We start from the raw sequence: 72089 nt of genomic DNA, 5'->3' as shown, positions 1-72089 counted from the left end.
ACACACACACACACACACACACACTCACTCAGCTTTATATATTAGATTTTATTTTTTTCTACAAGACACAAAATGACCCATTTGAAGTTTGTCATCATAAAAGCCAATTAATAATTCTAAAGAGGCAATGTCTGGGAATATATATATATATATATATATATATATATATATATATATATATATATATATATATATCAGCGTTTTACGTTCCTAACACAGGGCAGAATCTCTCCCAAAGATTTGTCATGTTATAAATCAAAGTGACCTGATCCAGAGATATTGGGGGCATCAAGTCTGAACTGATGTCAATTTGCAGACAATGAAACTTTAACACTGCTGATCTGTGACCTCATTAAAGATTCACTCTCCGAGCTCATTCTGGCATTTTTTTCCTTTCCTTTGTCTGCTCATTTAGTTCTTGTTCTATTGTGTGTGTATACACAGCTCTAGCAAAAATTAAGAGACCACCACTCAGTTTTATAAAAATCAGCTTCTCTACATGTCTGATAGTCATTCCATTCCAGTGTAAGTTGAATCCCACCTCATTCTACTTAATGTGCTTCTGATAGGTGATCACCTGAACTAATCTTATTTAATGAGGGAAAGTATAAAAAACACTGCTGTGGTCTCCACAATCCTCCTGCAATAGGACAAGCTGGAGGCAAAACAAGCGCTAGTAATATCCCGAAAGTAATAGGAATAGAAAAATAACTTTTAACCATGCCAAAGGAGTTGAAAAGAAAAGTCTTGAGTGAGGAAAAGAAGGGCTCATTTCTGGCTTTACTAGCAGAGGGATATAGAAAACGTCATGTTGCCTCCATCCTTAGAATTTCCAAGACGGCAGTCCATTACAACAAGGTCAAGCAGCAGACATTGGGGACAAGAAAGCTACAGACCGGCAGAGGGTGAAAGCGACTCTCCACTGACCGGGATGACCATCATCTTATTCGAATGTCACTCAGCAGCCGCAGGATGACATCAAGTGAGCTACAAAAGGAATGGCACATGGCAGCTGGGGTGAAGTGCATGGCAAGAACAGTTTGTAACAGTCTCCTAGAGGTAGGGCTCAAGTCATGTAAAGCTAGAAAAAAAGCCTTTCATCAATTAGAAGCAAAGGAGAGCCAGGCTGAAGTTTGCCAAAGACCATAAGGATTGGACCATAGAGGATTGGAGTAAGGTAATCTTCTCTAATGAGTCTAATTTTCAACCTTGCCTAACACCTGGTCAGCTAATGGTTAGACTGAGACCTGGAGAGGCGTACAAGGCACAGTGTCTTGCACCCACTGTGAAATTTGGTGAGGATCAGTGATGATCCAGCAAGGCTGGATTAAACTTTGCGAAGGCTGTATGATATATTATACCCGGTACAGTCGTGCCCTTGTAACGAGTACCGAGCACCCGAGCATGGTAGTGCTCACTCATCATTAGTTACGAGTACCGAGCACCTTAGCATGGTAGTGACCACTCATCACTAGTTACGAGTACCGAGCACCTGAGCATGGTAGTGCCCGCTCATCACTAGTTACGAGTACCGAGCATCCGAGCATGGTAGTGCTCACTCATCACTAGTTACGAGTACTGCGCACCCGAGCATGGTAGTGCCCGCTCATCACTAGTTACGAGTACTGAGCACCCGAGCATGGTAGTGCTTCCTCATCACTAGTTACGAGTACTAAGCACCCGAGTATGGTAGAGCCCACTCATCACTAGTTATGAGTACTGAGCACCCATGTATGGTAGTGCCCACTCATCACTAGTTACGAGTACTGAGCACCCGAGCATGGTAGTGCTCGCTCATCACTAGTTACGAGTACTGAGCACCCGAGCATGGTAGTGCCCGCTCATCACTAGTTACGAGTACTGAGCACCTGAGCATGGTAGTGTTCGCTCATCACTAATTACGAGTACTGAGCACCCGTGTATGGTAGTGCCCACTCATCACTAGTTACGAGTACTGAGCACCTGAGCATGGTAGTGTTCGCTCATCACTAGTTACGAGTACTGAGCACCTGAGCATGGTAGTGCTCGCTCATTACTAGTTACGAGTACAGAGCACCTGAGCATGGTAGTGCCCACTCATCACTAGTTACGAGTACTGAGCACCTATGTATGGTAGTGCCCACTCATCACTAGTTACGAGTACTGAGCACCCGAGCATGGTAGTGCCCACTCATCACTAGTTACGAGTACTGAGCACCCGAGCATGGTAGTGCCCGCTCATCACTGGTTACGAGCACTAAGCACCCGAGCATGGTATTGCCCAATCATCACTAGTTACGAATACTGAGCACCTGAGCATGGTAGTGCCCAATCATCACTAGTTACGAATACTGAGCACCTGAGCATGGTAGTGCCCGCTCATCACTAGTTACGAATACTGAGCACCTGAGCATGGTAGTGCCCAATCATCACTAGTTACGAATACTGTGCACCTGAGCATGGTAGTGCCCGCTCATCACTAGTTACGAATACTGAGCACCTGAGCATGGTAGTGCCCGCTCATCACTAGTTACGAATACTGAGCACCTGAGCATGGTAGTGCCCAATCATCACTAGTTACGAATACTGAGCACCTGAGCATGGTAGTGCCCGCTCATCACTAGTTACGAATACTGAGCACCTGAGCATGGTAGTGCCCAATCATCACTAGTTACGAATACTGTGCACCTGAGCATGGTAGTGCTCGCTCACCATTAGTTGTTAGAGCTGAGCTTAGAAACCTGGAGAAAGGCATAATTTATATTTATACAATTAGCCCTCCACCTGCTGGACATTGTCAAGTACAGCACTGATTATGCATTGGGAATGATAGTTACAAGTGAAAAGGTTTTGGTACCGTGTTAGCCAGTTGAAAAATTATTGAATGTTCTCAGTGAGTTAGTTAGCCATTAAAAGGTATCACAAGATTATAATTTTGTTCCTCTCACCGAGAACATTCAATAATTTGGGAATGCTAGAAACACCACAAATAAGAAAATATCCATCGCCACCTGGTGCTCAAAATGAACACAACATAAATTCCTCATGCACGAAAAAAGGGGGCTGTGATTTTCACTACCTCTATAGTACCAGAATAAAAATAGGTCTTTTAAGAGCTGAAACCAATGAACAAGGTCATACAGTCATATGAAAAAGTTTGGGCACCCCTATTAATGTTAACCTTTTTTCTTTATAACAATTTGGGTTTTTGCAGCAGCTATTTCAGTTTCATATATCTAATAACTGATGGACTGAGTAATATTTCTGGATTGAAATGAGGTTTATTGTACTAACAGAAAATGTGCAATCCGCATTTAAACAAAATTTGACAGGTGCATAAATATGGGCACCCTTATCAATTTCTTGATTTGAACCCTCCTAACTACTTTTTACTGACTTACTAAAGCACTAAATTGGTTTTGTAACCTCATTGAGCTTTGAACTTCATAGGCAGGTGTATCCAATCATGAGAAAAGGTATTTAAGGTGGCCACTTGCAAGTTGTTCTCCTATTTGACTCTCCTATCAGTCGCTTTGTAAACAACCCATTTATATTTTGGTAATCTGTAGAGTTTGTATATGACTATATTTTAGCTCTTCTCTATGGTATAATCTATTTCATAATTATTTTATAGAGGTCTGTCCACCTTGGCAAAAGGGGAAATGCTGTACATTTTTGAAGAGCATCTGCCCCCTCTGTACTCACTAATTTACAGCGCAATGAGGGGGATAGGACTTTCCCATTACATAGTCCAGAAAATCCCAAGCGTGAACCCTGAGAGCAAGCTCACCCAGTTAGCCATACTGGTGAGCAAGACTCGATAGCTCCATGCTAGAGGGACCAATTAGAAGTGAAGTGTCACGGAAAAGGCCACAGGCTAACAAGCAACACTAACGGGCACGGGATCCAGGCGTGCTCCCTCCCTGCTGCAGCGGTGCTAAGAACTTTGGTTTCCCACGGTTGTCGGTGTCAGCATTACTGGACTGAGTGAGTACTAAAGTGATCCCCGACGGTCTCAACGACACCTCCCCGTCACCAACACCGAGTCCCTGGGCATCCCCCCTACCCATGGAGGGGTTAAACATCTGGCTGCCCACACCATCGCCACCGGGTACTCCCCATTGCAGCAGTGGTACTACACCTTACCACGCACCACGGGTGGCGTCACGAACTGTCCTTACAATCCCCTGTAAATAGCCCCCCTTTTATTCCGAGTGGCCGCACGACCCCGACTCCCAGGTCTGGAGACCCCTTGAGCCACCGCGGATCCGGATCCAAGCAGCAGCGGCAGGCTGCTGATGCGGGGGCGGTACATTAGCGCCCATTTCTGCCATTCCTCTACCACTCTTGCTGGTCTTACACCGCTGCAAAAGCGCATGAATTTGCCAAGTCACGAACTCATATGCGACCTGTCCACGCGGTGGAACTCTACATATCATATGTTGTTGAGGATTAGTGAGCAGCAGAGGACAGTAGCTGAATACCAGCTTCAACATGACCGTGAGACTGAGAGTCAGCCACCACACATAACAACTGTCGAGTGGGTGTTGATCACTTACATTTGTGAGGTTCTTGAGAACTTTGATTACTGCACCAAGCTTGTGAGCTGTGATCAGGCCATTATCAGCTTCACCAACCTGCTGCTGTCTGTTGAAACAATCCCTGCATAATCTCAAAGAGGAAGCTTTGGGTGCCCAGCATGTGGCTATGGACCCATATTTCCTAATGAGTGATGAGACTACCGAGCCCAGCCAATATTCTGAGTCAACATTGGGTGATGGTGAGGAGGATGAGGACTTGTTTTTCTGTGCTACAGAAGAGACTCCCAATGCTACACAGGGGACTCTCAACCCTAGCTTCATGTCTTTCCAGCATGGATGGGCTGGAGAGGAGGAGGTGGAAGAGGAGGAGGCGAGTCAGTGTGAGGAGAGGATGGGTATTGATCCTCCTGGTGGGGACATATAACCTTTGCCTGTTTGCAGCTTGACCTACATGGCACAGTTCATGTGTAAGTGTCTGTGCCAAGACTATCGCGTGATACACATTTTATCCACCAACCTATACTGGTTTGCCACCTTTCTGGACCCAAGGTACAAAGAGAAGTTTCCTTCTCTCCTTTTGGAGTCACCAAAAGGTTGCACAATGGAATCCTTCAAGAGGGTCGTTGTAGATCAGTTGATGAAAACATAACCCTCATACAACTCTGGCGGCAGAGTTATCGGCTCTTTTTAACACCAAGGATTAATGGGGATAGATACAAATACCAGGTCCAACTTAGGTGGGGGAAAATGTGCGTAAACTGGGCCATGTTCAATAAACCAGCATTTCAGCAAGGGCTATCTGTGCCTGGAACAATGCCAAGGAGGGAGAAGTTGCACAACATGGTCAAGGGGTACTTAAGTGACCATACCTGCGCCCTTTCTGACGGTTCAGTTCCTATTAATTATTGGGTGTCCAAGCTCAATACTTGGCCCGACCTCTTGTGCCGCCCCCGTGCCAGCAGCCAACGCTGCTCAGATCCGGGCCTTCAGGGGTGGTGGCTTGAGGGTCTCCGGACCCGGGGGTCTCGCGGACACGCCGAATTAAATGGGGGGGGACGTAGATGTACGGGCTAGGCCGTAGTAAGTTCCTGACGCCACCCACGGTGTGTGGTGAGGTGGGACACCACCGCTGCTGTTACGGGGCACCCAGGGGAGATGTTGTGCAGCAAGTTGTTAACCCCTCCGTGGGTAGGGATGGTGGCCCCGGGACCCGGTGGCTTGGTGCAGGGGATGGCGACCGCAGGGGGTGCTGGTGTACTGTACTGTTCACTGTTAGTAAAACACACAAGTCTCTGGTAAACCAAGGTGATGGTGGCTGGTGCCGCGGCCGGTTGCGTTCTGGTCCCCCACCCGGCTGGTAGTCTCTATCCTTTTCCTGCACTGTTGTGTAAGGTGGACTTTCCCGGTATAAAACTCAGTAGTCCGCTCCCGGCTGGATGTGGCCTAAGGAGCTGTGCCCACAGACGCTGGCCCATGGTATCTATGGGCCTTGGCGGTGATCTCTTATCCCTAATCGGTGGGCTGTTGTCTTCTATGAGGGACTTTGGGTGGGACAGGACCTCTAGTCCTGGCCTCAATTGGTTAATTAACCAGTTCCACTTGTTTCTGGTTCCTCGCTTCAGGGTCCGAGTACCCTCCTTTGTGCTACGGTTTCCGGGTCGGTTCCCCGTGTTGGTACCGGCGGGCTACGACCCTGTCCCGGTCCACCTCGGCTCCACTGAGCCGTCTTCTCATCTCCTGCTGACGGAGACCACCGTCTGCCTCCTAGCCAGTGGCACCAGGGCTCCTACCCTGGTACCGTTCAACTTGAACTCTCCTGCTGGAGCTACACTTAGCTCCAGCCCACACTCCTCTCCAACTTGAACTCCAACACTTTCTGCTTGTTTTCCTGCCGCAGGCCATCTAGGCCCCTGGGTGGGCGTGTCCCAACCGCCTGGTCACGCCCACTGGTGTGTCTATCTCTCCCTAAGGGGGGGTGACTAGGGTTTCTAGTCGGCTGTGTGTTTCCTAATGAGGGAAGGTGTTATGCAGGGACCTATTTGTGACTACCTGGTTTTGCCAGGGCATCACACTCCCCCTTGGTTAAACACAGACTGTCTGCGGGATGTCCGACCACCACCGTTTTATTTTCCTGCAAAGAGATAAAAGTATAAACAATTACAAGTATAATAACATATTTACATTAAGCAATTTTTTTTCTTCCCTTACGGGAGGCAGGTTACTTAAACGCTGCACATATAAACAACCGGGACGGGACGGGCCGAGTCCTTCTCACCTCACCCACCCAAAACAACCTAACCCTGATGCCACCTCTAAAACACAGGTTGGCACCCCTTGCCCAAGTCCAGGGTAGGTCCGGGTGTTGCCCAAACGGGCCGGGTAAAAAGTTCCTTACCCGGCAGTCCTTTTCAAGGGCCCCATGTCCAGGGGACCCCTGACCCGGAGGGTCGTCACCGGTTTTGCTGGCGACATGGCCTTGGCCGACTCTACCTCAGGCCCATCCTCCAACCCGCCTCTCTAGAGACTGCGGCTTGGTGAGAAGGTAGGTCAGGGAGTATTTACAAGGCCCAAACGTTTATGGGTTGGCCTGCAAGTTCACGGCCATTGCCTTTGTTTTAACTTTTTAACTTATAACTGTAGAAACGGGACATTACGGTCCCAATGGGGAACTGAACTTGTGGGTAGCCGGGAACCGCTACCACTGCTTAACATTCTTCTTTATATTCGGGACTTGAGAGTGGCGGAGAGGGGTGGACGTGCAGCTGGGCGCCCATTCTCACCCTCCTCCTGACATCGATGGCAAACCACCCCCTCTCTCCGCAGTGCAGGATGTAGGTTACAAGCTCTCCGGGTTCCAGGTCCCGATCTGGGTGGCCAATGGACAGATGAGGGCCATGTCCCTCCGGGACACAAATATTTCGGCCTCCAAGCCCGGCTCGTATATGAACCCCCATCCCCTTTGGGGGTTAAAATGCCGGACCTGGCCTTCAAATGTCGGGCCCCTCACCTGGAACGTGGAATTCCGCAGATTGTCTTTCTCGGTGTAGGTCTGGGACAGGACCTCTGCCTTCCTCTTCTCTCAGGCGGCGATCTCCTTTCCCAGCTGGCGCCGCTGCCGCTCCCAGTATGGAGCATCGGCTGCCTGCTCCAGTTGATCCTGCGCGGGGTCTAGGCCCAGCCGGAGTCCCTCCGTGCCGGCTATGACCGGCACCCTTGGCAACAGGGGACCCCACTGTGACGTGGCCTGCTCTGCTGCCTTGCAGCTGCAGCCCCGCGGCGCCTCAGCCGAGGCCAGGAATCTGGGAGCGGCTAGCGTTGCCTGCTGTGCCGGCTTCTGGTCGGGGACCGCCTTCGCTTTGGCCGGGCGGACTGCCGGGGCCATTGTCATCTGAGGCGCGGTCTCTTCCGGGATCGCTGTCGGGTCCAAGGCTGGACGGGGCACCTTCCGGGCGCTAGTCTGGCGTGGAGCCGGTACGGGGGCCGGGACGGTGACTGGCCGGCTGCTGGCGGCTTCCTCGGGCTGGTCCTCACGAGCCGGTGGAACAGACGCCGCTGCCGGTGCTGGTGGCAGCGGGCCGACCTTGGTGCTAGCGGCAGGTGCGGGCGGCGAGAGAGGCAGCGTGGCGGGCAGGGGCAGGCAGGGCCCCTCAGCCTGGTCGGCCGGTCCCTGAGGGACATAGGAGCGTGGGTCGCTTAACCGCTCCTCCAAGATTGCCTCCACTTCACGAGCCCGAACAGCTGCATCCAGTTCCGCCATTTCAGCCGTCCTACGCTTCAGGATAAAGCGCAGCTGTGCCTGGATCCGGCAGCACATAAGCTCCGTCTGAGCTTCTACCCAGGCCGCTGTTCCGGGCACGGGCTCCTGCGCTCCGGGCTTGCCAGACGGGTCGGCCATGCTGCACTCTCGATGGTATCCAGGAACAAGAATGGTGGCAGGGTCCTGGTGTCCCTGTCCTTTATCTGCTCGGTCACATGCTGCAAAATCTTCACCTGCTTCACCTTGGTCTTTTGCTGGCACTGCTCTTTCAGGTCTGTTAGTTTCGTTTTTCGACTTCCGGCTCGCTTTTCGGCCGCGTTCCCAGGGGGCGGGGCTTCGGCTTTCGCGCCCTTTTCTCAGGGGAAGAAGACGCTGGGCTGTAGTTTTCACGCCCAAAATGGTGGTAAGATGGCGGCTTCTGAAAATTTTGTAACGGATCACCACTGACTGTCCAATACAAGGCGCACTTCCACAAGGTAAGTGGATGGGTAAGAATCCTGTTCGTGATGCCAAGTTTCGGGGTGTGCCGCCCCCATGCCAGCAGCCGATGCTGCTCGGATCCGGACCTTCAGGGGTGGTGGCTCGAGGGTCTCCAGACCCGGGGGTCTCACAGACACGCCGAATGAAATGGGGGGGATGTAGATGTATGGGCTAGGTCGTGTAAGTTCGTGACGCCACCCACGGTGTGTGGTGAGGTAGGACACCACCGTTGCTGTTACAGGGCACCCGGGGGAGATGTTGTGCAGCAAGTTGTTAACCCCTCCGTGGGTAGGGATGGTGGCCCCGGGACCCGGTGGCTTGGTGCAGGGGATGGCGACCGCAGGGGGTGCTGGTGTACTCACTGTTAGTAAAACACACAAGTCTCTGGTAAACCAAGGTGATGGTGGCCGGTGCCGCGGTCGGTTGCGTTCTGGTCCCCCACCCGGCTGGTGGTCTCTATCCTTTTCCTGCGCTGTTGTGTAAGGTGGACTTTCCCAGTATAAAACTCAGGAGTCCGCTCTCGACTGGATGTGGCCTAAGGAGCCGTGCCCGCAGATGCTGGCCCGTGGGATCTATGGGCCTTGGCAGGGACCTCTTATCCCTAATCGGTGGGCTGTTGTCTTCTATGAGGGACTTTGGGTGGGACAGGACCTCTAGTCCTGGCCTCAATTGGTTAATTAACCAGTTCCACTTGTTTCTGGTTCCTGGCTTCAGGGTCCGAGTACCCCCCTCTGTGCTACGGCTTCCGGGTCGGTTCCCCGTGTCGGTACCGTCGGGCTACGACCCTGTCCCGGTCCACCTCGGTTCCACCGAGCCGTCTTCCCGTCTCCTGCTGACGGAGACCACCGTCTGCCTCCTAGCCAGTGGCACCAGGGCTCCTACCCTGGTACCGTTCAACTTGAACTCTCCTGCTGGAGCTACACTTAGCTCCAGCCCACACTCCTCTCCAACTTGAACTCCAAACAGTTTCTGCTTGTTTTCCCGCCCCGGGCCATCTAGACCCCTGGGTGGACGTGTTCCAACCGCCTGGTCACGCCCAGTGATGTGTCTATCTGTCCCTAAGGGGGGGTGACTAGCGTTTCTGGTCGGCTGTGTGTTTCCTAATGAGGGAAGGTGTTATGCAGGGGCCTATTTGTGACTACCTGGTTTGCATGCAGGCGTATTCTCCAGGCTTTCCCCATTCAGTTTCATCACTTTCCCACCCATTTCAGCCTTTTCTTCAGGCCCCCAGACCTCTTTGTTGGGTCCAGCAGAAAATGACTCATTTCCCAATTACTTGCACTGTACTTGCTATTCGGAACCAATACGCGAGTATTACAAAGCACTCATTACGAGTATAGTGATTACGAATATTACGGTACTCACTCATCTCTAGTTATAATAATACTGAAAAGGTGAAAGAAGCGCATATAAACTGAAACTAAAATTTGTTTAGAATTTTAATGAAATACAAAAGAAGACATAAAAATATATTATAAAACAGGGTCGGAGTAATACAATGAGTGACCAGCAGATGGCACTAGAGCACCACCAGATAGGTATTACTATAGATCTGGAAGAAAAACAACTCATTACTGGTTAAATATACAGCACCAAAATTGTGTGACATGTACCAATAATCCCAGAGAGGGAAATAGTATTACAGGTGATTGTATGTAAATATTAATTTAGACGTCTGCACTTGCCTAAACCAATGAGAAATTAAAATAATAGACTGAAATGGTAACAGAAGCACCAATAAATCACTGTTAGGCTATGTCCGCACGTTGCTTTTTACCTGCTTTTTACCTGCTTTTTTGCTGCTTTTTCAACTGCAGCGTTTAATGCCAAAATGGTTGTGTTCTGGTTTTCAAGCAAAGTCTATGGGAATTTGGGTTTCTTGTCCGCACTATGCAGTTCAAACTGCAGCCTTTTTGTTGCAGAACTTTGGTCAAAAACTCAGCTTTGCCGTGCAAAACCCAAATGGCAAAAACAATTGACATGTCAGTTGTTTTTGCCATTTGGGTTTTGCACTGCAAAGCTGAGTTTTTGACCAAAGTTCTGCCAGAAAAAGGCTGCAGTTTGAACTGCATAGTGCGGACAAGAAACCGAAATTCCCCTAGACTTTGCTTGAAAAGCAGAACACAACCATTTTGGCATTAAACGCTGCAGTTGAAAAAGCAGCAAAAAAGCAGGTAAAAAGCAGGTAAAAAGCAACGTGCGGACATAGCCTTATTGTAATACTAAGCAGAAGAACAAAGGGTAACAAGAAAGGAGCAGCTGCCGGATAGTCAAATAGTGCAATAGCTGGATATATGCTGCAGTGCCACATCCCCGCCACGTGTTTCGGCTGACGTGCTTTATTCCTGGTAGAGTTGTCACAAGGTGATTGCAGGTGTCACGCCAGATACGAGAGGACTCCAGGTGAGCGGCACAACACAGGGGGAACACCACAATACAATGGAAGGCCTGACGCTAGGGAGAGGGGAGCGGGTCACCTCCTAACACTCACCTGAGGCTGATCCCTGCACTCCATAACATTCCTAAATGAGTTCTTCCCCCCGTGCGCCATCACGTGCTTAGACCCTTGATGGCCCTGAACTCACCCTGACTAGTGAAGGCCAACAAGATGCTAGTCTTGCCACTGAAATATGACAACATGAGGAAGGTAAGACAAACAGGTGAGGAAAGACACAACAAATAGCACTCCACAGCTTCTCCAGCAGGAGCTTCTCAGCTGCAACAAAAGCGACACCTCAGCTTCTCCAGAGACTGGCTCCTTTAAAGTGGACAGCAAAGGTATGAGATGTAGCCGACATAGGGAGAAATGATGAGCAGATATTTATAGCAGAAGGAAGTGTCTGCAGCTGAGGTTACAACTACCTGTAAGATTACTGGAGGATAGAAACAAACCTTAATGCCTTCATTCCCGGAAGGAATTAAATAAGCTCCAACTCAGGGTAAACGACGAGCGGGCACTAAAGTGGATCTGTGATCAACAGTACGCTGTGACCTTCTCATTTCAGATCCCACCCGAGATCACATCAGGCCGCGACACACTCATGACAGGAGTCTAGAAGAAGGTACGTCAGCCAAAACGCGTGTCGGGGACGTGGCACTGAGGCATACATCCAGGTATTGCACTATTTGACTACCCGGCAGCTCTTCCTTTTCTTGTTACTTAATTTTCGTTTCGCTGCTTAGTATTACAATCACAGTGATTTACAGGTACTTCTCTTACTATTTCAGTCTATGAATTTAATTTCCCATTGCTTTATGCAAGTGCAGAATTCTAATTGAATCTTTATATATCATCACCTGTAATACTAATTCCCTCTTAGGGATTATTTCTACTTGTGCAGGACTTCTTTTGATAGTATAGTACACAGCCACTTTGCTACCACTACCTTTTATATATATGTTATTATTTTACTTAGGCTAAGTTCACACTTCCGTTGTTTTGTATCAGTCACAATCCGTAGCCTTGAGGAATTACGGTATCCTGCAAAATATTTTGCAGGAATCCTGTTTTTCCCCATAGGCTTCTATTAGTGACGGATTGGGACTGATGATACTGCGTTGCATCCGCTGCGTCGCGGTCAGCCGTTTTTTAACTGACCGCCGGGCGGGAGCAATGCAGCATGTAACGTTTTTTGAGCAGCGCGATCTGTAGGATTTCGCTGCGCATGCGCTCTCTGGCTCCCCGCCCCCGTAACCAGGATAAACATTGGGTAACCAAGCAATGCGCTTTGGTTAGTTACCCGATATTTACAGTGGTTACGGGTGCAGGGAGCCCGCACTGAGCTGGTATCCAAGATAAATATTGGGTAACCAAGCAAAAAGTGCTTTGCTTATACCCGATATTTACCCTGGATACAGTGTGCAAGGAGGCCGACACTTCCCCACTCGGCTCCGCCCCCTCCCGCACTCCGCATGTGTACACTCAAACACACACTCACACACACACTCACGCACACACTCACCCCGCGGCACTGACGTCCTCAGCTCTACGGCCCCGCTCGGCTCCGCCCCCTCCCGCTCCGGCCCCTCCCACACTCCGCATGTACACACGCATGTAGACACACACACACACACCACACACACCACACACCACACACACACAAACTCACTCACCTGTCCCCAGCCATGCAGACCGCGGCACTGACGTTCTGAGCTCCGCCCCCCGAACTCCGCCCCCCGCACACAACGGAGTCCGACAAAGAAATTCTTTTCTTTGTCACCGTTGTCATCTGTTGTACAACGCATCAGTCACATGCGTCAAGCAACGCATGTGACTGATGCAAAACAACGGAAGTGTGAACTTAGCCTTACTATGATTAATTTACTACATTGATTACTGTTTGCCCTTTTATTTAGTTTTTCTGTTAGTTACAGTATATATTTATTTGTTATAATAATACTGTAGTTTGACGAAAGGCAAACTACAAGGTCTACAGCTGTCTGTGAATGCTTGGACTTGTGGTTCCAACAGGATTTGTAGTCGTGGTAGAGGCAAAATCCTCAAGAGAGTAAAGGGATTGTCTCTTCTGGCTGGGACGACACATGACCGCTGCAGCCATCACTGGTCACAGTGGTGATGATTTTGTCACTGATGGAGCCACAGATTGTCTGCAGCGGTCACAAGGCTTTCAAGCCATAAAAGAAAATGAAAACATCATTTGGGGACATTGGTAATAGTCGTGGGAACTGTATGTTTTTTTAATTATTTTTTTCAGTAGCAAACCACTATGGACCAAACCTTTTAGCGTTTTTTTAATTCCACATACCTGTTTTTTGCGGACAATCTCGGATACTTTCAGGTCTGATTTTTTTGGTGGTGGCTTTTTCGCACCAGAACAACTTTGCTGTGCCTGTGAGACTGTGCCACTGCCTGTCTCAGCAAAATCCCACCACCATACTTTAGAAAACGAAATACTGGAAGAATGGAAGCACAATAGGGTCTTACCCGAGTTGAAAAATGAATAAATGACAATGAAGGTGCTCACCTTTAGTAGTTGTGAGAGTCATATAACGAGTCATATAATGACTTCATCAGCGCCACAGGCAACACAGATCAAACACGAGGAGAAAGGGGTAAGACCACTGTTATGCTCATCAAGGGGCGGCGAGCGTCTGGGGTAGACTCACTGGACGTGCACTGGACTCCCCTGAGGAAGTCACCAGCAGCGAACCCCTATACAGTGACTGTGCGGCGCTTCCAACAGAAGGCCTAAATGGACGGCAGCCAAGGACCAGAGGGGGCTGTTTCTTACAGACGGATACAGTCATGATGTCCAGTATAGGAAATTTTCTGCTTCTAAAGGCCTAAGCCACGCGGCATGAAAATCAGAGCGAGTGGAATGCGATAAAACATAGCATTCCACTCGGACCAATATTAGCCAATGTGCCAGTGTGTCGCCCTGGACAAGCCAGGGGCCACAGATAACAACACACACACACCCCCACCCCAGCCTTTCACAGCAGTCATCCCCAGTGAGACCTGATTTCTTCCCTCGGGTTCAGACAGACACACCAGGTGGGCGGAGTTAAGGAGATAGGCACGCCCACCGAGGAGTCTAGCTGGCCTGAGGCAAAAACCAGCTCAGACAAGTCCAGGCAGAGGAAGAGAGAGGAAGTCTGCAGAGAGGCAGACGCAGACTGGGGCCTAGGTTAGAGCCTAGGTCCCTCGTGTAGCCAGTGAGGCAGACGGTAGTGGCCGTCTGCGGGAGTCGGGAAGACAGTCTTGGTTGAACCGTAGGTAGCCGGGGTTGGGCGGTGGCCCACCGGTACTGAACCGGGGAGCCAGCTGGAAACCGGAGTGCAGGAGGAGCGTACACGAAGGTGCAGGAAAGGACTTACACTACCAAACTGGGTCAGGGAAAAAACACCGCGGCCGCCTGTGGGACCCGTCCATCCAGCCGTTTGTTTGACCAGAGACTCAGTGTGGGTTATTGGCTGGGTGAGTGTCACCGTGCCGTGCGGCGCCGCGCTGCCCCCGCGACCCTGCACCTCACCAGGCCCCGTAACCCGCCTGCTACACATCCCTCTCCCTCACCGGCCCCGGAACAACCAACCCCCCTACCCACGGAGGGGAAAACAACAACTGCGCTGCCCCCTGTCATCGCTCCCGGGATCCCTGTCCAGAGCAGCGCGGGTGTCACAACCTCACCACAACCGTGGGTGGCGTCACGGACAATAAATCCACAAAACCATTCCCCTTTTCACTCACGGGCGAGGAACGCCGCTCGAGTCCCCGGATCCGGCCCGCCGCTCGAGCCACCGAGCAGCAAGCGAAGCGATTATTTTCTCAGCCCTAATCGGACCGAGAAAATAGTTGCAGCATGCTGCGGGTGAAATGCGATCCTTGTTTCTCTCACATCCATTCAAGTCTATGGGGCGAGAGAAAATCTCACTGCACTCTCAGTACACCGGTGTTCTGCGAGTGCAGGGCGAGAATGGCAATAGCCGGCAACAGAGGAGAGAGGAAGATAAATCCCTCCCTCCCCTCTGCAGCACTGCCCGCCCCTCCTCAGCGCTGGCCCGGCCCTACTCAGTGGCGGCCCGCCCCCCACAGCTGAGGTCCGCTCGCATGATCGGACCTCAGTCGCAGTGACACTCACATGTCACTCAGCTCTCGCTGTGCTGCCAGCGTGAGCCGAGTGTCATGCAAGTGTCGCGGGCGGAGGGGCGCGCTCACTACGCTCGGGTCCGGGGACTTCTGCTGCTGCTCGGTGGCTCGAGCGGTGGGCCGGACCCGGGGACTCGAGCAGCGCTCCTCGCCCACGAGTGAAAAGGGGGTGGTTTGTTTGGGGAGATAGTTCGTGACGCCACTCACGGGTCGTGGTGATGATGGGCACCACCGCTGCTGATAACGGGGATCCCGGGAGCGATGGAAGGGAGCAGCTAGGATGTTGTCCCCTCCGTGGGTAGGGGTTGGTGATCCCGGGGCCCGGTTGTGGGACGGGGAGGCTGGATGGCCGGGGTACAGGGTTGCAGGGGCAGCGCGACACGCTGCCGGATGGCACTGTGGTACTCACTGAGGCACAAATTCACAGAGTCTCTGGTAAACCAAACGGCTGGATGGACGGGACCCACAGCTGGCTGCAGTGTCTTTGCTCTCCCCGGACAGGTTGATGGTGGCTGTCTTTCCCTGCACCTGTGTAGAGTGTGTTGATTCCGATGTTTTCCCAACGGTAGTCCGCTCCCCAGCGTATAGGTACCGAAGGAGCCCGTTTTGCCCGCAGGCGCTGGCCCTTGGATCTCTAGCCTGTGGCGGTGGCTGTGTATCCTCACGGTGTGGACTGTTGCCTTTTGTCGGGTTTTGGGTGTTAGGAAACCCCTGGGGTTCCGGTCACTCTCGGATTTGACCTTTTTCGGTGGCTCCAAACCTAGTCGGGGTCCGATGGCCCTGCCTTTGAGTTTACCTTCACTCCGCTCCCCGGTTCGGTACCGGCGGGCCACCGCCCGACCCCGGTCCTACGGTTCTGAAGAGTTCCACTAACTCCTGCAGACGGCCACCACCGTCTGCCAACCTTGCTGATTGTGCCTGGGCTCCGACCCAGACACACACAGACTTTTGCTTCTCTCACTTTCACCTCCAACTCAGATCTGTCACTTTTCCCGCCTCCAGGCCTGTGAACTCCTCGGTGGGTGGGGCCAACCGCCTGGCTCCGCCCCACCTGGTGTGGACATCAGACCCTGGAGGGAGGCAACAAGGGTTTTGTTTGACTGGTGTGAACTGTCCAGGGGAGGGGGTGTGTGTGATGTTATGTCTGTGACTACCTGGCTAGTCCAGGGCATCACACGAGGATCACAGTAGTTCCCCATGTGGTCCCGGCCTAAAGGCCGCTTTACACGCTGCGACATCGCTCAAGCGATCTCGTTGGGGTCACGGAATTTGTGACGCACATCCGGTCGCTTTAGCAATGCTGTTGCGTGTGACACCTATGAGCGATTTTGAATTGTCGCAAAAACGTTCAAAATCGCTCATCGGTGACATGCCCCTTTATTCTCGAATATCGCTGCTGCTGCAGCTAGCGATGTAGTTCCTCGTTGCTGCGGCAGCACACATCGCTATGTGTGACACCGCAGGAAAGAGGAACCTCTCCTTACTTGTGGCCGCCCGCAATGAGGATGGAAGGAGGTGGGCGGGATGTTACGTCCTGCTCATCTCCGCCCCTCAGCTTCTATTGGCCGGCGGTTCAGTGACGCTGCTGTGACGTCGCTGTGACGCTGAACGAACCGCCCCCTTAGAAAGGAGGCAGTTCGCGTAAAGCGGCCTTTAGTCTCTTAATCTACAAGATAGACCAGATTCATAGTTTTCACTGTGCAGCCAGTTTCATGGTAACTAATTAACTTGAATGTTGCTCAGTAAAAAGTAAGACAATCTTAGCAAAACACTTTATATATAATTATTCATTCCTGCACGTGCTCCCCAAAAAATGATCTTTATTTAAAGCACAGAAGCAGGACGTAGCCCTGTGTTGGTAATTTGTGCTCCTTGTCCGGCTTATGTGCTTTAAATGAAGAAAATAATATACTTTTTTTATTCAGTATAGGAAATTATTTTTTTACCAGAAGGTGGCCCAATTCTAACGCATCGAGTATTCTAGAATTTATTGGGTAGTTGATGTATGATTTTTGTTATTTATATCGATGTTGTTGTGTGTAGTTGCCAAGTGTTTGTGTAGGGCGCTGTAAATGTTCTGGGTGTTGTCTGGGTGTGGGGGGGGGTGTGTGTGAGAGCGGTGTTGTTTGTGTGTTGCGTTGTTTGTGGAGCGCTGTGTGTCTGTAGCATTGTGTGTGTGGTGCTGTGTGTGTGTTGCGCAGTTTGTGTGGGTGGGTGTGTGTGTGTTTTGGGGGAGGTATGTTTTGTGCAGTGTGTGTGTGTGTGTGTGTGTGTGTGTGTGTGTGTGTTGAAGGAGTAGTCCTGGGGGGAGCGGAGTATAATAGGAGGAGTAGTCCTGGGGGGAGAGGAGTATAATAGGAGGAATAGTCCTGGGGGGAGAGGGGGATAATAGGAGGAGTAGTCCTGGGGGGAGCGGAGTATAATAGGAGGAGTAGTCCTGGGGGGAGAGGAGTATAATAGGAGGAATAGTCCTGGGGGGAGAGGGGGATAATAGGAGGAGTAGTCCTGGGGGGAGCGGAGTATAATAGGAGGAGTAGTCCTGGGGGGAGAGGAGTATAATAGGAGGAATAGTCCTGGGGGGAGAGGAGGATAATAGGAGGAGTAGTCCTGGGGATAGAGGAGTATAATAGGAGGAGTAGTCCTGGGGATAGAGGAGTATAATAGGAGGAGTAGTGCTGGAGGGAGAGGAGGATAATAGGAGGAGTAGTCCTTGAGGGAGAGGAGTATAATAGGAGGAGTAGTCCTGGGGAGAGAGGAGTATAAATAGGAGGAGTAGTCCTGGGGAGAGAGGAGGATAATAGGAGGAGTAGTCCTGGGGAGAGAGGAGTATAATAGGAGGAGTAGTCCTGGGGAGAGAGGATTATAATAGGAGGAGTAGTCCTGGAGGTGAGGAGTCTAATAGGAGGAGTAGTCCTGGGGAGAGAGGAAGATAATAGGAGGAGTAGTCCTGGGGAGAGAGGAGGATAATAGGAGGAGTAGTCCTGGGGAAAGAGGAGTATAATAGGAGGAGTAGTCCTGGGAGGAGAGGAGTATAATAGGAGGAGTAGTCCTGGGAGGAGAGGAGTATAATAGGAGGAGTAGTCCTGGGGGGAGAAGAGTATAATAGGAGGAGTAGTCCTGGGAGAGAGGAGTCTAAGGCCAGAGTCACACTTTCGAGTCTCTCATTGAATCACCCGGCACATACTCAAATTCTCCTAACAGGAGCGGGTCGGTTGCATGTATCTCTATGCAGCTGAGACGCTCCTGTCCGGTGAGTGTGCGGCCATGACGGGTGATGCAATGAGAGACTCACGTGAGTTATACGCGAGGCACTCGCAAGTGTGACTCTGCCCTAATAGGAGGAGTAGTCCTGTGGGGAGAGGAGTATAATAGGAGGAGTAGTCCTGGGGGGAGAGGATAATAGGAGGAGTAGTCCTGGGGGGAGAGGATAATAATCGGAGGAGTAGTCCTGGGGGGAGAGGGGTATAATAGGAGGAGTAGTCCAAGGGGGAGGGCAGGATAATAGGAGGAGTAGTCCTGGGGGGAGGGCAGGATAATAGGAGTAGTCCTGGGGGGAGGGCAGGATAATAGGAGGAGTAGTCCTGGGGGGAGGGCAGGATAATAGGAGGAGTAGTCCTGGGGGGAGAGGAGTATAATAGGAGGAGTACTCCTGGGGGGAGAGGAGGATGATAGGTGGAGTAGTCCTGGAGGTGAGTACAATAGGTGGAGTAGTCCTGGGGGGAGGTGTATAGGTGCCTAATGTGTGTGGGGGGCGTGGCCGAGCGGGCAGAGTGTGGGGGGGGCGTGGCCGAGCAACCAGAGTGTGTGGGTGGCGTGGCCGAGCGGCCAGAGTGTGTGGGGGGCGTGGTCGAGCAAGCAGAGTGCGTGGGGGGGCGTGGCCGAGCGGGCAGAGCGCGTGTGGGGCGTGGTCGTGGCCGAGCGGGCAGAGCACGTGGGGGGCGTGGCCAAGCGAGCAGAGTGTGTAGGGGGCGTGCCTGAGCGGGCAACTATGGACACATACATACCCTCGCGTTGCTGGGGTTGTCGGCGGGGCTCCGTGTCGGTTCGGAGAATGCGTGCGGGGGGCGGGGCCAGGCTGAGCGTCCAATGTGTGAGCGGGCGGGGCCTGGCCAAGCGGCCAATCCATGCGGGGGCAGGGCCAGGCCGAGCGGCCAATCTGTGTGGGGGGGCGGGGCCAGGCTGAGCCCAGCGGGCAATCCGACGGTTGTCACTGTAACGACAATGTCACTGTAACGACACAATTTTGGAGGAAGACAGACAGACAGAATAAGGAAATTATATATATAGATATATATAGATATGGAGTTTCTCCTATCCTACATCACTTTGGGGCAAAGGAAAATATTTTACCAGAACAACTTCTTAGGCTATGTGTGCACGTTGCGTAAATACATGCAGTTACGCTGCGCTTTGTAGCGCAGCGTAACTGCATGCATCCTGCGTCCCCTGCACAGTCTATGGAGATTGTGCAGGGGCCGTGCGCACGTGGCGTTTTAGAGCGCAGCGCTTCGGCTACTGCCGAAGCGCTGCGTAAAAAGAAGTGACATGTCACTTCTTTCCTGCGCTTTGCCGGCAGCTCCTGCTCTGTCTATGGGAGGGGCTGCAGGCAGAGCGCATGGAATCGGCTTCACTACGGACATTTCTGCAGCGATTTAAAGCGCACATGTGCTCTTCAGATCGCTGCAGAAATTTCTGCAGTGAACTGTACGCAACGTGCGCACATAGCCTTACAGTTGATTTATTGGATGAGATGAACGGTCAGTCTTTGTACTATGTGGAAATATGGCTGGAGGAGATGGGTAACATGATTCAAACGTCTAGCTTTGTTGCTGGTTCTGTGACCTGCGGTACAAGAGTCACTGGCAGTGGTGGTGGCACTCTGAGCTAGGGCAAGTATCATGGTGGTTCAGGTAGAGGAACAAGGAGTTCAGGATATTTTCCACAGAGAGGCATCTGTCAACCAAGGCAGGAATGGTGATTGTCTGGTGGACAACACCTGAGAAACAGATAATGGAGCTGAGGAGGGGATGTCACCAGACAATGAAGCTGTCAACCTTGCCAATAGACAGCAGATGAGACATGATCCTCCAGGACAAACTTTTCTTCTTCTGTGGTCAGCGGTGATGCCACATGCGCTGTTGGTGAAGGAGGTTCAACATCACCTGAGAGCTCTGGTCATGGTAGTAGTGGGTCATATGGGTTTTCATTTCAGGTGTAGGAGTTCTTTTGCACATTACTGACAGATGAGTCTTTTGTAGTTTTCAGGTTCTGTAGGAGGAAAATAAGCAGTGGAAGTCCAGGATCATATCATATAGGAATTATGGCTCTCCAATAGACCATGAAATGACATCCGCAGCTCAGCCATCTATTAAGTAGAGGAAGCCTCAAGTTGTTCAACTACTTCTTCCCCTCACACTTGTCTTTCTATCAGATCGGTGTCAATATCTCCATCTTCATCATCCACCACTACTGCTTGTCATACTCCGAGTACTCTTCCTTCATAGTGCCAGATATACAGTACAAGGGGCTGCTAAGCCTTTGGCTCTGTGATATTTTTTTGCTGCTATGGTAACGAATGTTACATCACATGAAAGCCTTATGTGTTGAATATATGTTTTCAAAATTTTGTGTTTGTTGCTTATGGCACCAGTGTTCTATGCACCTGGGAAACAAATGGGGGAGTCTAATGCTATATTCACAACTACTGAGGGCAGAGGAGTGATAAAATTCTTGTTTCTGCAAGGAAAGGCCACAAAAGGAATTCAGGGTGATATGTCGCAGACATTGGGGGATTTTTGTCAGTCATTTTTCAGTTTTTCCGGACTGATAAGAACTTCCTGGATCGACTGGTCACTATGGATGAGATCTGGATTTATTTGTATGATCCTGAAAACAAGGAGCAGCCAAAAGAGTGGAGGCACAGTGATTCTCCTCATCCAAAGAAGTTCAGGGTGCAAAAATAAGCCACTAAGGTGATGGCATCTGTGTTCTGGAATAAGGAGGGTGTGCTGCTAGTGGACTACCTTGAAAAGGGTTCCACAATCAATGCAAGGTATTACATTGAACTTTTGGACCAATTGAAGGCAGCTCTGAAGGCCAAAAGGTGCGGCAAGCTGTCCAAAGGAATCTTGTTCCTGCAAGACAATGCCAGATCTAGCTCTCTCCGACTATCATCTGTTTCCAAACCTGAAGAAACAGCTCAAGCCTACCAAATTTTCCACCATTTCTAATGCCATGGCTGCTACGGATGCCTGGTTTGAAGCACAACTGAAATCCTTCTTTTTGCTAGGCTTACAGAGCCTGGAATACCGATGTAAGAAGTGTGCTGACATCAGTAAAGAGTATGTGGAATAAATGTAATGATTCATTCTGAAACGTAATTTGTTTACTTTTCAATGGAACATGTACTGCCAGGGACTAGGGACAGCGATGGGGGCTCCATTCACCCCAAGTTTCACTAATTTATTCATGGGGCATCTCAAGTCCTCTTTGCCTTTATAATCATCTCAATAAAACGATAATACTATCTATTATCGCCGTGTCATAGATGATCTTATTGTCATATGAGATGGCACAGAAGTAGAAGAAAAATCCTTGTTGAATCCCTTAATACAAATGACTGGAGCATTTCTTTTGTTACTCAAGAGGGATCAAACAATATTTCTTGATCTAGTAATTACACACATGTCTACTATAAACACAAAAAAAACATTTTTTAAGGGTGGACACGAATGGATTTCTTCAATTCTCTAGTGCAGGGGTGGGGAACCTCCGGCCCGCGGGCCGTATGCGGCCCGTGATGACATTTAATGCGGCCCCCGGGCACATTCCAGGCTACCCCAGTGCTCGAGCGGCACTTGCGCTTTTGCCAGCCACCGGCCCTTTAAAATCCCAGTGCGTTATGGGTAGATGCTAGAATGTACGGGCTATTTACAGATCCTGATTGCAGCCCGTACTAGAATATACGGGCTCTTTTCGGGACCTGACTACAGCCCATACATTCTAGTCTGAACCCGGGACTGTGCTCGAGTGCTGAGGGTTTACCTTGAGGGCGGGGTAAACAGCGTGCTATGCTCCAGTCACAGCAGAAGAGGTGCAGCAGATGCCTTCCTGCTGTACATGCCTCCCGGACCTGTGATATGTGACTCCTCCTCCTCCCCTTGTACTGTGAGTATGCAACCCATCGCTGCCCCCCCATCCAGTGCTATGTACCCCCTAGTACTGTGTGTAGCCCCAAGTGCTGTGTACCCCCTAGTACTATGTGGTGCCCCAAGTGCTGTGTACCCCCCAGTACTGTGTGTAACCCCTTAGTGCTGTGTAATCTGTGCAGCCTCCTAGTGCTGTCAGTGCTGCCACATCGTGCTCTCCCTGCTGCCTCCTAGTGCTGTCACCTAATGCTCTCCATGCTGCCTTTTAGTGCTGTCACTGTCAGTGCTCTTTGTGCTGCCACCTAGTGCTCTTTGTGCTGCCACTTAGTGCTCTTTGTGCTGCCACCTAGTGCTCTCTGTGCTGCCACCTAGTGCTCTCTGTGCTGCCACCTAGTGCTCCCTGTGCTGCCACCTAGTGCTCCCTGTGCTGCCGCCTAGTGCTCCCTGTGCTGCCGCCTAGTGCTGTCCGTTGTGCCGCCTAGTGCTGTCCGTTGTGCCGCCTAGTACTGTCCGTTGTGCCGCCTAGTGCTGTCCGTTATGCCGCCTAGAGCTGTCCGTTGTGCCGCCGCCTAGAGCTGTTCGTGCTGCCACCTAGTTCTGTCCGTGCTGCCACCTAGTGCTCTCTGTGCTGCCACCTAGTGCTCTGTGCTGCCGCCTAGCGCTCTCTGTGCTGCCGCCTAGCGCTCTCTGTGCTGCCGCCTAGCGCTGTCCATTGTGCCGCCTAGCGCTGTCCGTTGTGCCGCCTAGCGCTGTCCGTTGTGCCGCCTAGCGCTGTCCGTTGTGCCGCCTAGCGCTGTCCGTTGTGCCGCCGCCTAGTGCTGTCTGTGCCCGCCACTAGTGCTGTCCATGCTTAGCATCTCCTGTGATGTATACACCCCTCCTGTGATCTATACGCTCCTCCTGTGATGTATACGCCCCAGCCTGTCCTGGGATGTATATGCCTCTGTGTCTCCTGTGATGTATATACACCCCAGTGTTTTCTGTGATGTATATGCCCCAGCTTCTCCTGGGATGTGTATGCCCCCAGCCTCTCCAGACCAAGACAAACCTGGAAAAGCAGTTGTGAGAAACAAAATGATCAATATCACCGAACATCACAGCCGCTCCGCCCACCACATTGGGGGTAAGTTAATTAATTGTTTGACTAAATATAGCCTGGTCGTTTTCAAGTTGATAATTTGGTGCGGCCCCCGAAGGTTGGTAGAAAATTCCAAATGGCCCCCGGCAGAAAAAAGGTTCCCCACCCCTGCTCTAGTGTGCACTATTCCAAGTGGAAGAAAAATATATTGTGCAATCAGTTTCTCTAAATTAAAAATGACTGTTCATCCCAGGAAAAATATATTCAGCAAGCAACTATTTTAAAAAATAGATTCTAGGAGAAAAAAAATATTCTCGAGGCATTATTGAAGCAGCATATGAGAATAATTTGAAGAAAACCCAAGAAAAATGTCTCTTCAAAATAAAATCAAACGTCATGAGATGTAAACATAGAAAAGATAAAAATATTGATAAAAATCCAAATAAAAATGTATATAATATATAGATGAGAAGGGGTTAGAAAAGGTAGAAGGGGAGAAGAATGAAAATAAGAATTAAAACAAAAAAAAAAAAAATAGAACAGTTGGAAGTATAATTTCATCACTAGTTATAGTAAGGGTAAAAAAGCAATACATGCTATTCTGAAAAAATACTGCTATATTTAAAAAAATAAATAAATAAATAAATAAATAAATAAAAAAAATCCCATTATTACTTTTAGAGCCTGGTGTGACTTTCCAGAGGGGAAGAATGATCAAGAATATAATTGCTCCCAGTAAACTAAGAAATTATATTAAACTAAATAAAATCAATAATATTGTCAATGTGGGGAACACCAAAGGAGTAAAGAAGTGTTGGGTTCAAAAATGTTGCTGCTACATGGTCATTAACCATGGTGCACTTATGTTTTCAGCTCTGCCCACCAATATCTCCGTGCAAGCACAAGATTTTTGCCCAGCTACGTGGATGACGCAGGTGACGCCATCCATATTGCCAGGCAAGATCTCTTGCTTGTGCAGAGAACTCGCAGGCACACTTATGTTTTTGGCTCTGCCCACAATAGGGAAGAGTGAAGTGCACCAGCGCGAGCTGGGAATGTCTCTGTGCAGGTGTAAGATTTTGCCCAGCTTTGTGGATGGCGCCGGAGTAGACGTCAATCATCAACGGAGGCAGAGATCAGCATTAAAAGGAGGGACAGGAGCCGCAAAATAGGACGCCCATCGGACCGGACTGACGAATTTACATAAAGGGCGGGAGATTTTATAAAGGCATTTGTGGAGTCAGCAGGGGGAGTCAGGGCACAAGATGCACATTTATAGAATACAGAACAGGCGCTGCTTAAGGTGTTAGTTTTGGTCTAGAAGGCCAAAATCTGGTGACAGGTTCCCTTTAATGATGTAATAGAATAAGTTTGAGAATTTTATACAGAATACAGGAGTTCTTTATCCTTATAATTATTTTTTAACACATTTTTATAAGCCCTAGTTGTGCTGAATATTTTTATATTTATGTAATTTGGAAGAAAGAAAGAAAGAAGAAGAAAGGGAGAAAAAAAGTCCCAAAGAATTTCTGGGAAAAAAAACAAAAATTGAAGAATAAAAAAAAAATCTTTCTTTCCTCCCTATTTACCCTACTCTTCTCCATCTCCTTTTCACATTGATCTCAAAATATGTGATGATCATTTTATTCTGGATGTTTCATTCTCAAGACAATTTTTTTTTCTATAAGTTTCTTTTGAGTGGATAGGTTTTGGTTAATTATCTCTACCTCCAGGTTATTCTCCACCCCTGCTAAACCCTAGTCTAATTAATTGTGAGCCATGCAAGAGATGAACATGTGCATAAAAAACTAAGAGTTTTTATTTATTAATTTTTACCTGATGAAGGCCTTCTATGGCCGAAACGCATTGTTTTATACATTTTATAACCATTGGCACTAATAAAACATTTTTGGATGCATCAATATACTGATAGTTGGAGGTGCCTCATGGAATCCTATTTTATCTGCTACATTATCTGTCTGCGAGGATCAAAGGGAAGACTAATACTGCAGCCTGTCCGTGGGAGCAAAGTACCTGACCGGGAGAGATCAGACTGAGACAGACGAGAGTCCTACATGAGCTTGGCATATCCCATTTGGTGAGTGCAATTCAATCTGTTTTTTTTTGGAATACACTGTACTTCGCTTAGATCCTCACTCTCTTATAGAAGTTCCATTCTGTTTCCTGTATGACGCATGTCCTAAAGGAATTCGTCCAAAATTAGTCTATTGGAAGAATGGGGCCCATAAAAGTAAATAGAGAGTGAGTATGAAAATTCTGACCATCTCTCCTCTGACAGTAGTGTGTCAATGCCTGGTTACCAACAATGTAGAATAAAATCTGGAGGAGAAAAAAAGGCGCAAATGGTGTCTTCTCCCAGTGGAACAGAAAAAAAGAGCTTGGAAACACTCACCTCAGGGAGTTGTGAGGGTCACAACTACCATTAAAGTATAGTATCAAACCACGTAAGCTGCCGCTTGCCCTGTAGTTGCAAGATAAAAGCAAGAGGTAGGAAAGGGTTAACGCGCTGCTGTGGAGAAAAACAGGAGATGAATCCAAAGATGTATGTGTAAGGGGTAGTCGGACCCCTGGTAGTGAAGGAACGTTTTCCCCCCCTGAAGACGCCACATAGTATGGTGGCAAATGTTAAATGTTAATGGTAAAATGTTACCTGTTGTTGTAGTGATTAAACAGTTTCCCCACTAGGTGCCAGTGTAGAGCAGTGGTTCCCCTGGTAACAGTGGCAGGGAAGGAAGGAAGGAAGGAAGGGAGGTCTCTGAATGCAGAGCAGTGTGTGCAGGACTGTGGAGTAGTCTGATGTGACTGAAGAGAGAAGTCTGAGGTGCCGGGGGCAGAGTGTGGGAGTGAAACGTGGCAGGCAGCCGGAGTGAGTGCCCAGACAAAGAAGTGAAGGTACATGGGAACGCCCGTAGAAAGGAAGAGAAGTAGTTCCCCGGCAAAGAAGTGAGAGGTGAGAACTTATCCGGAGCCGGTAGTCTGTGCTAGATCTGCCCCACAAACAACACCTCCGTTTTAACAGTGACGGCCGGGCCGGGGGTCAGCCTGTCGCCCAAAGGGGCCACGACTACACCCCCTGAGGCACCCCCTGCCCCCGTTACAAACTGGCGTAGTCGGCAGGATGCCCTGCAAGAGACCCCGACTGAAAACTGTGAGGAAGATCAAGTGGTGCCTGACGTGCTGAACAGGCCACAAGATGGCGGCAAGATGGCAGCCGTCCTCATGGACTCAGCGGAGGCGCGAAAATTTGGCGTCAAACGAAAAGTGCTGGGCTGGCCTGGGCAGAGGAAGAAGCCCAGAGTGCACTGCCCAAAGAGGGGAGGTACCAGCCCCAAGAAGACCCATGACGCCCATTGTGAGCTGCAGAGGTCCGGAGATGTGGGCGGAGCTACAAGAAGCAGAAGGCGTCGCCAACACTGTGCGGACCTGGTGAGTGAAGCCGGGGGCGGAGGATGGGCCAAAATGAGGAAAGAAGCACTGGAGCCACAGCCATGTTATGAGCCGTACTGTAGGCTACCCCGCTTACCTGGGCAGTCCCTCTCCAACCATGTGAGGGCCTAGCTGTCCGAATGGCTGCATGCATATCACCCAGCGTGAAGAGGTGGTCATCCGGAAGAGAATGCTGTTTGTTGTTGAGAGCCGGTGCTGTTAGGAGCCGGCGAATGTTTACAGTTCAAGTAACGTTAAAAGTACTGAACCCGGGAGTAGAAGAATGCAGGACTATGCATGGACTCCTCCCTCAACCGTTAAAGTAAGAACTCTTTTGTTTCTGTTGTTTTCTGCTCACCTGAAGACCGGGAGCGCTTGGGAATTGCCTCCGGGCAGAATACCAGCTAAGACCGGGAGCGCCTGAGGAGGGCCTCCGGGCAGATGTTCAACTAAGACCGGGAGCTCCCCTGGAGGGACTCCGGGCACCGAACTTGTGTGCCATTCTGTGTATTTTAAGTGTTGTTTTTAAAAGTTTTTCTGATAAAAAGAATATACTAGTTAAGAAACGTGTGTGTGTGCCCGGCATGTGTTGGTCTGCAGGTACGAACCTCGCCAGGAGGCTGAGGTTAAAGAGGGGAGGAATGTAAGGGGTAGTCGGACCCCTGGTAGTGAAGGAACGTTTTCCCCCCCTGAAGACGCCACATAGTATGGTGGCAAATGTTAAATGTTAGTGGTAAAATGTTACCTGTTGTTGTAGTGATTAAACAGTTTCCCCACTAGGTGCCAGTGTAGAGCAGTGGTTCCCCTGGTAACAGTGGCAGGGAAGGAAGGAAGGAAGGAAGGAAGGAAGGGAGGTCTCTGAATGCAGAGCAGTGTGTGCAGGACTGTGGAGTAGTCTGATGTGACTGAAGAGAGAAGTCTGAGGTGCCGGGGGCAGAGTGTGGGAGTGAAACGTGGCAGGCAGCCGGAGTGAGTGCCCAGACAAAGAAGTGAAGGTACATGGGAACGCCCGTAGAAAGGAAGAGAAGTAGTTCCCCGGCAAAGAAGTGAGAGGTGAGAACTTATCCGGAGCCGGTAGTCTGTGCTAGATCTGCCCAACAAACAACACCTCCGTTTTAACAGTGACGGCCGGGCCGGGGGTCAGCCTGTCGCCCAAAGGGGCCACGACTACACCCCCTGAGGCGCCCCCTGCCCCCGTTACAAACGTACATCAGTGATTTTTGATTCCTGATGAAGATGTCAGTTAGACTCTGAAACGCGTAAAAATATAAAAATCACGAAGATTAACCTTTGGATTCATCTCCTGTTTATCTCCACGGCAGTGCGGTTAACCCTCTCCTCCCTCTTGTTATTATCTTGTCGTTACCAACAATGACACAGTTTGGGTCCACATATACCACACATTTATGGCATATTCCGTGGTTAACACTGTGGTTCATGCATTCACCCCTGCTCTATCTTCAGTATTTGCGCTCATGGGACCAGACCCTAATCTTGTACCGTTAACAACCACCATTACTTTTACTCATCTCTCCTCAGCCCAAGCCTTCTCTTTTTATGTGGCAACCTCTTTTGCTATCGAATGGTTTTGAAAACTCAACTGGTCCAGTCTAGAACTTATCTGTTACAGAAGATGATCAAATTTCCGTGATAGGACTGATCCCAATCCCCATACTCATGTGCCGTTATGCATTTGCTTTAATTTAGATATTACATTGGTCTCATAGTCTGGGCAAGAGATCTTTTGGGCTACCTCTGATCCCAAGGTCTGAATGTCCCTATAACATCTACACTTCTATAGATAGCTTAGCCTCCCACAAACAGAAAGCAGGTAGCAGTACGTGCATTTTTTTCTCAATTCTATTTCGGCTAATTTGCAAATTAGTTTGGAGATTCTTTGTAATTAGAATAATTGGGAGAACCAATTTGCTGATCTTGAAATGTTTTGAAATTTGGTAAATTCAACCGAAGAATTTTTGGATTGTCATGTATGTGAATTTGGAAAATATTTGATAAAAACCAATAGTCCAGGACTTCTCTTTCCAGAAGGTCTTTCAGCTGAGAAGTTGTCTGCAGAATATACTAAAGAGCTCATATACTGATGGTGTAGTGTTCCCTCCAAAATGGATTCTTCACAAGAAGGAACATTCAATGTTTTTCAATCTGACACACTAGATCCACCATGTCAATGACACTGTCCTGACCAATCATGTTGTGGAGATTGGGCGAAAGCAGGGACAGGTGCTCCTAAACTGAGATATCCCTTATCTCAGAGATACCTCTGATGGTGAGAATATCTGAGCCGCCAGCCTAATCCTGCTCCTGACCATCCCTGATCTAATACCCCTTCCCTCTCTACCCCAGGAAGGGAAACCGGAACAAGAACATGTTAACACCAACAGTGATAGACAAACAGGAGAAACCAAAACTCTATCACAGAGCACATTCACACAGAGTTATGAGACAACAAATGATGAGGACGAAAACCAGTTACAAGAACACAATAGCACACAGATCGGTTTGGCTACAAGCTATAGTCAGCATGGGAAGACAGATTCCTCCCTCTTAAAAAGGCATGGAGTAACTGTGATAGGTCTCCCACAACATGTGATCCAAAAGGTAACCAGCAGGCTAGCAGACGTTAACTCCTGCTAGTCCGATCACTAATGAGTACACAGCTGGTCAACGTCTGAGCCAGCCTGTGCAACTCAGAGGCACCAGATAAACCATACTGAAGAGTGTCTGAGTCTGTAGTTTGAACAGCATCTGCTGCCGCCATGACACTCGGTGAGTTTAGAGCCGAACACCGTATGACAGTTCACAAACATGTCTACTCAACACCACTTTTGCCATTTTTGGAAATTGTGCAGTATTGTCTTGGTTCTATATGGCATACAAGTTTTTTTCCCTGATATTATGTAGGTTAATTGTCTTCTCACAAAGACAATTATCTATTTGTTCCTTTCTGAAGTTCTATGTCAGAACAAGCAGGAAAAAGTTACCGCAATTTTGTTTTTCAATTTATAGCTTGCCCAAGGCTTTTTGAATGGTATAACATAAACTTGATGCCAAGATTTGGAGACTACTAAAAAGGCACTGATTCTCTCCTAGAAGAGTATTCCGAAAAGAAAAAAATTGGGACACACTGCAGATTAAGGTAAGTAACTTTTGATATTCTTTGCGCAGTGTTACCAGTTTCTGATACTTCTACTGAAATGATTTTTTTTTTTTGATATTATGGTGGTGATATGTTTCTTTTGGATTGTTCACTAGTTGATTGTTGGGAGGTTGATGTTAAAAATTGGCAAAGCTTGTCAGGTGCCAGGGTCCATTATTGCTCTCTCATAGGAGATTCTACATCTTATGACCCTGCATTCCCTTCCACCCCCTATAGCTTCTGCTACACAGAGTTGGATGGATACTCACATGGCAGCCTGTACTAGGGACAAGGTCTTTTCTTCATTCTTTTCTATTCTGTTTTGTTTCATGTTCTGCTGTGCTCGCCGCAGTTTTTATAAGACGGTCATCTGGAATTTAGTGCAACTGTATATGTAAAATGCTTTCCAAGACTATACATGTGGAACATTTTTTTTTAATGTCTGGCTAAGTCAGTGAATAGGTCTGTGATGTGGCCCAACCTATTTCAACTCTCCTCAATTCCGCAATGTTATAAGCTCATATGTCAAGAAAATGTCAACCTCCGGTGATGGCTACTCACTTGAATAACACTGCAGATGACCACTCCACATCTCCAACATTTAGCCTTCCACCGCTGAGCCTCCACCGCTGCTCCCAGTGTCTGACATTGGCTGAAGTGCTGATGTAACGTTGATAAAGTTGTACCCAATCAGTGACCTCAGCGGTTCTACACTGGCAGAGCTGCTAAGCTCACTGATTGACCGATGTGATGTGAGAGCTGCAGCCAATGCTAGACACCGGAAATAGTGATGCAGATTCATCGGTGGACCTGAGGAAGGTGAGCACAACGAGATGTGTTACTTATTAACAAACGTCAGCCAGGGCCAAATATTTTCCGAAGAGGTACAACCTCTTTAAGTTCTCTACATGCCACAAAAGAAGCCTAAAGGGGGCTTTACACGCTGCGACATCGCTAATGCGGAGTCGTTGGGGTCACGGAATTTGTGACGCACATCCGGCCGCATTAGCGATGCCGTTGCGTGTGACACCGATAAGCAATTTTGCATCGTTGCAAAAACGTGCAAAATCGCTAATCGGTGACATGGGGGTCCATTCTTAAAAATCGTTACTGCAGCAGTAACGAAGTTGTTCCTCGTTCCTGCCGCAGCACACATCGCTGCGTGTGACGCCGCAGGAACGAGAAGGCTCCCCTTACCTGCCTCCCGGCCGCTATGCGGAAGGAAGGAGGTGGGCGGGATGTTACGTCCCGCTCATCTCCGCCCCTCCGCTGCTATTGGGCGGCGGTTCAGTGACGCTTCAGTGACGTCGCTGTGACGCCGCACGGACCGCCCCCTTAGAAAGGAGGCGATTCGCCGGTCACAGCGACGTCGCCGGACAGGTAAGTATGTGTGACGGCTCTGGGCGATGTTGTGCGGCATGGGCAGCAATATGCCCGTGTCGCGCAACAGATGGGGGCGGGTACCCACACTAGCGATATCGGGACCGATATCGCAGTGTGTAAAGTAGCCTTTAATGTTCTAGATGTGGTGTTGTCGTCTGTAGTGTTATTTGTGTGTGTAGCCATCAGACCGGATATCCATTCTGTGAGGTGGTGGTCTCCATGCTGTATATGGCCATCTTCAGGCATAGCAGCAAGAAGTGAAAAATTTTTAAATAATGAATGTGGACACAATTTTCCCTCTTCTCTCTTCTAGCTTAACCTTGGAGGTTTTCATCCCTAATTGTAATGTGCCGCTATTGGGTCGTCAAATGTTAAGAGTCTGCTGTCTTCCAACAATCTTAATTCATATTTCTTCCTCCTTCTTGTCTTGTCTATGTGGTCCAGTCCCTTGTGCTTGTTCTCTGGATTGAGGGTTTTGTTAAATATCGAAGTCCAGCGCCTTTGGTAGTTCTGTTAGCTGGACACTTTGGCTTTTTCAGGAATAACTATGAATCTAAGATAATTTCTTCTAATCTGGTTAACCAGTTCCACAATTGTGTCCCTAAATTTGTAAATGTAGTTGTCTGTTCTAAATTATTCTCTAAATATGTGATTTTCTTAGATTTTGTAGTGAAGAGTTTGTAGATGCGTATAGTTATATCTAGCCTTTTATCTAACATAAGTTTTAATAAGTGAGAGAACTCTTTCGTTGGGCCACCAATGAAGTGTGTCTTCTTGGGTTGGACTTAATTCTGTGACGTGTTTGAAGGCTTGAGGTCACTCTACTGAGCAGATCTGAGGAGGACTAAGCTTCTTCTATGGGTTGTGATATAATTTTATTTTGTTTTATTCACATCTTGAAGTTGCAACGATATCTACAAACAGGTAATCTTGGATGGAGTACTGGCAGAAGGTGTCTAGTTGGTTGTATTCAAGGTAAAAATTAGCAATGCGTTCATCATAAAGTAGGGATGTGACGATTCAGATTTGTGTCAAGACTGACCTCTAATGCTGTTAATCAGGAAATAGACAGGTTGCTCTCCTATGTTGGCGTGTTGTATCTCCAATTATGTTGTCATAATTAAAATATGAATTTCTACCTTGATCTATAGACAGTACTGACTGTTCATAGTCTTGTAGTAACAACCCTTCTCTTGCTATAACAAGCCATGCTTTAACAAGTAATGTCTCATTCCAACTGGAACACTAAGGTTCAATTTAACTTATATAATTTGGTAAAATTGAGTAATCTAAGATTGGACACTATTGAGTGACAAATAGTCAAGCAATAGGACTTACAGCCAGTGCCGTAACTAGAGTGCGAAGAGCCCCCCTTCCTGCCCGCATGTTGATCAGATATATCGGCTCTTGTATTTTTATAAATCCTGTAAAGACATACATGTTGCACCCACATTCTGTACTAGTGTACCCCATCAGGGGCCCTTTCAGGTATACATGTCTCCATCCTGGTATATATGTCCCCCATCCTGGTATATATGGGCCCCATCATGGTATATGTGTCCCCCATCCTGGTATGCATTTCCCTCATCCTGGGTCCCATCCTACTATAATTTTATTTATTCATAACTATATTCCATATTTTAATCACTTGCATATCATTAAGATGTCTATTTTCATGATGTAACTGCAGGATAGTGAGGGACAGGGGGCTCCTATATGATCCCTCATGCTAGGGAACCCTGGGCTATCCCTAATTTCCGGGTTACTCCTAATGGTGGATATGCTAAAGTCCCGCACCTTACTACTCTCCTAACCAGAACTAAACTTACTACTCTGCTAACCAGAGCTAAACTGTTCTTCCCCCCAGGGAAGGAAGGGGCAGGAGTGTGATGGTAACACAGATAAAGACAGACAGGGAAAAAAACCCCAAAACTCAGACACTCAGTCACTGCAAACTCACAGGAAGAAACAGTAAGAAACTAAGAAAAGCAAGAGAAGTAAGGCAGCAACAAAAGGGCAACAAGGTTTAACACTACAACTGCACTCAGCAGTGAAGTACTACAACCACGAGTAAAGGGTGCTTTACACGCTGCGACATCGCTAACGATATATCGTCGGGGTCACGTCGTTAGTGACGCACATCCGGCGCCGATAGCGACATCGCAGCGTGACACAAATGAGCGACGATCAACGAGCGCAAAAACGTGAAAAATCATTGCTCGTTGACACGTCGTTCATTTCCATAATATCGGTGCTACTGCAGGTACGATGTTGTTCGTTGTTCCTGCGGCGTCACACATCGCTATGTGTGACACCGCAGGAATGACTAACATCTCCTTACCTGCGTCCACCGGCAATGAGGAAGGAAGGAGGTGGGCGGGATGTTCCGGCCGCTTATCTCCGCCCCTCCTCTGCTATTGGGCGGCCGCTTAGTGACGCCGCAGTGACATCGCTATGACGCCAAACGCACCTTCCCCTTGAAGGAGGGATTGTTCTGCGGTCACAGCGACGTCGGTGCAAAGGTATGTGCCTGTGACGCTGCCGTAGCAATAATATTCGCTACGGCAGTGATCACCAAATGTCGCATGAGCGTCGTGTGTGCGATATTGTGTGATCGCTGCCGTAGCGAACATTATCGCTACGGCAGCGTCACATGCACATACCTAGTCAGCGACGTCGCTCTGACCGGCAATCCGCCTCCTTTCTAAGGGGGCGGGTCGTGCGGCGTCACAGCGACGTCACACGGCAGCCGTCCAATAGCAGAGGAGGGGCGGAGATGAGCGGTCATAACAGGCCGCCCATCTCCTTCCTTCCTCATTGCCGGTGGACGGAGGTAAGGAGATGTTCATTGCTCCTGCAGTGTCGCACATAGCGATGTATGATGCCGCAGTAAAGAGGAACAACATCGCTAATAAACAGGCAACGATATTTGGTTTTAGGACGACCTCTCCAAAGCCAACGATTTTTGCCTGTTTTGCGATCGTTTAAGATCGCTTGTACGTGTCACATGCTGCGATGTCGCTAAGGACACCGGATGTGCGTCACTAACGACGTGACCCCGACGATAAATCATTAGCGATATCGCACCGTGTAAAGCACCCTTTAAGTCTGAATCACAACACCTCACCAAATCAGTAGAGAGAAGCTATAGCTGACATTAAAGGAAGTGTCCAGGTAGCATATATAGGAGGGGAGTGAATGTGACTGGCTCTCCTACATCATGTGATCAAAGGAGACTAACAAGCAGCCCAGCATAGTTTCACTCTTGCTAGCCTGACTATGAACTGCAAGTCTGTGGGTTGACACCCAAGTCTGCCTGCGCTGATCACAGACATCAGAGACATAAGCAGGCAGATTGCCAGTATATGTAGTTTCCACAGATCCTGAACCCCCATGACAGTCATTGATGTTTGTAAAAGTCTTCTTGTGACATCAATCCATCCTGTGATTTCCATAACACTAAAACGTTTCTTCTTGGTGTTGTAATTTCAATGTTAAGTAATGTTCAAAAGGAATTTTAACTTATATTATGTCTTTGTAGCATATCAAAGATCTGACCATGGACATTACATGGCTGGGGTTACTGATCCTTATCTGCCTTTTAATGTACTTGATCTGGGATACAAGATTGAGAAGATGTAATCTTCCTCCTGGTCCAGCTCCTCTGCCTCTGATTGGTAACTTGCTGCAGATTAAGAGAGAGAAAAGTTGGTGAACTCTCTTATCAAGGTCAGCTGCTTACAGTGCATTTTATATTGCATTAATAATTTCTATAGTAATGTTTTGAAAGCTCTTTGCATTTTTTTTCTCCTCTTTTCAATATTTTGACCTAAAATGTGATAAAATCTTAATTGGTCATAAAACTGCAATAATTTGAATAGCTTCTATAAAGATAATCTTGGAACCGGTCATCAGGTTTCTCCCTTATGAGCTGCGGCCACCACCACTGAGCTCTTATGTACACCATTCTAGAATACTGTACTGTATATAAGAGCCCAGGCTGCTCTGTATAATGTAAAAAAATACCTTTATAATACTCACCTAGGGGGCGGCATGGTCCGATTCGGTTGGTGTCGTTGTTCTCAGTCTGGCGCCTCCTCCACCTTGTCCGATCTCCGACCTTCATCCCAGCTCCGTGTGCATGACGTGTCCTATGTCATCCACAGAGAGGTCTCTATTGCGCTCCTTTGAGCTCGATAATGAAAGGCTGATGTTTCTTCTTCTAATAATGGGCGGGTCAGGAACCATGACTATCAATCACATAATCTCAAATTTACTGTTACACATGTATATGAATGGTAAGGATCTGTAACCTTTTTTTCAGCTTTGGGATCAATATGGCTCGGTATATACCCTTCATTATGGCTCACAGCCAGTGGTTGTTATTTGCGGATATGAGGCTGTGAAGGAAGCTCTTGTTGATCAGGGAGAAGTATTTGGAGACCGGGCTCCTATACCTTTACTGGAGAGGTTTACCCAGGGTTATGGTAAGGTACACATTGTCTAATGGCACATATATTTTTTGAATTTGAATTGTACCATGAAATATCCAAAGAATGCAACACTGGTGCCCAAATTATGAAGCTATTTTATGCCCACCAGAGGACATGACAATCCATTTTGCACTTTTACATCTTTGCTGTTATCACTTGTCACATATCATTAGGATTAATCTAGTAGATTCCTGTATTTGTAAATCAACCCACGGAAAATACAAGTGATTGGCTTTAAAGTCATCTCCAAGATGGGGTTGTCTTCTTCTGGATCTTTGGGGTTCCCTTATTATATTAGAATTTGACCTCACTGGAAGATCCTCTGGTACTCTAGTGGGACAATCTAACCCTGTACCCAAATAATACTGCATGAGGCCCCCTTCACACATCCGTATAAAACATGTACGTGTTACACCGGTAGCGGTGTTATCAGTGATTTCCATCAGTGTGCCATCAATTTGCCATCCATGTCTTTCCGATATGTAAAGAAATTAAAACATTACAAAGCTTCTCCTATACTTACAATGTTACACACATACAGCACACTGACGGGCATGGATGGCATCCATGTGTTGTAAGAATATTTCATGGACCCATAGACTTGTATTGGCCGTTGTCATCCGTTTTGACGGAAAAAAACAGATATGTCTCCATGTGCTTCACACGGACACATGAGCCTTGTGAAAACACGGATATGTGAAGATCACTATTTGTTATAATGTGTACGTGTGGTATCCGGTAAAAGAAACTAATTCCACACGTATTGGAAACAAGTACATGGGATGGGACCATAGATAGAGCTTGCTGGAACTAATCCTCTGGAGTATGGTGAAGGACCTTTCATGATTGAGTTCCTGGAGCATTTTCCACATCATTTGTCCGTAATCAAATTCAGAACGACTTATTGTTAATGGAGATTTTGTATATGTAAAACTGTCAATAACAAAAACAATCCTACAATATAATACAAGTACTACTGCGCTCACTAGAGTAGGTAAGAAGGGGTTTATGTGAGGGTGTCGGTCATAAGTTACAACTAGGTTTCCCCCTCCCCCATTATCCCCCTGGGTGAGCGCTAGTGTCCATTTTTAATGTATTCACTGCAATCCTACTAGATGTTTAAGCCATCAGTTACCATCCAAAAGAAGGGGCTAGGCGTAAACATCTCAATGTCACATGGATTGTCGATGGGGAGGTGCTACGGCTTGTGACCTGACATGATTGTTATGTGACTGTTCCAAAAAAATCAAAACCTGTTGGACGTTTGACTGTAGATTACAAGTTGCACCCAACTTTGCTTCTATAAACTTTAATGTCAGTTGCGTGACTGAGATTCACATAATCATCACATCTATAATGGTTGTAAACTAGCAAATTGCACCAGTGTTTTTGTTCGTGCTTTGTGTCGCAGTGTAGGCTGGGTTCACACACTGCGTTTTTTTGATGCTGCGTTTTTGTGCGTTTTTTGCGTCAAAAAACGCACAGACGCAGCGTCAAAAAAAGCGGCAAAAACGTGCGCGTTTTTGCTGCCATTTGGTGCGTTTTTTGCTGCGTTTTGGTGCGTTTTTTGCTGCGTTTTTGCTCACTGCGTCTTTATGCGTTTTTTATCAGTGAGCAAAAAAAAAAGGTCTGATGTCATTTCCTTCTTCAATATGTTTTTCATTCTCCACTAGTGTATGCAGGAGAGCAGACAGCTGCAGAACTTCAAGGCTCAGCATACTCCATCCAATAGTGTATGCAGGAGAGCAGACAGCAACTGCAGAACTACAAGGCTCAGCATGCTCCATCCAGGACTGTATGCTGGAGGGAGAGTCAGGGGGAGCAGACCTACAAGGCTCAGCATCCTCCATCCAATAGTGTATGCAGGAGAGCAGACAGCAGCTGTCGAACTACAAGGCTCAGCATCCTCCTTCCAGGACTGTATGCAGGATTTCTTTGCCCCCCCAAACAAAAAAAATTACGTAGGCTTCGCCATATTTTTGTATGCTAGTCGGGTACAGCAGGCAGGTACGGGCTGCCCCCAACCCCCAGCTGCCTATTTGTACCTGGCTGGGAACCAAAAATATAGAGAAGCCCCTTTTTTTTAATTATTTCATGAAATAATTAAAACAAAAAAAATAACGTGAGCTTCGCCTAATTTTTGTGTCCAGCCGGGTACAACTAGGCAGCTGGGGATTGGAATCCACAGTGCAGGGTGCCCATGCTTTCTGGGCACCCCCGCTGCTAATTGGAGTCCGCAGCCACCCCAGAAAATGGCGCTTTCATAGAAGCGCCATCTTCTGGCGCTGTATCCAACTCTTCCAGCTGCCATGATGCCGGGTGGCTCACTGGGTAATAATGGGGTTAGGGCTAGCTGTATATTATCAGCTGGCCCTAAGCCTGAAATTCATGGTGTCACGCCAATATTAGACATGGCCACCATGAATTTCTAGTAAAGATAAAAAAACCACAACACACAGAAAAATATTTTTATTAGAAATAAAACACAACACAATTAGTGACTCCATCTTTATTGAAATAAAGAACCCTCCTCCGCAATAATCCTGGGTCAAGGGTCCCGCGCCGTCCAATCCGGATCCAATATCATCTGATCGGTTTGCTGGAAGGCAAAGCGATCAGATGATGTGTCAGGATCAAGCGCCTGAATCACATCACACATCAGCTGATTGTATAAAAGCCATTTATACAATCAGCAGATGCATCGGTGCAAAAAAAAAAAAACTCACTTATCTGCTGATTAGTGATTACCGGCAGCTCCGGGAGCAAGTCTGATCCCGTCCAATCGCTGCAGGAGCTGCCGGTAATCATGGATGAAGTCTCCTGACGCATCCGCTGATAGGTTAAACCGGCCGGGCGCTGGAGTCAGCGTCACCCCGAGACTTACGATCAGCTGACGCGTCAGGTGACTGCATCAGGTGATCCATCGCCAGGTCCTGCATCCTGCAGGCATACGTACCTGGGGAGACTGCACACACCCGGAGCGGCGGTAGCGGGAGGAGGCGCTGGGAGCGGGCATGGCACCGGGAGTCTGCTGACAGGTGAATATGACTTTTTTTTTTTCTACTGTTCACTTTTGTTTTCGCAGCCGCTTCCACCTCCTGCCCGTACTTGGCGCCGCACGGCAGCATACATGCAAAGGACGGGAGGTAGACGCAGCGGTGACCGTACTGGGAGGATTCACGCTTCTGTGTTTACTGACAGAAGGAATCCTCTTCCTGTACATGTCACTTTACTACCCACCTCCTGCGTTTATAGCTGCGTTTTTGGTCTTAGAAACGCACCAAAACGCGTTTCTCATTGCGTCTTTCAACATCCCATTGCACTCAATGGATGAAAAGCGCAGTGAAAAACGCGGGAATAATTGACATGCTGCGTTTTTGTGGCACCACAAAAACGCAGCTGAAAAAAAACGCTGTGTGCAGACAGCAAAAATGAAAACTCATAGACTTTGCTGGATATTGGAACTGCGCGTCATTTCCTGGTTTCGTACGCTGGGCTAATGTGCGGTAACCGGGTGACGTAGCCCATGCGGTCATGTGACTCGGATGGGTCACATGGTTGTATTTACATCCGGCGTGGGCCGTGAGTTCCGTGATTGATGATTGGCTCTCTATGATAAACGTCCAGGGTTCCTATGGATACGTGGGCGTTGCTGGAGCTAATCACATGACCAATCATCTCCACATGGGGGTATTAAACTGTGAGTAGCTGCAGGGTAAGTCGTCCATGCGATACATCTGTATGGAGAGGCGCGTGCTGCAGAACGAGTAGCCCTCTGACAATATTCTGGTATGTAACCGTGGTTACTTAATACTTAAGGACATTTTGTGTGGTTTTGGATTTGGGGTTTTTGTGATATTTTATTTATTCCACAGGCGATTGGGCCTCTTAATAAAATACCGTCTCCTGATGAACCCCAATCAATTTAATGGGGAGAAACGCGTCGAGACCTTGTGATTTTATGTTATTGGGTTGAGGACCATGAAAGCCGGGACACCTTCACCTCAAGGGAGAAATAAGTGCTAAGGGGATTTTTTTGACCCGAATTTATCTCAGATAAGTGCAAATTGTTTATCTTCTATTTTCCTCACTAATTGATGGTATAACCCCTTAGATTACCCGACTACAAGGGAGCTTAGGGATATCATAGGAGGGAAAGCCGCCGAGGAATGGGGGCACCTCTTTACCGTTAGGGTGCGTGTAACCTTGGTTATATCTCCATTGACAGGTAGAGGAAAGAGAGAACGAGGGTTATTTAGAGATTTTTCCCAATTTGCATTTCCATGAAGGTGATATAAGATTGGAACAACTGTTTTTGTTCCGTAGGTGAATATTATTGGGGCTGTATCATGGTCCTGGGATGTTTTGTGTGTGTCACATTTCACAGGTGGAATTTTGAACTGTTTTAATATATTTCAATAAAAATTGATTTTAGATATACTAATTGAGGTAGCTTCAGGGTGTAACTAATTGATATACTACCTATAAATCGTTTTTCCAAGTGTCAAATTTAGTGGAGCAAAGTCATGCAGTTTTCTGAGCAAAAACGCACCCGAAAACTGCGCAAAAACGCCGCGAAAAACGAACTTACCCTAACGGTGTCAAACTTCTCATTAACAATCACATTTGGATATTCTCATTAGAACACATCATGGGTTTAGGTCAACAATAGGACTGTCCAGACCTATCAACCTTGATCAGCCACCAGTATTATCCACCAACAGCAACTGTACCTAATTTTGTAGGCTTTAGCCTGAGCAATGGAGAACGGTGGAAAATCTTGCGAACATTTACTGTCAAGACCCTTAAGAGCTTTGGATTCGGAAAGAAGAGCGATGAGTCCAAGATCCAAAAGGAAGCGCAATGTATTGTCGAAGAATTTAGAAAGTATAATGGTAAGACATGCTACTCAACAGAACAGTAAATAAAGGGCTTAAACACGTGGATATATGACCAATTTTTTTTTAATTTATGTATTATTAGTTTTTTTTGGCAATGCTTTTTTTTACATATCCCAGTCTGCATTAAAGGGAGCCTGTGACATGGAAAAATGCTATTAACTTGTAGATATGGGATTAATCTGCAGGTTAATAGCATTCTGAAACTGCCCAGTAATGGCACATTAAACCCCACTTCCGGGAAGAAATGAATTATAAGCCTTCTGGTAGGGTTCTGGTTTCAGTCATGGAGGCGTCGCTGACATGGGTTCAGTCACTGACCTGTGTATTGAGAGTGGTGGCTGTAACTGCGCCCCCCGCATTGACTGACAGCTGGTTCTAATGCTGAGCGGCTGTCAGTCAGTACGGGGGGGGGGGGCATGGTTACAGTCACCAGCACACGCTGATCAGACACTACAATAGAAAATATAGGGTTTGAGTGAGTCTATCAGTGTACAGCAATGTCAGATTGTTTTTATTAGACTAGATTCAGGGATGAAAAAACATGACACACATTTATCACATATAGTTTTAAAAATTGACCACCATGCAATATAATAACTTTATGTTAAAGGGAATGTGTCATTGTTTGTTTGAATCAGATTTTTTCATGGTAAATGTTGTTATGTTAAAACATTTATTTTCCTTTTCAATTTTCCATGCCATATACACCATATATTAAAAAAAAAAAAAAAATGAAGAAAATGTAAATGTTTTAACACTTTATACATATATATAAAATTGAAATGAAAGCAAAACATATAGTAAATTTATGTTTTAACACTAGTCACTAACACCAGACTCAGACTTCCTGTCCTCAGGCTCATACTCCTTGTCCTCAGGCTCATGCTTCTTGTCCTCAGACTCATGCTTCCTGTCCTCAGACTCATGCTTCCTGTCCTCAGACTCATGCTTCCTGTCCTCAGACTCATGCTTCCTGTCCTCAGACTCATGCTTCCTGTCCTCAGACTCATGCTTCCTGTCCTCAGACTCATGCTCCTGTCCTCAGGCTCATGCTTCTTGTCCTCAGGCTCATGCTTCCTGTCCTCAGGCTCATGCTTCCTGTCCTCAGGCTCATGCTTCTTGTCCTCAGGCTCATGCTTCCTGTCCTCAGGCTCATGCTTCCTGTCCTCAGACTCATGCTTCCTGTCCTCAGACTCATGCTTCCTGTCCTCAGACTCATGCTTCCTGTCCTCAGACTCATGCTTCCTGTCCTCAGACTCATACTTCCTATCCTCAGACTCATACTTCCTATCCTCAGACTCATACTTCCTGTCCTCAGACTCACACTTCCTGTCCTCAGACTCACACTTCCTGTCCTCAGATTCACACTTCTTGTCCTCAGACTCATACTTCTTGTCCTCAGACTCATACTTCTTATTCTCAGACTCATACGTCCTGCTCTGAAGACTCATACTTCCTGTCCTCAGACTCACACTTCCTGTCCTCAGACTCACACTTCCTGTCCTCAGATTCACACTTCTTGTCCTCAGACAAACACTTCTTGTCCTTAGACTCATACTTCTTGTTCTCAGACTCACACTTCTTGCTCTCAGACTCACACGTCCTGCTCTCAGACTCACACGTCCTGCTCTCAGACTCACACGTCCTGCTCTCAGACTCACACGTCCTGCTCTCAGACTCACACGTCCTGCTCTCAGACTCACACGTCCTGCTCTCAGACTCACACGTCCTGCTCTCAGACTCACACGTCCTGCTCTCAGACTCACACGTCCTGCTCTCAGACTCATACGTCCTGCTCTCAGACTCATACGTCCTGCTCTCAGACTCATACGTCCTGCTCTCAGACTCATACGTCCTGCTCTCAGACTCATACGTCCTGTCTTCACACTCACACTTCCTGTTCTGTAAAGAAGACTTTTCAGCAGTCATAATGCAGGATTACAACACCTCTATACTGGTAGTCTCCAACTGTGGGCAGCAAGCTGCAGTATGGCCGTAGAGGTCAACGATGAGTATTATATTTTCTTTTGCCTGCACTGCTCCAGCTTAAATTCTTTGACGACCAATTCCTTTTAAGAAACCATGATAATAGTGTGATTGAAATGTCTCCTTCTATTCCAGGCCATCCTGTAGATCCCGCCAAGTATCTCATACATGCTTTTTCTAACGTTCTCTGTGTTTTCATATTTGGAACTCGTTTTGACTACAAGGAACAGAAGTTTACCAAGAAATTTGAAATTTTGGATGACTACTTTTATCTTGCAAGTTCTACCTGGGGTCAGGTAACTCATTCTGAAGTGGGCATATACCATATAGACAAGTCTCCATATATAGTCTCAGTATGTAGACTTTAAAGTATAAGGAGAGATAGATAAATTCACAATATAAGGAGCAAAAGTATCCCGCTGCTTAAAATGGGGCCAGGTGAACACTGAGTCAACTCAGACAGGTGAAAATACACACTTTGACATCAAAAACCTCCTTTAATTTTGTAAATTCTCTGCTATGTAGCCGAGTTAATTTCTCGGATATTTGACAAAAGATAATTCTTATGCACACTATAGTGCACACATGAAAAAAAAAGAGTAAACTAAGGTTTAACTCAAAACTACTGCACCTGAGCCGCTCGGTTCTTGTAGTCCAGAGGTTCCAGCTGCGCAGTCTCTAAAGGAGCCGGCGCAGACTGAAACAACCCTAACTGGATGTCTAAGATGACCACTCAGACTTTTGTTTCCTAAGTGGCCATCGAGGATATCACCTACCTTCTAAAGAATCCAGGGGAAGGTGCAGAATGAAAAAGGATGTAAACCAAAAGTAACAGTCTGCCAGGAAAGAATTTGGCAGAGAGGCTGTAATTCCAAGCAGGTTCCACTTCAGAAATATCACCAGCGGGAAATGCAAGCCTGGGGAAGCTTTACATAGTTACACCTGCCTGATGATAGGGCGGACTGAATTACAGCATTGGAAACACCTGTGGGCAGAAAGGCAATGAACACAAACAAAGTGTTCAGAACCAGGACAGTGACCGAACCTGACTGTGGAAAAGTGTGAGGAAAACGAACCACAATTTGACATTTGTCTTTTTTTGGAACTCTACAGTTGCTGACCATGCTTCCAACATTTATGAACCACTTTCTAAGTCTTCAGCTGCGGTTCACTCGGCTTTCGAAGGATATGATTGAATTTGTACATGAGAGGGTGAAGAGCTGCCTTGAGACTCTGGATCCCACCTCACCCAGACATTTTATTGACAGCTTCCTCATCAAAATAGAAGAGGTATTTATATATTTGTAAAAATAGTGCCACCAGATGAAGCTATGTAAGAGCTAAACCTAAAAAACCCCCAAACCCCTTAGTACAGTTTTAAATAGGATGCATCCCCAGCAAGAACAATTAGGATCAGTCCACATGCACCATGCATATGACCTCAAATCTATGTAACAGAGGTTGGGGACCTGAAAAAGATGCTAAAATAATGCAAAAGTTATATATTATATTTACATATGTATATACAAAAACTGTACATACATTACACACATTAATAGTTACACTGTGCACATATACACAAGCAGGTATACACATTCGTACATTATACACAAATTCCCTGAATGTGTGTTTGGACCCCAGAGCTCTGTAAGAGCATCTCAGTTTCATGAATAAGAAACCTTACAGAGGAGCCGTTTTATAGGAGCTCGGGAGGTTTCCCCTTTTTCGTGAGTCTCCTGGATGTTCCCTGAGAGTTGGCAGCTTCTTATCTATATAATAGGATAAACGTGATAGTGCCACCTGACGAAGCTACGTAGAAGCTAAACCTAGAAAAGACATTATTATTACACAAATGAAAACAGCTACATACACATGTATACACAAAGTGTATGCACTCTATATGTGGCGCCCTGGACAAGCCAGGGGCCACAGGTAACAACACACACACACCCCCACCCCCAGCAGTTCACAGTAGTCATCCCCAGTGAGACCTGATTTCTTCCTCGGGTTCAGACAGACACACCAGGTGGGCGGAGTTAAGGAGATAGGCACGCCCACCGAGGAGTCTAGCTGGCCTGAGGCAAAAACCAGCTCAGACAAGTCCAGTCAGAGGAAGAGAGAGGAGGTCTGCAGAGAGGCAGACGCAGACTGGGGCCTAGGTTGGAGCCTAGGTCCCTCGTGTAGCCAGTGAGGCAGACTGTAGTGGCCGTCTGCGGGAGTCGGGAGGACAGTCTTGGTGGAACCGTAGGTAGCTGGGGCTGGGCGGTGGCCCACCGGTACTGAACCGAGGAGCCAGCTGGAAACAGGAGCGCAGGAGGAGCGTACACGAAGGTGAAGGAAAGGACTTACACCACCAACCTGGGGTCAGGGGAAAGACACCGCAGCCGCCTGTGGGACCCGTCCATCCAGCCGTTTGACCAGAGACTCTGTGTAAATTATTGGCTGAGTGAGTACCACCGTGCCGTGCGGCACAGCGCTGCCACCGCGACCCTGCACCTCGTCAGGCCCCGTAACCCGCCTGCCATCCCTAACCCTCACCGGGCCCCGGGACAACCAACCCCCTACCCACGGAGGGGAGAACCAACATCCAAGCTGCTCCCAGTCATCGCTCCCGGGATCCCCGTCCAGAGCAGCGGTGGTGTCACAACCTCACCACAACCGTGGGTGGCGTCACGGACAATATCCCTAAACCCAAACCACCCCCCTTTCACTCACGGATGAGGAACGCCGCTCGAGTCCCCGGGATCCGGCCCACCGCTCGAGCCACCACCGAGCAGCAGTAGCAGCCGGATCCGAGCAGTGGGTGAGCGCAGCGTCCCCTCCTCCGCCCGCGACATATACATTATACAATCACATGTACACATCACACATGTATACACAATAGGGAGGAGTAAACTATTGCCAGAAAATTCTTCTACGGCTACATTCAAACATCTGTTTGTCATGGTCTGATTATAGTCTCAGCACATAGTGCCTGTCACGCTAGGTATGAGGAAATACTGAGCGAACGGTGAAGAGGGAGGGAGGGGAAGATGGAAGCTCTGAGTCTAGGGAAGGGAGAGATGGTGACCCTTGATAAAACCTTCCGCTGGCCCCTCGCTGCCCTGATGTTCCTAAATAGGTTCCACACCTATGCGCCAAGCAGGATAACTGGCCCTGGCCGACCCTGAACTCTGCCCTAAGTAATGATTGAGTGGGATGAGCACAAGTCAACCCCACTAAAGGCCATGTCACACTAAGCAACATCGCTAGCAATATCGCTGCTAAGGAACGACTTTTGTGACTTAGCAGCGATGTTGTTAGTGATGTCACTGTGTGTGACATCCAGCAACAACCTGGCCCCTGCTGTGAGGTCGTTGGTTGTTGCTGAATGTCCTGGACCATTTTTTACTTGTAGCTCTCCCGCTGTGAAGCACACATCGCTGTGTGTGACAGCGAGAGAGCAACAACTAAATGTGCAGGCAGCAGGAGCCGGCTTCTGCGGACGCTGGTAACCACGGTAAACATCGGGTAACCAAGAAGCCTTTACCTTGGTTACCCAATATTTACCTTCGTTACCAGCGTCCGCCGCTCTCAGCTGTCAGTGCCAGCTCCCAGCTCTCTGCACACGTAGCCGGAGTACACATCGGGTAATTAACCCAATGTGTACTGTGGCTAGGAGTGCAGGGAACAGGGAGCCGGCACTGGCAGTGTGAGAGCGGCGGATGCTGGTAACGAAGGTAAATATCGGGTAACCAAGGTAAGGGCTTCTTGGTTACCCGATGTTTACCGTGGTTACCAGCGTCCGCAGAAGCCGGCTCCCTTCTGCCTGCACACGTAGCAGAGTACACATCGGGTAGTTAACCCGGTATGTACTGTGGCTAGGTGTGCGGGGAGCCAGCGCTAAGCAGTGTGCACTGGTAACCAAGGTAAATATCGGGTTGGTTACCCGATATTTACCTAAAGGGGGCTTTACACGCTACGACATCGCTAATGCGAACTCGTTGGGGTCACGGAATTGGTGACGCACATCCGGCCGCATTAGCGATGCCGTTGCGTGTGACACCGATGAGCGATTTTGCATTGTTGCAAAAACGTGCAAAATCGCTCATCGGTGACATGGGGGTCCATTCTCAAAAATCGTTTCTGCAGCAGCACACATCGCTCCGTGTGACACCGCAGGAACGAGGAAGCTCTCCTTACCTGCCTCCCGGCCGCTATGCGGAAGGAAGGAGGTGGGCGGGATGTTACGTCCCGCTCAGCTCCGCCCCTTCGCTGCTATTGGGCGGCCGCTCAGTGACGTCGCTGTGACGCCGCACTGACCGCCCCCTTAGAAAGGAGGCGGTTCGCCGGTCACAGCGACGTCACCGGGCAGGTAAGTATGTGTGACGGGTCTGGGCGATATTGTGCGGCACGGGCAGCGATTTGCCCGTGTCGCGCAACAGATGGGGGCGGGTACCCACACTAGCGATATCGGGACCGATATCGCAGTGTGTAAAGCCCGCTTTAGTTACCAAGCGCAGCATCGCTTCCATGCGTCGCTGCTGGCTGGGGGCTGGTCACTGGTGAGATCTGCCTGTGTGACAGCTCACCAGCAACCCGTGTAGCGACGCTCCAGCGATCCCTGCCAGGTCAGGTTGCTGGTGGGATCGCTGGAGCGTCGCTTAGTGTGACATCTCACCAGCGACCTCCTAGCAACTTACCAGCGATCCCTATCAGGTTGTATCGTTGTTGGGATCGCTGGTAAGTTGTTTAGTGTGACAGGGCCTTAAGTCCTATAAACATACAGGGAAAGCAAACAGGGGAAAGCAAACAAACAACTTATTTCCGAGATGATCAGCAACATACAACAACTTTTCTCCCAGTGATTTCAAGCCGACTGCTTGCAATCAGGACCGTATGGAAACTTAACTCTATCACCAGCAACATACCAAGGGGAAAAGCAGGTATATAAAGACACAGAATGTGAGGGATAATGATTAGCAGCTGAAAGGAAAAGATCTCTGCAGGGTCCTAAAGGCGAAAGAGTAAGCCCTAACAGAGAAGATACACAAAACTCCATTCACATCACATAGTAAAGGATGGAATTTCAAGGAGCAGTTTGTGCAGCCAAATACAGTGATCTTCTGCAGAAGGACACCACAGAGTTGTCTCTCAACCCTGACATGCCCGTTACTCTACCCCTGGTTCTTTTGACATGAACTCAGCAGCCCCATATAAGATTATGAGTCTGCTGAGTTCAGTCGCTGCGTCCCTTGCCGTCTATGCTTGTGTCGTGGGCGGAGGAGGGGACGCCGCGCTCTCCCACTGCTCGGGTCCGGCTGCCACTGCTGCCGCGGCCGCTGTTGCTCGGTGGCTCGAGCGATGGGCCGGATCCCGAGGACTCGAGCGGCGCTCCTCGCCCGTGAGTGAAAAGGGGGGTTTGGTTTTGGGGATTTATTGTCCGTGACGCCACCCACGGTTGTGGTGATTGTGTGGACACCACCGCTGCTCTGTATGGGGATCCCGGGAGTGGTGGTATGGAGCAGCTAGATGTTGGCCCTCCCCTCCGTGGGTAGGGGGGTTGGTGGTCCCGGGGCCCGATGATGGGGAGTTAGGATGGTTGACAGGCAGGTTATGGGGCCTGTTGAGGTGCAGGGACGCAGGGGCAGCGCTGTGCCGCACGGCACGGAGGTACTCACTCAGCCTAAGGATGATGACACAGTTCACGGTAAACAAGCGGCTGGTTGGACGGGTCCCTCGGACGGCTGCGGTGTTGATGTTTCCTGCAAGTTAGCGGTGACTGTCTCTTCCCTGCACCTAAATACGGTTGTTGGTAGCGATGGATTCCCACCGGTAACCCGCTCCCCAGCTTGGATATGAGCCGGAGGAGCCCCTGTTTTGCCCGCAGGCGCTGGCCCTGAGGAACTGGTGCCTTGGCGGTGGCGGTGTCTCTCCAATATGGTTGGACGGTTGCCTTCAATCGGGACTTTGGCTGTTGGGAGACCCGGAGGTCCCCTTCACTCACGGATTTGGCAAATTGTGCGGCGACTCCAAGCCTTGCCGGGATCCGAAAGGCCCCTGCCAATGGTGCTGGCTTCTCTTTGTGTACCGGTCCGGTACCGCCGGGCCACCACCCATCCACGGTCCTTACGGTCGACTCCAATAGGCCACTCCTGCAGACGGTCACCGCCGTCTGCCAACCTTGCTGTCTCAGTCTGGGGCACACACCCGGACCAACTTCAGGCTCTGTTGCTGTCACTTTCTCCTTACACTTGCTCCTCTACCACTTCCCTCTCACTTCCTTCAACTCTCAAACTCAACTCTAAACTGCTGGTTTTCCTGCCTCCAGGACTGTGAACTCCTTGGTGGGCGGAGCCAACCGCCTGGCCCACCCCCTGGTGTGGACATCAGCCCCTAGAGGAAGGCAACAAGGATTTTGTGTTCTGACCTTGGTGTGCCTGCAGGGAATGTGGGGTGTGTGGTAGTGTCATGACCTGTGACCCCTGGCTTGCCCAGGGCATCACACTTGGACCCTGATAAACAATGATGTGAATATAGTCTTAGTTGTCAGTGAAAAATCTTTCATTCTGGAAGGATAAATACAAATATTTATGAATGATTTTTGCACAGGAGAAGAATAATCCCAGCACTGAATTTCATTTAAGAAATCTCCTGGTAATAACCCGTAATCTGTTTATAGCGGGTATAGGGACTATGAACACCACCATGAGATTTGGACTGCTCATCTTACTAAAGTATCCTGAAGTACAAGGTGAGTGATTAATGATCCTTGGTGCACATCTGCATGTGTGGAGAGAGCTCAGGAGCTGAGTCTGCATCACTTACATCAGATGCCAGCTGTGCTAAACAGCCATCATCTACCTGTAACAGCAGCAAACAGTGCTGGTTCTGATCAATGCTGTTCAACCATTTAGATGCCACTGTAATTCCCTAATGGAGGCATTTTAATTGAGTCATCACAGGTTTTTGATAAGTTAACACCGACCCTCATGGCTGTCATCCTGGTATTATTGTGAAGTCCAATCACAGGATGAGCTTCATATGAGAACTTCATTTACACTATATACTGCAATACTACGGTATTGCAATATACAGTGTGTCCGCCCATATCCTGTCCACCGCCATAAACTTGAGAACGGCGGCAGCTATAGGCATAGAAGTGGTGTCTAGGTATAGTAAAGTATCCATGCGCTACGCAATGAAACCGCCTATAGCGCCACCTGGTGGAAAACAACGGAGTTAGCATTTTTATCTTGAAAACAGAACGAGATAAAGAAAAAAGTGAATTACAAAGTTGTAGGGCATCATCAATTCAATACGAATCGACACCTTGCATACAGAAATGCTATGATTAGAGCGTGTAAAACTCACAAGGCTGCAGACGTGAAGCCATACCTCATGGAGACCTTGCTACAAGTCATTGGGTATGATGGCTGTGTGGAGTGGCCTCCACGCTCCCCTGACCTGACCCCATTGGACTTCTTTCTGTGAGGTCACATTAAACAGCAGGTGTATGCGACCCCTCCACCAACATTGCAGGACCTACGACGACGTATCACAGATGCTTGTGCAAACGTGTCACCTACCATATTGCACAACGTGCAGCAAGATACAGTATGCTGTGCAGAGTCCAGATGTGCATTGCAGCTGACGGGGACCATTTTGAGCATCAAAATTAAATGAGCGGCATATGCGTGACCAGCATTCAGTGTTTTGGTGAGGGGTCCTGGGTTTCATATCATAGCATTTCTGTATGCAAGGTATCAATTCGTATTGTATTGATGATGCCCTACAACTTTGTAATTCACTTTTTTTCTCTACCTCATTCCGTTTTCGAGATAAAAATGCTAACTCCGTTGTTTTCCACCAGGTGGCGCTATAGGTGGTTTCATTGCGTAGCGCATGGATACTTTACTATACCTAGACACCACTTCTATTCCTATAGCTGCCGCCATACTCAAGTTAATGGCGGTGGACAGGATATGGGTGGACACACTGTATAGAACAAGCATTGAAAGGATTGCAGGTTCAGGTCATTTAAAGAGACAAAAATAAAAAGAAATTAAAAGAAAAAGGCTTTTTAAAATATTGAAAAATTAAAATCACTACCTTTTTGCATTTTAAAAATAAAGAAATACAAAAAAACAAATATAAAAAAATAGATGCTGTAAAAAAAGAAAATAAAAATATAACGCAATAATTGCATTTTTTTTGGCAAAAATGCAATAAAAAGTGATCAAAACGTCCTATTTACCCACTTTGTGATGACTGTCACTAGGTGGCGTTAGACACAACTTTTATGCAGTAAACAGAGAGGAAGTCAGACAGGCCGAGATCATAAACCAGGATGACACGACAGTACACGGGGGGGGGGCAGATAGAAACAAGGTCAAATTACAAGCTGAAGGTCCGGGTTCCAGGAAGGTACGTACAAACTGCAGGGAGCAGACGGGGACGTGGTCAAGAGGACATCCGAGGTCAGAAGCCGGGAGGTCACAAAAGGAACAGGAGGGGACAGGCAGAGATGGGTCAACAACAGTCCGGCGTCGAGAGGCCAAGATCTGAACACTGAGCACCACAGGAGCCAACAGCACAACTGTAAACAGAAAGTACGAATGGCGGCATCCTGAGCTAACACGCTCCTCAAAGACACAGAGAAATCACTGGGAACGAGAAGCATCTGTGCGAGCAGCTCCCAGGAGACCAGCGCAGAACCCAGTGTTGTGAAACACTCCGCAGAGCATTCATCCTGAAAAACGCTCTGCACAATAAGCAACATATACCGGCAAACCAGGAGAGCATTGCAGAACAATACAGAAGGCTCAGCACATAGGAATCGTGACACACTTTAATGGCGATGTGAAAGACTGTGTGCAGAGGGCGCCCATTCTTGATATAAAAGAAACTTAGTTTTTTGGCAGGGTTGTAAGACAAAAATGCAATTCTGACATTTTCTGCAATTTTTTAAAAAAATTTGTTCTATGTTTGATTTAAATACCGTATTAAGTTTATTTACAAGAATTAGATTTTTTTTTATTTTACTGTGAATGCAAAGTTAAGCCTGCTTTACACCTTTCAATTAAGCATACGATATCGTATGCGATGTGACACGCCCCCATCGTATGTGCGACACGGTCAATTTGTTAACCGTGTCGCACAAACGATTAATTGCCGTCACACGTACTTACCCGTCCATACGACCTCGCTGTGGGCGGCGAACATCCACTTCCTGGAGTGGGAGGTACGTTCGGCGTCACAGCGACGTCACACGGCAACCGGCCAATAGAAGCGGAGGGGCGGAGATGAGCGGGACGTAACATCCCGCCCACCTCCTTCCTTCCTCATTGCCCCAGGACGCAGGTAAGCTGTGTTCATCGTTCCCGGGGTGTCACACACTGCGATGTGTGCTGCCTCGGGAACATTGAACAACCGGACGATCAATTTTTAGGAAATGAACGACGTGTATGCGATGAACGGTTTTACGTTCAATCGCAATCGCACGTAGCTGTCACATACTACAACACCACTCACGATGCCGGATGTGCGTCACTTACGACGTGACCCCGCCGACGCATCGTTAGATATGTTGTAGCGTGTAAAGCCCGCTTTAGTCTTTAGATTTTTTGACTTTGTCATCCAGATAACTTGTACATCCATGTTGCAGTGTCCAGATTAAAAATAAACGTACAGTTCTGATCCTATGTGGAATAGTGGTATAGGCTAAGTTTTATATTAATTACGTAAAACTATTTATGATTTTTTTATTATTAACTCATGATGCCGTGTCTAGAAATCACAAATTGTATCTGCTAGAATAAAGACGTGTATCTCAATTACAGCTAAACTCCATGATGAGATTGATCGAGTGCTTGGACGAAATCGGTTGCCAAATTTTGATGACAGGCTGCAAATGCATTACATGCAGGCAGTCATCCACGAGATCCAGAGATTTTGTGACATTGCTCCTCTGAATGTCCCACATATGGTAACGAGAGATGTCCAATTTAGAGGTTATCAGATCCCTAAGGTAGGTTATACATAGGAGAGGCTAGGTGTAGTGTGGGGGGTTAGTCACTTTAAGGTTCCCATACATATTTGTCATGATTTGACTCTAGGATAGCGAGGGACAAGTGGCTCTTACACTGTTCCTAGTGCTTGGGCCCCAAGGCAGTCTTTGACCTCTGGATTATCCCTGAAGGTGGAGACACCGGAGTTCTGTGCCTTCTCATGAACAGATCTAATCTGTTAACAACCCCCTGCAGGGAAGATAGGGGCAAGAGTATGATGGAAACATAGATTAACACAGACAAGGGAAAACCAAAACTCAGACAAACTGCAAACTCACAGGAACAAACAGCATGAGCCTAAGGAGAAAAGCAAGAGTAGGAAGGCAGCAATAAAAAGACAACAAGAATTAACAAAACTGCTCATACCAATCCTGCACAACAACCACCAGTAAGAGAATACCGAGATAGATCAAAAGAGACAACCGTACATAGCGGCAACATAAATAACTACATATATCGCAATTGAATAATAGAGAGGTGTATGGGCTATAAGGATTTAGAATGACCTACGGAAAAATACATAAGAGACACAGAATTGTAGAAAAAAATCTACAAAAACCGATAAGGTCAATGTGGCTGAACCAAGTGCATTCTTTGGCTCTGAAATCCATATCTTGATTAATAAGACCTGTGCAGAACACAGCAATAAATGAATTACCACCAGTAAGTCTAGATCACAACACCTCACCAGACCAGTATAGATATGCTATAGCTGACATTAATGGAATAGTCCAGACAGCATATATAGAAGGTGAGTGAACGTGACTGGCTCCCCCACAGCATGTGATCAAAGAGACTAATAAGCAGCCCAGAAGATATTAAGTCTTGCTAGCCTGCATAAGTCTGTGGGCTGACGCCCAATATCAGAGAAATTAGCAGACAAAATGCCAGAATCTGTAGTTTCAACATGTTGTCGCCATGACAGTTGGCTATGCTGCAAAAATCTCCTTGTGACAATATTAGACTAAAGTTGGCCAAACCTGCTGATATAACAGTCTTAATATGTTTGGAGGCCTCAGATCTCTTCCCCAACAGATGACGCCAGGGAAGAGAAGGATCCAGGTTGCTTAATTACAGTGCCCGATCCCTAGAGATAAGCTGCTGCCAGGGGAGTTTGGCAGTGTCCCTCTCATATAGAACACATTTGAGCTCTTGGCTGATCCGGGCATTCCTGAGTATGGGAGAGTGATGTTGGCAGAACGATCACTCAGCCGACAGCTTTGTCATGTTTATGACTGCGGAAATTTATCTTAAGCCCTAGAAAACCTTTTTAAATTACATTAATTTGATGTACCTTTTGATCCATTGCAATATTGGATCAAAAGCAATTTTCTTATAGTAAACCTCATAGGTGATCATACATACAGTGCCTGCAAGTAGTATTCAACCCCCTGCAGATTTAGCAGGTTTGATAAGATGCAAATAAGTTAGAGCCTGCAAACTTCAAACAAGAGCAGGATTTATTAACAGATGCATAAATCTTACAAACCAACAAGTTATGTTGCTCAGTTAAATTTTAATAAATTTTCAACATAAAAGTGTGGGTCAATTATTATTCAACCCCTAGGTTTAATATTTTGTGGAATAACCCTTGTTTGCAATTACAGCTAATAATCGTCTTTTATAAGACCTGATCAGGCCGGCACAGGTCTCTGGAGTTATCTTGGCCCACTCCTCCATGCAGATCTTCTCCAAGTTATCTAGGTTCTTTGGGTGTCTCATGTGGACTTTAATCTTGAGATCCTTCCACAAGTTTTCAATTGGGTTAAGGTCAGGAGACTGACTAGGCCACTGCAACACCTTGATTTTTTCCCTCTTGAACCAGGCCTTGGCTTTCTTGGCTGTGTGCTTTGGGTCGTTGTCTTGTTGGAAGATGAAATGACGACCCATCTTAAGATCCTTGATGGAGGAGCGGAGGTTCTTGGCCAAAATCTCCAGGTAGGCCGTGCTATCCATCTTCCCATGGATGCGGACCAGATGGCCAGGCCCCTTGGCTGAGAAACAGCCCCACAGCATGATGCTGCCACCACCATGCTTGACTGTAGGGATGGTATTGTTGCGGTCGTATGCAGTGCCATCCAGTCTCCAAACGTCACGTGTGTGGTTGGCACCAAAGATCTCGATCTCGGTCTCATCAGACCAGAGAACCTTGAACCAGTCTGTCTCAGAGTCCTCCAAGTGATCATGAGCAAACTGTAGACGAGCCTTGACATGATGCTTTGAAAGTAAAGGTACCTTACGGGCTCGTCTGGAACGGAGACCATTGCGGTGGAGTACGTTACTTATGGTATTGACTGAAACCAATGTCCCCACTGCCATGAGATCTTCCTGGAGCTCCTTCCTTGTTGTCCTTGGGTTAGCCTTGACTCTTCGGACAAGCCTGGCCTCGGCACGGGTGGAAACTTTCAAAGGCTGTCCAGGCCGTGGAAGGCTAACAGTAGTTCCATAAGCCTTCCACTTCCGGATGATGCTCCCAATAGTGGAGACAGGTAGGCCCAACTCCTTGGAAAGGGTTTTGTACCCCTTTGCTAGCCTTGTGACCCTCCACGATCTTGTCTCTGATGGCCTTGGAATGCTCCTTTGTCTTTCCCATGTTGACCAAGTATGAGTGCTGTTCACAAGTTTGGGGAGGGTCTTAATTAGTCAGAAAAGGCTGGAAAAAGAGATAATTAATCCAAAGATGTGAAGCTCATTGTTCTTTGTGCCTGAAATACTTCTTAATACTTTAGGGGAACCAAACAGAATTCTGGTGGATTGAGGGGTTGAATAATAAATGACCCTCTGAATAAACTTTTCACAATTTAAGAAAAAAAAAAAAAAGAAATAACATTCTTTTTTGCTGCAGTGCATTTCACACTTCCAGGCTGATCTACAGTCCAAATGTCACAATGCCAAGTTAATTCCGAATGTGTAAACCTGCTAAATCTGCAGGGGGTTGAATACTACTTGTAGGCACTGTATGTATATTATCTTAAGGAACTTCGTAGCAAAATACATATAATTAGTAGAATGTCTGTTTAATTTCTCAGGGTACAGCCATTTACCCCTTACTCTGCACCGTTCACCAGAACCCCGAACATTTTTCTTCTCCATGGGAGTTTAATCCGAACCATTTATTGGATGAGAGCGGCAAGTTCAAGAAGAATGAGGCATTCCTGCCTTTCTCCGCAGGTAGCTCTTGTTGGGACCTGGAGTATATAACTTATAGTAAAAAATGTAAATTATCTAGAAAAGTCTAGTCATAATAAAGATTTATGTTTCAGACTGAGACCTTACAGTTCTAATGATCCAAACGTATGTCTAGGTCATCACCATTATTGACGAGTATCGTTAGTGATTCTTACACATCCAATTTCTTTGGAAACCAACTGGACTTTCATTTTTTTTCGATCTTCTTTTAAATGCTATAACTTTTGAAATATATTTTCTATGACTGTCACTATTTTGCCGAATTTATTATGGAGCGAATTGCAAAATATTCCATTTTCTATTTTCTATTTAAATTCTATTCAATACAGATTTTTTAAAAAAATTGAATAGAATTAAAGTCCAGTAGAATAATTTCGCCCATCTCTACTGGTTCCCTTTACTGTGTTAGATGAGATCTTCTTGATTGGAAAGTAGACGTCCTTCAGGAACACATGGAAACCAGAAATTAATAAATGGTACTAAGTCTATATAAAATATTGTATGTATGTATTTCTTTTAATACCTTATCTTTCTTTACAGGAAAACGAATTTGCCCAGGGGAGAATTTGGCCCGAATCCAACTTTTTATCTTTCTCACTACCATCCTACAAAACTTTGAACTTACTTCACCGACTAAATTAACAGAAATTAAAGTTACAAAAATGCAGGGATTCTTGAATGCCCCAATTAAATTTGAGCTGTCATTTTTACCCCGTTAGATCTGACATGCTTTGTTCTTCCCAGGAAATAATTCTTCTCTCCAGAGTACGGAAAATAAAGAAGTTCATGAAATTGAGCCTTATTGCATTTTATATTGATAAATATTTAGCTCTGATACTTTAGATCTGCTTATTACTACTATGATACTGTGACTTCTTGTTGCTTTATATTTTGCACTTTTTTATCTTGTTATTGAAAGTGATGAAAGATTGGATTTAGTCAGGGGGACAGAGTTTATAGGGGAATGTACTGTGGAGGTGTAAGGGGTGGACGGACCCCTTACACAGAGGCGCAGTTTTCCCCCCCTGAAGATGCCCCACGCTGGGGTAGCTAAAAGAAGTTAATATTAATTGTGTTTTATAGTATTAATGAGTTTCCCCCCCCCCCCTAGAGATCAGAGGGGGACGGCTGTCCCCATAGGAACAGTACAGGAGAGAGGAGGAGCCGGACAGTCTAGGGGGAGGGTGAGAGGTTGCTGTAGGAAAAAAAGTTTTAGGTTTGAGTTAGAGTTTGCTGGGACGGGGGAGAAAGAGCAACGGGGGCAGAGTGTGGGGCCAATTGTGACAGTTAGCCGGAGAAAGAGAAGAAGAGAGTGTCCGGATCGGGAACCAGCAGTGTGCAGGTGGGACCCGAAGAAGCTTAGTCGGTGAAGCAGAATTGTGTGGGTCAAGTCTGCAGTAACTGGAGTCTGAGCTTAGGTGAAGGAAACAAGAGTAGCCGGACAAGGCCCCTGAACAGAGAGAACAGGAACAGTTTTCCCCGGCAGGAATTGTGATTTTACATTGCAAGATTGGTGTACCGAGACTGTTTGAAGATATATGTAATAAAATGCTTTCTGGTTCAGCTGATACCTGCCTGCGGAGTTTTCCTGAATCTGACGGCGTGCTACTGTCGTACACACTCTGCCCCACAAAACATTCCCCTGTCCCAATAGTGACGGTGGGGCCGGGGGTTAGCCTGGTACGTGAAGGGGCCACGACTACAACCCCTGAGGCACCCCCGGCACCCCGTTACATGTGGCGTAGTCGGCAGGATGCGGACTATCTGCGGGGGGTCCCGATCCCTGAATGTGAAGATCAAGTGGTGCCTAAGGCGTTGGACCAGGCACAAGATGGCGCTAAGATGGCCGCCGTCTTCACGAACACAGTGATCGCGTGGAAAATTGGCGCCAAACGAAAAACCCTGAGCTGGCCGGCGAAGAAAAAGAAGTGCGGAGTGCGCCGCCCAAAGATGGGAGGTACTGGCCCCAAGATGCTGCTGGAGACATGTGAAGTAGGCGGCGTTACAGAAAAAAAGAAGTGTCGCCTATGCTGAGTCGACCTGGTGAGCGAGACTGGGGGTGGAGTATATACAAGAGCGGGAAAAGAAGGCCCGCATCCACCTTCCCCAGCATCTCCATCTTCCCCAGCATCTCCACCTTCCCCGGCGCCATTACAGGAGACGCCAACTCAGCAACTGACACTGAGTGAGATGGAGACGCAGATGAAGAAGCGAGCTGCAGCGGGCGCGCTGGTAACAGCCAGCCTGGGAAGAGGACGCCCGAGGCAGAGTGTAGCCGAGGAGGCACTTACCATAAAGCTACCGGCTGTGCCAGGAGGTCCGGAGCGACCCGCAAAAGTTACGTGGGTCACTTCGTGGGATGCCGTGACCGGTGAAACATCCACGGAAGTCCGGGCCATTTACAAGACGCAACTGCAGCCGGGAAGCGAGGCACTGGGAATATCCCTCCAGAGTCCGGAGGTGAATACGCCAGCCAAGGTAGGACCTCCAACCCCCACAGAAGTTCCGGCCCCGGGCGGGCAACATGTCCCGGAGCTTGAAGAAGATGAATGGGGATTTTTCTGGGAGCCAGTAAAGCCGGCACCCTTAACCCGACGACAGTCCCCGCCGCCTGAGATAGACCCGGTGCAAGAAAGGCTTTTGGCCGAGACCGTGGCCCGGGAGATGATGGCCGGACCCCTTAGTGAAACATTCGACCGGCAGTGTAGCATTGGCACCGTGGTCAAATTTAATCAGGCCGAGGGCTACGGGTTCATAGAAGACGAAGAGACCGGGGACCACTTCTTTTATAACCGGGTCAATTTGGACATTGAGGGCTTGCCCCAACGTCTCCATACTCTGTACCCGGGGGAGAAAGTGAAGTTCCGGAGAGAAGTGGGATACCGGGGCCTATTTGCCGTAGGGGTGACCCGGATACCCACTGCCCAGGAGGCCGCACAGTGGCAACAGGAGATTGAATGGGAGGAATGTCAGTACCGGAGACGTACGCAACAGAAACCGGTGCTGGCTGAAGCTCGTCGGCCAAGAAACACGCTGGCGGTGTCACCAGAAGTAGTTACAGGACCGGTAGTCGAAATGGAAAAGGGGACACCGGTGTTATTAGCGATTTGCCAGAGTATGGTGACGCACCCGGTGGTCGTTGTTGGTAGTCCCCAGCCGTCCCGTCCAGCTACCCCATCACCCCCGCCGGGGGCCGAGGAGCCAAAACCGGAGACGGAGGAATCAGAGCCACCGGTTAACTATGAACCATTCCGGAAGCTGCGCTGCTTGCCAGGCCAATCCCTCTCCGACTATGTGAGGGCCCAGTGGGCTGAATGGCAGCGCGCTTACCACCCCGTGTGAACCATAGCGATCGGAGGTGATGGACATACCTGTGTTGAGAACCGGAATTGTTGAAAAACCGGTGAAGATTTATAGTTACCGCAACGTTCAAGCTACTGAGCCCGGGAGGAGCCTGATGCGGGACTGCGCAAAAGACTCCCTCCACGACTGTTACGGAGACTTTATTGTCTGTTGCTTCCTGCCTACAAAGACCGGGAGTGCTGGGAGAGCCTCCGGGCAGAAGACCAGCTAAGACCGGGAGCGCCTGTTGAGGGCCTCCGGGCAAACATACTACAAAGACCGGGAGCTCCCTTGGATGGACTCCGGGCGCCGGACCTGTGTGCCCATTGGTTGTGGTTTTATATGAAGTTTTTAAAGTTTTATAAAGAGATTGCCTTGCTGTTTAAGTTTTGTATTACAGATACGAGCCTTGCCGGGAGGCTAAGGCAAAAAGAGGGGTGGACGGACCCCTTACACAGAGGCGCAGTTTTCCCCCCCTGAAGATGCCCCACGCTGGGGTAGCTAAAAGAAGTTAATATTAATTGTGTTTTATAGTATTAATGAGTTTCCCCCCCCTAGAGATCAGAGGGGGCCGGCTGTCCCCATAGGAACAGTACAGGAGAGAGGAGGAGCCGGACAGTCTAGGGGGAGGGTGAGAGGTTGCTGTAGGAAAAAAAGTTTTAGGTTTGAGTTAGAGTTTGCTGGGACGGGGGAGAAAGAGCAACGGGGGCAGAGTGTGGGGCCGATTGTGACAGTTAGCTGGAGAAAGAGAAGAAGAGAGTGTCCTGATCGGGAACCAGCAGTGTGCAGGTGGGACCCGAAGAAGCTTAGTCGGTGAAGCAGAATTGTGTGGGTCAAGTCTGCAGTAACCGGAGTCTGAGCTTAGGTGAAGGAAACAAGAGTAGCCGGACAAGGCCCCTGAACAGAGAGAACAGGAACAGTTTTCCCCGGCAGGAATTGTGATTTTACATTGCAAGATTGGTGTACCGAGACTGTTTGAAGATATGTGTAATAAAATGCTTTCTGGTTCAGCTGATACCTGCCTGCGGAGTTTTCCTGAATCTGACAGCGTGCTACTGTCGTACACACTCTGCCCCACAAAACATTCCCCTGTCCCAATAGTGACGGCGGGGCCGGGGGTTAGCCTGGTACGTGAAGGGGCTACGACTACAACCCCTGAGGCACCCCCGGCACCCCGTTACAGAGGCATCATACGGTGTGTGGGGAATATACTGAGGGGGTATCATATTGTGTGTGAGTATGGGGAATGAACTGTGGAGGCATCATACTGTGTGGGGGAATGTACTGTCAAGTGATCATACCATATAGGAGAAATGTACTGTGGGGATATCATACTGTGTGTGGGGAATATACTGAGGGGGACATCATACTATATGTAAGAGGGAGAATGTACTGTGAAGATGTAGGGGGGGGTCAGGGTTATGGCCACCCCTAAAGAAGTAGCCGGCATACTGATGGTCTATGTATTGTAACGCCTGCCTGGAGCCACAGACTCAGACTGGCAGTAATGGACAGGCTAGAGCAGGGGTCTCAAACTCAGATGGGTGTATGGGCCGCACATAGAAAAAAAGAATTTGAATGGAGCCGCATTCAAAATAATGCTTTGATTGTTTTTACATTTTATCACCTTCTTGTAATATTGTTTTACAATTAACAGCATCATGTAGTAATCTAAAGGCTACTTTACACACTGCGATATCGGTCCCGATATCGCTAGTGTGGGTACCCGCCCCCATCTGTTGCGCGACACGGGCATATCGCTGCCCGTGCCGCACAACATCGCCCAGAGCCGTCACACATACTTACCTGTCCGGCGACGTCGCTGTGACCGGCGAACCGCCTCCTTTCTAAGGGGGCGGTCCGTGCGGCGTCACAGCGACGTCACTGAAACGTCACTGAACCGCCGCCCAATAGCAGCGGAGGGGCGGAGATGAGCGGGACGTAACATCCCGCCCACCTCCTTCCTTCCGCATAGCAGCCGGGAGGCAGGTAAGGGGAGCTTCCTCGTTCCTGCGGCGTCACACGCAGCGATGTGTGCTGCCGCAGGAACGAGGAACAACTTCGTTACTGCTGAAGTAACGATTTCTGAGAATGGACCCCCGTGTAGCCGATTAGCGATTTTGCACGTTTTTGCAACGATGCAAAATCGCTAAACGGTGTCACACGCAACGGCATCGCTAATGCGGCCGGATGTGCGTCACAAAATCCGTGACCCCAACGACTCCGCATTAGCGATGTCGCAGCGTGTAAAGCCCGCTTTAGCCAACATCTTGTAGTAATGTCCAAGTGCTGCATTAATGTCCCCAATCCTAAAAAAAAACAAAAAACTGAGCTGTGACAAATGTTCAATAAACATGCAACATTACAAGCATGTGAATTGCAGCCTCAAGACTAAAAAAAAACCAAGGAGAAAATTGTAGAAAAAATACCCTGACTATAAATAAATAAATTGCAAGTGCTTAATAAACAGGGTACTTAGTATATACATTTTTGCAAAAAGGTAAGAAGCTGTCTCACCTCGTCACGGTGTACCCATCTGAGACAGTCCCTAACCTACTAAAGTTAAAAACATATTCTGTACCTGACTTGTGTCATGTCAAAACTTCAATATGGATGGTAAAGTGGTTAGCTGGGTCCCAGATTAAATACACAGCAAAAAGTGAGGAGCAGGTAATTGTTCAGCCTCAGTATCAGGAGGGCTGCACCCCCAACTTGCATTAAAGCAAGATAACAGACAAAAAAAACAAAAAACTGAGCTGTGACAAATGTTCAATAAACATGCAACATTACAAGCACTTGCAATTTATTTATAGTCAGGGTATTTTTTCTACAATTTTCTCCTTGGTTTTTTTTTTATTAATGTTCCCAATCCTGTAGTATTGTGCTCAATAGTACAGTAGTATTGTACCCATCCTTGTAGTATTGTGCCCATCCTTGTGCCCTGTAGTATTGTGCCCATCCTTGTAGTATTGTGCTCATCCATGTGCCCTGTAGTATTGTGCCCATGCTTGTAATATTGTGCTCATCCTTGTAGTATTGCTTCCAGTAGTATTGTGCCCTGTAGTATTGTGATCATCCTTGTAGTATTGTGCCCAGTAGTATTGTGGTCATCCTTGTATTGTGCTCATCTTTGTGGTATTGAGCCCAGTAGTATTGTACCCATCCTTGTGCCCTGTAGTATTGTGCCCATCCTTGTAGTATTGTGCTCATCCTTGTGCCCTGTAGTATGGTGCTCATCCTTGTAGTATTGTGCCCATCCTTGTGCCCTGTAGTATTGTGCTCATCCTTGTAGTATTGTGCCCATCCCTGTGGTATTGTGCCCATCCTTGCGGTATTGTGCCCAGTAGTAATGTGCCTATCCTGTAGCATTGTGCTCATCCTTGTGCCCAGTAGTATGCCTATCTTGTAGCATTGTGCTCATCCTTGTAGTATTGTGCCTGTCGCGGGCGGGGAGGAGGGTGTCAGCACACCGCGCTCACCCCTTCTGCTCGGGTCCGGCGGCTGCTCCTGGTGGCTCGAGCTGTGGGCCGGATCCCGGGGTTTCTCGAGCGACACTCCTCGCCCGTGAGTGAAAGGGGGTGTTTGTGGTTGGATGTGGGGATTGTTATAGTTCGTGACGCCACCCACGGTTGTGGTGATTGCACCACCGCTGCTCAGTGTGGGGGTCCCGGGGATGGTGATGCGGAGCAGCCAGGTGTTGTGTTGCCCCTCCGTGGGTAGGGGTTGGTGATCCCGGGGCCCGGTGATGAGATGTAAAGTGTAGGGCCTGGAGGGCGCAGGGACGCGGGGGCAGCGCTGTGCCTTGCGGCACTGTGGTACTCACTCAGCCTGACACACGGACACAGTTTGTACGGTAAACCAACGGCTGGTAGGACGGTCCCACAGACGGCTGCACCTGAACTCCCGGTAGGTGACGGTGATGTCTCTCTTCCTTGCACCTATGTTGACTGATGGTAGCGGTGGATTCCCTCCGGTTACCCGCTCCCCGGCTGCAATCTGGGCCGGAGGAGCTCTACACTTTGCCCGCAGGCGCTGGCCCTGGGGAAACTGGTGCCCTGGCGGTGGCGGTGTCTCCCCGGTTCAGGTTGGGCTGTTGCCTTCACTCGGGACTTGGTTGTTGGGGGAGCTGCGTCCCCGTCACTGACGGATTTGGCCAATCTGGCGACTCCTAGCCTTGCCGGGGTCCGAGAGGCCCCTGCCCTGGTGCTGACTGTCCTTCGGAACACTGCTCCAGACCACCGGGCACACAGCCAACGGGGTCCTTCCAGGAACTTCCAAACGGTCCCCCTCCAGACAGTCACCGCCGTTGCTGACCTTGCTGTTCTGGCCCTCACAAAGCTGGACCCTTCAGGCTGTCTTTCTCTTTTGTCACTCCACTTCTCTCCTTTCCTGCTTTCACTTTCACTTTCTTAACTCCTCCACTTAGCTCCTCACTCCTGCTCCTCCCTGAGCTGTCTGCTCTCAAGCCCTGCCTGGGCTAATCTGCCTGGTTACTTCCTGCCTCCAGAGCTGTGAGCTCCTTGGTGGGCGGAGCCAACCGCCTGGCCCACCCCCTGGTGTGCATCATCAGACTCCTGGAGGAAGGCAACAAGGATTTGTGGTTAGCTGTGATGTGCCTACCTGGAGTGTGAGGTGTGGTGGTGTTGTGACCCGTGTCCCCTGGCTTGCCCATGGCGACACATTCCCCCTTAGCAAAATGCAGACCGTCCGCGGGCTGCCGTCCTACACCGGTTTTATTTTTCTGTAAAAAGGGGATAACAGGGTTAAGCAAAACATAAATACATTTTTAAACAAAACTCTTCCCAAGATGGGAGGCACATTTACTTAAACGTTGCAACGGTATACGGTCACGGTTTCCGCTCTCTCCCACCCAAGCAACCTGGCCCTGATGCTGCCCCTAAAACCCAGGCAGCACCCCTTGACCCACAGTCCAGCACAAGTTACCCGAGCGGGATCTGTCCTTCCCCTCCAGAGGGTGGCCACCGGTTCCTTTGGTGGCTGGGCCCTAGCCTGCTCTGCTCAGGGCCCTCCCTCCAACCTGCCTCTCCGGAGACGGTATAGCGGAAACGGCAACGGCACCCAACATATTTACAAGCCACTTAACGTTTGTGGTGCCCTGCAAGTTCACGGGCTTGTCCATGGATAGTTCCCATGCCAAACAAACTTTAAACGGTCCCCACGGGGACAACGGTGCCGGCTCCAGCCGGTTCAATCACAAGCAAATCAGGTAACTGTTCGGTAATTTTCATTTTCCTTATCATTCTTTTGCAAACTTTCAAACAACAACTTCAGTGATGGTCCCAACGGGGACGGTGCAACGGGCATCCGCTGCCCTACTCCGGTCCTTTTGCTGCTTCATCCGAGGGAGGGGATGCAGAGCTAACCTTGCTCTCCGGGCTGCCCCTCAGCTTTACATCCAGGGCAAACCACCCCCTCTCTCCGCAGTGCCGGGTGTAACGCACCATGTCCCCCGGTATAAGATTGCGGCCAGGATGCTCCTTGGGCAGATGGGCATTCACGTCCCGCCGGGCCACAAACACCTCGGCCTCCAGGCCCGGTTCGTATATGAATCCGTAGCCCCGGCGGACATCAAACCGCCTCACCTGCCCCTCGTAGAACGGGCCCCGGACACGGAAGGTCGCTTGCCGCAGGTTTTCCTTTTCCCGAATGGCTCGGGCCACCAGCTCGGCTTTCCTTCTCTCCCTCTCCGCGATCTCCAGGCCCAGCTTTGTCGGCTCCCTGTCCCAGTATGGCGCTGCTGCCAGCTCCGGCGCACGGGTTGAGCCCCGCGGGACATCCAGCACGTTACCCACTGTCAGGAAGGTGGGTAGCGTATCCCGCGGTGTCATGGCCTTGGGCGCTGCCTTGCAGCAACAACCCGGCGCCACCTCAGCCGAGGTGTGGGGGATGGGCACAGGGGCTTTCCGCAGCCGGGCCTTCGGCTCGGAGCGGGTCGTCGGCTCCGGCTCGGGAAACTGCTCGGGGACTGTCTCTGGCACAATCTTCGGGGCCTTCCAAGGTAATGCCTCCGGTTTGTTACGGGCTCCGGCTACAGGTCGGTCCGCTGGGGCGGACGGGCTGGGTATCGCTACCGGTTGCGGTGGTAGCGGGCCTAGTGGCGGGGTCACGGCCTCCGAGACGGGTGGCGAGGGAGGCAACGGGGGGAGAGGGCTTGGACCGGGCCCCACAGCCGCGATGACCGGCCCTGCAAGGGCATCGGGACGTGGGTCACTCACCCTCCCTTTCTCCGCCTCCTCCTCGCGTCTCCGCACGGTGGCTACAACGTCCGCCATGTCGGCCTCCCACTCCTCCATGAGGAGCTGCATCTTCACCTGCAGCCGTTGGTAGAGCTGCGCGGTCCGGATCTCCACCCACGCCGCGGTTCCAGGCGCGGGGGGTACGGTGTCGCGGGACGGCATCCACATGGTGGCTTTTCTGTTTGCTTCCAGGAACGGTATTCTCGCAAGGTCCTGGCGTCCCTGCTTTTATAGCCGCAACTACATGCGTCCAGCCGCCATCGCGTCCCCCTTAGCTCTTTCCGGCCCCTCCTCTCTCGGGGCGGGGTTTTGGCCTTCGCGCCTCTACTGCTCGAGAAGACGCTCGAGCGGGAACTTTTCGCGCCAAAGATGGCGGCTTCTGAAATTTTCCTGCCGGATACCTCCGGCGGTAACAAGGCGCACCTCTACCAGACGGCAGAGCGGTAAGATCCTGTTCGTGATGCCAAGTTGTCGCGGGCGGGGAGGAGGGTGTGAGCACACCGCGCTCACCCCTTCTGCTCGGGTCCGGCGGCTGCTCCTGGTGGCTCGAGCTGTGGGCCGGATCCCGGGGTTTCTTGAGCGACACTCCTCGCCCGTGAGTGAAAGGGGGTGTTTGTGGTTGGATGTGGGGATTGTTATAGTTCGTCACGCCACCCACGGTTGTGGTGATTGCACCACCGCTGCTCAGTGTGGGGGTCCCGGGGATGGTGATGCGGAGCAGCCAGGTGTTGTGTTGCCCCTCCGTGGGTAGGGGTTGGTGATCCCGGGGCCCGGTGATGAGATGTGAAGTGTAGGGCCTGGAGGGCGCAGGGACGCGGGGGCAGCGCTGTGCCTTGCGGCACTGTGGTACTCACTCAGCCTGACACACGGACACAGTTTGTACGGTAAACCAACGGCTGGTAGGACGTGTTACGGTTGCTGCGAGCACTGGAGACTATGTCCAGATTTCTTGCTACTGCACATGTGCGAGCGCTGGAGACTAAGTCCAGATTTCTTGCTACTGCACATGTGCGAGCGCTGGAGACTAAGTCCAGATTTCTTGCTACTGCACATGTGCGAGCGCTGGAGACTAAGTCCAGATTTCTTGCTACTGCACATGTGCGAGCGCCGGAGACTAAGTCCAATCTTGGAGCCATTGCACATGTGCGGGTGACATCATCGCTGACACGAGGTCACATGTCTCTGACACCTTCTATGCCGATTGGTCGCTGGTCATGTGCTTGTGACGTCTTGCTCGGTGATAGGCCAGCATGACGTCACTCCTGTCGTTCTGGCAGCGGATTGGCTCTGGTGTCCTCCATCTTGGATGAGGCACAGAGTCTATATAAGACCCTGACACACGCCGCATGGTGCTCAGTCCTCTTGGTTCTTGCATAAGAGTAGACGCTCTGTGCGCGTTCCTCTAGGCATTCCTCTGTCTATGCTAGGTGAGCGCTACCGGCAGGGTAGCGTTCTTATACCTTACAGCTTCGGCTGCTGTCCGTATCCTTACCTCTTAGGGGAGCGGACATAGGCAGGTGCCTGAGGCACATGGTTTGGCTGGGCCTTGTGATTCTACTCGTAGGTGGACGTTGCCGCTAGGGTAACGTTCCTTATACTGCGTCTGGCAGTTGTTCGTATCCTCGCACACTAGGGGAGCGAACAGAGGTAGGAGCTTTGTGCGGCTTACGCTGCTGTTCGTCTCTTTTGCACCACTAGAAGAGCGGACCTAGGTAGGTGCCATTTCGCACACATTGCCTTTGTCTCTGTGATTATTAACAGAGATCATTCTACACACCCTCCAAGTAAGGGAGGAATTGCTTTACTTACTTATTATATCCTTCTGTGAGTTAACAGAGGTATTGCACTCTGCCATAGTCTGCAGCAAAGTCTTTGCACGGTGGACCCTGACTGTCTGATACTCCTTTTAGGTTATTATCAGACAGCCCCCCGTAACATTAGGACTGAGCCAAGGGTCTGGCAGTTATGGCAGAATATCAGCAGTTACACCGTTACATACAAGTACTTGAGTCACGGCTCAAGAGTATAGAGGATAAACCTCAGACCATGGTGACAGCTGCACATGATCCTCGACTTGCTCTGCCAAACAGATATTCTGGCGATGCCAGATCATGTCGTGGTTTCATTAGTCAGTGTCAGATACACCTAGAGGTCAACTCTTCTCGCTTCTCTACGGAGAGGTCCAGAGTAGGCTTTATCATCTCCTTACTTCAGGACAAAGCCTTAGAATGGGCGACTCCCCTACGGGAGCGCTCTAATGTGGTTACTCTGAGACATCAAGACTTTCTTGATGCTCTTAAGGCGGTATTCATGGGTCCGCAGGTTACCCATGATGCGGCCCTGAGACTGTTAGATCTATCTCAGGGTTCGTTATCCACTAGTTCTTATGCCATTGCTTTTAGGACTCTGGTGGCAGAACTAGATTGGCCAGAGAAGGTGTTGATTCCTATCTTCTGGAGAGGGTTGGCAGGCTATGTCAAGGATGCTCTTGCTACTCGTGAGGTCCCTGCTTCTCTGGAGGACTTGATCACAGTAGCAACGAGGATCGATGTACGCCATAAGGAACGTAGACTCGAGGTATCTTCCTCACGCCCTAAGCATCGGGCTATTCCAGCTGTTGAGGGTCCACTACCATCTTCCTCAGCATCTGAAACATCTCCCACTCCTATGGAGTTAAATCATACGTCCTCCAGACTACGCAAGTCTGGTCCTCCTATATGTTACGTATGTCGTCAGGCTGGGCACTATGCCAACAAGTGTCCTAGTCGTCAGGGAAACTCCCTGGCCTAGTAACCATTAGAGGGGGGTTACTAGAGACGTCTTCTGCACCCTCTAAGTGTTGTATCCCAGGTCAGCTCTCGTTATCTGAGAATACATGGCCTATTATGGCTTTTGTGGATTCCGGAGCTGACAGGATTTTTGTGTCCTCAGGATTTGTAAAGGGACACAATATTCCCTCTATCATGTTAGAGGCGCCTATTCCTGTCCGTGTTGTTAATGGAACTATGTTGTCTGACTCCATTACATTGAGGACAGTTCCCTTGCGCCTTTCCCTGTCTCAGGGTCACATAGAGGAGATTTCTTTTCTTGTTTTGCCTGAGGGTATAGACGACGTCCTTCTGGGTCTTCCATGGCTTTGGACTCATGCTCCTCACATTGACTGGGAGTCTGACAGCATTATTAGTTGGGGTTCGAAATGTCAGTCCCGATGTCTTCCCTTACCACCTAAGGTCGTTGCGGTTGCATCAACTGATCTCTCTCCCATACCTACACCCTATTTGGATTTCGCTGACGTGTTCTCCAAACAGGGTGCTGAGGTTCTTCCACCCCATAGGCCGTATGACTGTGCCATAGACCTTATCCCAGGTTCGGTTCCACCTAAAGGCAGAGTTTACCCCCTGTCGATACCTGAGTCGGAGGCCATGTCGACCTATATAAGAGAGAGTTTAGAGAAGGGGTTCATTCGTAAGTCTGTCTCTCCCGCGGGAGCTGGGTTTTTCTTTGTTCGGAAGAAAGAGGGTGATTTGCGTCCCTGCATAGATTACAGGGGTCTCAACGCAATCACAATAAAGAACAAATACCCATTACCTTTAATTTCGGAGCTCTTTGACAGACTGAGAGGCGCTCAAGTTTTTACGAAGTTGGATCTGCGGGGTGCGTATAACTTGGTACGAATTCGAAAGGGTGACGAATGGAAGACCGCTTTTAACACCCGAGACGGTCACTATGAATACCTCGTCATGCCTTTTGGGTTATGTAATGCACCCGCAGTATTTCAGGACTTCGTAAACGATGTGTTCAGGGATTTACTGTTATTTTCAGTAGTGGTGTATCTGGACGACATCCTGATTTTTTCTCCTGATCTTGAGACTCATCGTCAGGATGTCGTTCGTGTCCTTTCCCGTTTAAGGGAGCACTCATTGTTTGCTAAACTCGAGAAATGTGTATTCGAGCAGTCCTCATTGCCTTTTTTGGGTTACATTATCTCACAAGAGGGTCTGGCTATGGATCCTGCGAAGCTCTCTGCTGTCCTGCAATGGTCCGAACCTCATTCCTTGAAGGCGGTGCAACGCTTCTTAGGATTCATAAATTATTACAGGCAGTTCATACCCCATTTTTCTACTTTGGTGGCCCCTTTGGTGGCCTTGACTAAGAAAGGTGCTAATCCCAAAGCCTGGTCTACTGAGACATCTCAGGCTTTTGAGGCAGTAAAAAGACACTTTTCAACTGCTCCCGTTCTTCAAAGACCCGATGAGAATAAGCCCTTCCTCTTAGAGGTTGATGCCTCTTCAGTGGGTGCTGGTGCGGTCTTGTATCAAAAGAACGGTGCAGGTAGAAAAAGGCAGTGTTTCTTCTTTGCTAAAACCTTTTCACCGGCAGAGAGAAACTATACCATTGGGGATAGGGAACTGCTCGCCTTGAGATTAGCCTTGGAGGAGTGGCGTCACTTGCTGGAAGGAGCGAAACATCCTTTCCAGGTCTATACAGACCATAAGAATCTGACGTACTTACAAACCGCTCAGCGTCTGAATCCTCGCCAAGCCCGCTGGTCCTTGTTTTTCTCCCGCTTTCACTTCTCCATCAACTATCTGTCTGGGAGTAAGAATAACAAGGCAGACGCCCTGTCTCGCTCTATGCTTTCTACCCAGGAAGAGATTGACGAACCTCGTCTTATCCTTCCCTCCAGGGTTTTTCATACGCTCTCCCCTGTGACGTTAGACCAAATCCCACCGGGCAAGACCTTTGTTCCGCCTGATCGACAGAATGATATACTGTCATGGGCCCACACCTCAAAGGTGGGTGGGCATTTTGGTATTAGGCGGACACGAGAGTTACTGGAGAGGTGGTATTGGTGGCCACACTTAGCCAGCCACGTCAAGAGATATGTCGGTTCCTGCTACTCGTGTGCTCGCAACCGTCCATTACGGCAGAGACCGGCTGGTCTCTTGCATCCTTTACCAGTGCCAGATAGACCATGGGAGGTGGTAGGCATGGACTTTGTGGGTGATCTTCCATGTTCACAGGGACATAGATTTGTGTGGGTCATTACGGACCATTTCTCCCGGATGGTTCATCTCGTACCGTTATCGAGAATCCCATCTTCCAGGGTACTAGCCAAACTATTCCTCAAGCATGTCTTTAGGCTTCACGGGATGCCAGATCGTATCATTTGTGATAGAGGCCCGCAATTTACTTCCCGTTTCTGGCGAGATCTTTGTAGCCTTCTGCAAATTGAGTTGAATCTCTCTTCGGCATACCATCCGGAGACTAATGGTTTGGTTGAACGTACCAATCAATCTATGATTATATACCTTCGACACTTTGTTGCTGAGAACCACGATAACTGGTCCTCCCTCCTACCCTGGGCAGAATTTGCCCTTAACAATTCGCTGGCTGAGGCCACTGGGCAGACACCGTTCGTACTCAATAATGGGCAACACCCTAGGGTACCGGTACCGTTTCCCGCTGCTGCACCTCCTCCTCTTGTGGCCGACTGGGCAACTAATGCCAGAGAGGTTTGGGATCGGACTCAAGAGTCGATCCAAGCAGCTAAGGACCGTATGAAGACGGTGTCCGATCGGTTTCGTCGCCCGGCTCCTGTCTTTTCTCCAGGGGACTTTGTGTGGCTCTCTGCAAAACACGTGAGACTTAGAGTGAGCTCTGTCAAATTTGCTCCTCGCTTCCTGGGTCCTTATGAGGTTCTTCGACAGGTAAATCCTGTAGTCTATCAATTGAAGTTACCTGTCCATCTTAGGATTCATGACAAATTCCATGTCTCACTGCTAAAGCCGGCTATTTTACCTCACGCTCGTGAAGTGCACTCTCCTGCCTCTGATTCCTCTCGCTCTAGCTATGAGGTACGAGCCATAGTTGGTTCTAAGATGGTTAGAGGGCGCAGGTTCTTCTTGATAGATTGGGAGGGCTATGGCCCGGAACATCGCTCTTGGGAGCCTGAGGAGGCTGTCCATGCTCCCGACTTAGTTGCCGATTACCTGCGTCGCCGGGAGGGGGGCCCTTGAGGGGGAGGTACTGTTACGGTTGCTGCGAGCACTGGAGACTATGTCCAGATTTCTTGCTACTGCACATGTGCGAGCGCTGGAGACTAAGTCCAGATTTCTTGCTACTGCACATGTGCGAGCGCTGGAGACTAAGTCCAGATTTCTTGCTACTGCACATGTGCGAGCGCTGGAGACTAAGTCCAGATTTCTTGCTACTGCACATGTGCGAGCGCCGGAGACTAAGTCCAATCTTGGAGCCATTGCACATGTGCGGGTGACATCATCGCTGACACAAG

At 48.8% G+C, this 72089-nt stretch overlaps 1 pseudogene; it reads left to right on the top strand.

Annotated features, from left to right (window-relative positions):
* Positions 1–30038: 30038 nt before the first annotated feature.
* On the top strand, positions 30039–57060 carry LOC142250416 (cytochrome P450 2G1-like; annotated as a pseudogene).
* Positions 57061–72089: the final 15029 nt, after the last annotated feature.

The sequence above is a fragment of the Anomaloglossus baeobatrachus genome, chromosome 9, assembly GCF_048569485.1.
Source record: "Anomaloglossus baeobatrachus isolate aAnoBae1 chromosome 9, aAnoBae1.hap1, whole genome shotgun sequence".
In the NCBI taxonomy this organism is placed as follows: Eukaryota; Metazoa; Chordata; class Amphibia; order Anura; family Aromobatidae; genus Anomaloglossus; species Anomaloglossus baeobatrachus.
Note: the sequence above shows the minus strand (reverse complement) of the source record. Positions and strands in the feature narration are given on the sequence as shown.